The sequence below is a fragment of the Zootermopsis nevadensis genome, unplaced genomic scaffold, assembly GCF_977971745.1.
Source record: "Zootermopsis nevadensis isolate Lab colony 2312 unplaced genomic scaffold, Znev_1.0 Znev_ptg000029l, whole genome shotgun sequence".
NCBI lineage: Eukaryota > Metazoa > Arthropoda > Insecta > Blattodea > Termopsidae > Zootermopsis > Zootermopsis nevadensis.
The window spans coordinates 15,488,867-15,560,518 of NW_028259161.1; the positions used below are offsets into that span (position 1 = coordinate 15,488,867).

The 71,652-nt window shown below is 41.7% G+C and overlaps 4 protein-coding genes, 2 long non-coding RNA genes and 1 pseudogene across 10 annotated transcripts; 5 read left to right on the plus strand and 2 right to left on the minus strand.

The window, feature by feature from the left end:
- Nucleotides 1-455: 455 nt before the first annotated feature.
- Nucleotides 456-28,361, minus strand: LOC147872280 (putative citrate synthase 2, mitochondrial pseudogene; annotated as a pseudogene). Of its 3 annotated transcripts, none has more exons than XR_015537670.1 (3): nucleotides 28,235-28,361; nucleotides 7,757-7,843; nucleotides 456-3,905 (listed from the first exon to the last, which is right to left on the minus strand). The product of XR_015537670.1 is annotated as a putative citrate synthase 2, mitochondrial pseudogene, transcript variant X3 (transcript). The 3 variants fall into 3 exon arrangements; XR_015537669.1 differs by lacking the exon at nucleotides 28,235-28,361 and adding an exon at nucleotides 19,699-19,781; XR_015537668.1 differs by lacking the exons at nucleotides 7,757-7,843; nucleotides 28,235-28,361 and adding an exon at nucleotides 4,113-4,736.
- On the plus strand, nucleotides 4,751-8,317 carry LOC147872281 (uncharacterized). Its single transcript, XR_015537679.1, has 2 exons — nucleotides 4,751-4,820; nucleotides 8,025-8,317. It is a non-coding gene; the product is annotated as an uncharacterized LOC147872281 (long non-coding RNA).
- On the plus strand, nucleotides 12,004-13,149 carry LOC147872282 (protein CFDP2-like). Its single transcript, XM_087357897.1, has one exon. It carries the CDS (start codon nucleotides 12,004-12,006, stop codon nucleotides 13,147-13,149), a length of 1,146 nt encoding a protein of 381 aa, XP_087214023.1.
- Nucleotides 15,035-34,410, minus strand: LOC147872283 (F-box and leucine-rich repeat protein 13-like). Its single transcript, XM_087358155.1, has 7 exons — nucleotides 34,203-34,410; nucleotides 32,657-33,989; nucleotides 32,439-32,548; nucleotides 32,082-32,247; nucleotides 28,235-31,459; nucleotides 19,699-19,781; nucleotides 15,035-15,193 (listed from the first exon to the last, which is right to left on the minus strand). The coding sequence occupies exons 1-4, from the start codon at nucleotides 34,269-34,271 to the stop codon at nucleotides 32,176-32,178; spliced, it is 1,584 nt and encodes a 527-aa protein (XP_087214281.1). The 5' UTR covers nucleotides 34,272-34,410; the 3' UTR covers nucleotides 15,035-15,193; nucleotides 19,699-19,781; nucleotides 28,235-31,459; nucleotides 32,082-32,175.
- LOC147872284 (F-box and leucine-rich repeat protein 13-like) lies at nucleotides 15,313-19,678 on the plus strand. The gene is given in 6 exon segments (XM_087358150.1): nucleotides 15,313-15,618; nucleotides 15,831-16,137; nucleotides 16,140-17,153; nucleotides 17,262-17,371; nucleotides 17,564-17,707; nucleotides 18,607-19,678. Coding segments are annotated over 6 exon segments (1,866 nt in total). The 5' UTR covers nucleotides 15,313-15,537; the 3' UTR covers nucleotides 18,817-19,678.
- A 194-nt stretch (nucleotides 34,411-34,604) lies between the features above and the next one.
- Nucleotides 34,605-37,935, plus strand: LOC147872285 (uncharacterized). Its single transcript, XR_015537678.1, has 2 exons — nucleotides 34,605-37,037; nucleotides 37,670-37,935. It is a non-coding gene; the product is annotated as an uncharacterized LOC147872285 (long non-coding RNA).
- Nucleotides 37,936-56,987: 19,052 nt separating this feature from the next.
- Nucleotides 56,988-63,225, plus strand: LOC147872286 (uncharacterized). Of its 2 annotated transcripts, XR_015537672.1 has the most exons (5): nucleotides 56,988-57,281; nucleotides 58,304-59,124; nucleotides 60,914-61,060; nucleotides 62,280-62,371; nucleotides 63,088-63,225. XR_015537672.1 is itself a non-coding variant. In XM_087358158.1 (2 exons), exons 1-2 carry the CDS (start codon nucleotides 57,134-57,136, stop codon nucleotides 58,603-58,605), a joined length of 450 nt encoding a protein of 149 aa, XP_087214284.1. In that variant the 5' UTR covers nucleotides 56,988-57,133; the 3' UTR covers nucleotides 58,606-60,035. The 2 variants fall into 2 exon arrangements, 1 of the variants encoding a protein (XP_087214284.1); XM_087358158.1 differs by lacking the exons at nucleotides 60,914-61,060; nucleotides 62,280-62,371; nucleotides 63,088-63,225 and having other exon boundaries at nucleotides 58,304-60,035.
- The last annotated feature ends 8,427 nt before the right edge of the window (nucleotides 63,226-71,652 follow it).

Consider the following 71,652-nt stretch of genomic DNA (forward strand, 5'->3'; position numbering starts at 1 on the left):
ATAAAGTTGAAAATCAAGAACATCGCAGGAATTAAAGAAAATTAAAGATTCTAAGAAATCTGGAGCTGGGGTTGATGCAGTTTATGTTCCAACAGTAAAATGGTTCCACTTATTGGCTGAGTCATTAAGAAATATCTATTTAGAAATGAGAGAAACACAAAGTAATTTGGTAAGTATGTATTCTGATGTAGGGGAGAATGGGCAAATGGCGGTCACTTAAGAGAAAAGCTAGATAAAACGAAAATTATACTCAAAGTTGAAACTTTATATGAACTAGCATTTAGTCTGAAGGGTCTACTTCTTAAGTATGCAGTATAAAATACGTTGAACGTAACAAAAAGTCTCTAGGAAATGATAACTGAAGACGTAGCTTTTACTGGTATTTCCCACCCTTAGGGGTAATGACGGTCACTATTTGACCTTCAAGGTGTCACTGAAGTAAATAAGATAATGAGTGAATAAAATGTGTTTTCTTAGTAAGTAATAGGCATATATCTTAGTTTACAAAACGTGTACACGTCTAAATCATTTGAACGTATAAATTCTAACGGAATGTTAAGATAGAAGTCTTCAACCACCTTTTTAATTTTGTATTTCTCCTTCTCAAACACAGATCACAAATATAATCATCAGTAAATTCCCAGCCACTGCCCAGATACCACAGCCAGTGCATCCATAACAGAGTTCTCCGTATTCCCCATAGTCTTCACAAATGAAGCATTTTTATAATCTTTTTTATGTCATGTTCTTCAATTTTGATCGTTTACCTCGGTGTCCTCTTCTAATGAAGCAGCAGCTTTTCTTCAAATTCTTCCTGCAGAGTTTCTTTCTCTCTTGGAGGCTTGTTTCCTTATTCTGCCTTTTCTTAGGAAATATTGCTGTTTGCCTACTTTTATTCTGTGCTTTACATTTCCCTCTAATAACTTGCTTCCTAAAGAACCCTTCATGGGTGTCCCTGTCAGAATCTCTGAGTGCTGCTTGCCTCTGCTTTTTCTGCAACGTGTCCGTGGACCCACCATAGGTAATGGAGATCCTTTACCGCCATTACCCCAAACGCGTAACTTCAAATGAAAGGCGTGTTGCCGTGAAATAGCACATATTTATTCATATTCATCTACGCAGTTATAACATCCAACTCTCACATGTTATGTGCACCCACAAGAAAAATTCATATCATTCAAAGAAAGTTCACTCACCTCAGGTATTAATATGTCAAGTATTAGATCACTGGAGCATAAAACAGACACATGCGACTATCTCGGTAACTGCACTAGAAGCAAATGGCGGAATTCGCTGTTGCACTTCACTGAATGAAGCACTGGATGTCAGCAACAGCTTGAAGTTTATATCTGGTACCATTCGTCAGAAAAGTGCCTAACCGGCATTACCCAATTACCGCCATTCCCCCGTCCTCCCCCACTGATTTACAAAACATTTTACTTCAAAAATATTCTCCAGAATTTGTGTGACACTTGTTGCAGTAACAGTCAGTTAGTTAAGAAATAATTTTGGAAAAAGGAGGCTGCGACATTTTCATATTTCGAATTCGTGTCCTTCTACCGAGTTAAAAGTGCTTAAGACACGACGCGATTGATGAATTTCCTGCTTACCATGTTAGCCGTTCATACACGTTACAAGGACAGAATGTAATTACATTTGTCAAATGAACGTGAGAATTACAGTTGGGAGCAGTCACACAAAATGTCACTGCTTGCGTAGATTAGGCCGATATTACACGCACACTGTAAGGTGCAGGATGTCCTTCGTAAAGTCGACTGGTACTCGGCTGGTCAAAGAATATCCCACTTTCCTTACACAACCCGAAGGTTCATCAACGTGTTCACAAGAGCCCGTCATCGAACTCTATTCTGTGCCCGCTGGCATCCAGTTGGCTCCATTGATTCTAATCTCCCTAAGGTCCATCCTAATGTTATCCTCCTATCCTATGCCTAGGTCTTCCCAGCTGTTTCCTCCCTCCAAACCTCCCAACAAATAACCTGTAAACACCCCTTCCCTACCCCAAATTTCTCGGCTACGTCACACTTCTACCACAAGCGATTCACAGGTCAGTTCCTTCCTCACTATAACAGAAGCCGATTGTTGACGTCAACGAATACTAAAATATAACAATGTCGACCAAAACTATGACGTAACAATTATTAATGTCTATTCAGGCAATTCTACTGCGTACATGAATTACGACGACTCATCCAAAATAAAAATAAAACGAATTCTTCACAACCCGCTGAAAAATTTGACAAAGTCGATGTATCAAGAAATGTAAAGTTTTAGAATTATTTTTCGCAATATATGCCCCATTTATTAACCCATTGAAGCCGGAGATAATCTAAATATTATTTAATAATGCAGTCCTTACCGCAAAAAAAGAGTTACGATTCACCATAACAAAGATCAACCAATTAATGCTGTTTAAGAAAATGATCGCAGTTTACCCTGAAAATCATACGAAACCCACAAACACATATTCGAGCTGTTTCACGAGTTCCTCAGTTGACAGTGACTTGGGCCGTTCGATGGGGAGGCCAAGAGCCCTGTCCCATACCAGAGATGCCAGCACTCCCAAGGCACGAGATACACCAAACAAAACTGTGTAGAAGTTCATCTCCTTCAGACCGTAATACTGAAGAAGTACACCGGAGTGAGCGTCCACATTGGGCCACGGATTCTTGACTTTGCCTGTCTCCATGAGAATGGGAGGAACCACTTTGTACACCTGAGACACCAGCCTGAAAAGTGGGTCGTTGGGCAAATGTTTCTGTGCGAACTCCCTCTGGCAGGCGAAGCGTGGATCTGTCTTACGAAGAACGGCGTGACCGTAGCCTGGAACCACCTGTCCACTCTTTAATGTTCTGCAGATGAACTCTTTCACTGCGTCGTCTGTTGCGTTGTCTCCCAACTCTTTCTGAAGTTTCTTGAGGAATATTAACACCTCCTGATTCGCTAAACCGTGCAGAGGACCTGCGAGGCCATTCATACCAGCTGCAAATGAGAGGTACGGATCCGACAACGCCGAGCCCACGAGGTGAACAGTGTGGGCACTCACATTGCCTCCCTCGTGATCGCTGTGGATTGTGAGGTACAATCTCATGAGTTCTGTAAACTCTGGGTTGTCATAGCCAAGCATCCGACAAAAGTTTTGACTCCAATCCTTGCTGGCATCGATGGCCCCAGCGCCCTTACCATGACGGTACGTGTTGCGGTAGATGGTCGCTGCTACGACGGGGAGCTTTGCGATTAGATCCATGACGTCTTCGTAAACATACTCCCAGTATTTCGATTTGTGTACTCCAGAGGAGTATGCCCGGGCGAACTTGCTCTCAGAACTGAGTGCTGTTATGGCGCAGCTGAACTGCGACATGGGATGCAGGGTGGGAGGGAAGTTGTACAACAGTGTCGCCACGTGTAATGATAGTGCTGCACGTTTTGCCCACTCCTTTGAGACTGCTTGCACCTGAGCTTGATTTGGAACTTGTCCAGTGATGAGCAGCCAGAACAGACCCTCTGGCAAGGGTTGAGACCCACCCTTGGCCTTAGGAAGCAGTTTCTGACATTCGGGAATTGAGTAACCACGGAAACGGATTCCCTCGTCAGGATCAAGAACAGATGTCTCACACACCAACCCCTTGATGCCACGCATACCTCCATACATCATGTCAACTGTGACGTGTCCGATCTTGGTTGCTCCGTAAGCTTTTCGGAAGTTCTTCACCCTTTCCTGCTCTTCAGGAACCTTCTTGGCGAGTACAGCTTTGAGGTCAGTCGAGTCTGAGAAGTTGCGCAGAAGAGCTGTCAGGGCTGGTGACATTTTCTGTCGTACTTCGGTGAATCGCGAGGCCGTCATGCGAAATAAAGCCATTTTTGCTGCCAGATTTTACGCACCGAAACTGCAACCGAAAGGCAAAGCTCGTCTAAATATTATACAAAGAAAGGTCTACACTTCATCATTACAGAATTCAAACAATTATATAATATTATTTGAAATTGTGTTAGAAAGCGAACAAGCTTAATTTTCTTTCAAGTGTTCTTAAGTATCAATGAAAGTATGTAAATATGTTGAGAAATATAACAATAAAATAAGAAATAGTCCTTACCTATCTCTTCGTTTAAGGGAAGATAACTGGATATCCACTGGCAATAAATATTGAATTAGAAATAAAACACACAGAGTGTAGGACAGTTTTCAAATTCTTTTAATATGTTGTTGTTCTTCAGTAGCACAATAGTATCTTGTCTAAGGCGCACTTCTTCTACAAGCGATTCATAGCTCTGTTCTTTCCGCACTGAGGAAAGCTGATTGTTGACGGAAATATATACTAATACAATAATGCCGACGAAAACTATGAGGTAACAATGTGAAATTTTATGCCAGTATTGTTACAAGAAATAACAACATTGTTACAGGTGTTGTTTATAAATTCCAATACATTTCTTACATTGTAATACACGCAGGTGTTCATATAAAACCTGACCATTGTTGTTCGATATTTACACATTGTTGGTAGTTGAGAAAAATACAAAGCGAATTGCTATCTTCTTATCTTCTTTCTTTTTACTATAAAAATTTGTGATTCCTCGTTGTCTTCAACCAATTTGTCGTCAAAAAATGACGTCATCAACAATGCCGAGTAAACAAATAACGCTTCACAACAAGGAAATTAAAAAGAATATCAAGTCAGTCGCATTATCACTGCTCCAGAAGCAGCACGTCGCATTCTTAAAAATTGACTAACAGTTGTCCTAAAACATCAGGAAAGTGAAAGAAGAAGTTATCAAGTATTTGAAGTACCAACTCCAACAAGGTAAACTGATACTCATTCGATATATTACGATTATGAAAACTATTATAAAAACTGACTTTATGATAGATTTTGAGACGAAGATTTGCAAGGGTGGGGCTGGACGTAAAAAGTTGACTGAACAAGAACAGTTGGCCTCTGAACAGCGACGTAAATAACTACAACATGAGACCTATTTAATGACCGAAATAAAATAATGATTGTCTGGCTTGCCACTTTGAATCACAAGATCTAAAATCACAACACTAATAAATATTTCACTTACACTTACAGCATCATCTGGTACTACAGACTAATTATTCCGTGCGGACATCAAAGACACAAGTTATTTGAATACACAAAATCAAATTAACACGCACTGTCACTGCATAATTCACCTCATTTAAAAGACTCAGCCAATGTTAGATAAAGATCTGTTTAACGTGTATTATTCACGGCACTCTCAGTATCGAAGTACTTATACTCATAGCTGAGTAGATAACACACAAAGCACGTTAACTTTGTTAATTGAAGCATCATTACGCCATGTAGTGCAACTTTCTAACACATAAACGGAACAGATCTAGTGACACCTACAAACACAATCTGCTTTAAAAATAAAGAATTCAGAGTTCTGCAGTGTAAACAGCGATTATTTACTTCAAAAACATTAACCCTTGTAATGGCTGAGTTGTCTTCTTTGATTTAGCACTGAATGTTCAAAAATATTTAGGCGACTTTAAGCTATAAATGGTTAATATCTAATTGATGCTGATGTGGCTACAAAACACTCGCACGAGAAAAATGCAAATGAAAATATTAAAAAATTGTGAATATAAGAAACGTATAAGAAAAAGAAAGGTCTTTACCATTCTTTTAAATAAAAAAATGGTTGACCTCAACATGAACTGAAGAAGTAGTGAATTGTACCAAAATCACCAACAAACTGCAATTTTCATAAACACAACTGAAGTGACAGTGGACGACCATTTGAAGTTTGTGGAAACTAGATAAAAATGTTAGTCAATGTTTTTTAGAAAAACTATTGTCAAGAAGAAAATTCATGGAGAAACTAAAAACATTAAAACATGGGAGACATTACCAACCTATATAAAACCCTGAGAGTGAATATAAGGAAAACAATATGTACACTGGGAACTTTTGTCTCGCAATATCATTTTTACCCATGGTTAACAGCTTGCAACAATCTGAGAGAAACTGATTTGCTGGCCATAATTGATCTTCCAAAAATGTTGAAATGTTTTGGATTTCGGGGGCCTTTAACAAACTTATGACTTACATGCTTCATGAAAAGAAAAGAAAAACACGAATCTTACGCAAAACATGTACAGTACACGCAGGTCATTCTTTATTTAAGTCTCCAAAGAAAGTATGAGCTTCTGGAGCTCCAACTTACATTTAGTAGTTCAGAATATAATAATGGAGCTTATAAAAATTAAGAAATATTGAAATGGGTGACATGACTTGTCTGCTGTCAGATCAAGAACTACCATTTAGAGGTCATGAATTATCTGAGTTGCCCCTTGACAGAAGTAATTGTAAAGAATATTTCGAAACTGCTAGAACATTATGAACCTCTGCTGAATGACGTTTTGCAAAGGCACATCACTGGCCATTCAAAATAATTTGTTAAAAGCCCTCCATGAAGTGTTGCTAGTTGACATTTCAAGACAAATTCAAGAACCACCTAATATTGGATGAAACTTCTGATTTTCATTTTGTCATGAGGTACATTCATGAGAGTAACAGGTCTTTCTGCTCAAACCCTTTCTTTCTGTGTTCGCAAATTCTTACATTTTGGTTCATACATTACAGACAGGTCTGGGTATAGATTTTATTCACAAAATAAGAGAAATTCAAAGTCACGTGCAAAATGAACATGACACACTTCTCAATTTTCTAACAAAAACCAGGGAAATGAAGAAGACAAAACCTGACACAGAAAATTCTGCAGAAGAGAAGTACAGAAAACTTTTCTACAAAATTACTGCTACTACATAAGTGAGAAATTTTACATACATAAGTTTAAGGCTGCCTTTCCTGAACAGCATACACAAAAACTTCCCGTGTATTTTTTATATTCTCTTCTTCATTAAAACCTTGATACTAACAGTAGTCCGAGCTACTGATATTGTTGAAAATAAGCCATAGCACTGAATGGGACAAACCAAAAAATTAAGCAGACCTCACACAAAATATCATTGCTGGGTAAAAACTCAGAGCACTGAGAAATAAACAGTCCATTCTTCTCTGTCATTCCAGCGCATGGCGCACGACGGCACAAACCTTGTGTTTTGAGTCACTAAATTCAGTAACCGATACTAAGACGAGAACAAAAATATGATCTGAGACTGTTGAAACCATAAGTACTGCAACTGTGTTTGTCGGCATAACTGTAAGTAGTTACACAGGCGGTTGAAATTAACGGATAATGAAAAATATTAAGAGCTGATGGTTTCAACAGAATAAAACTAATGAAAAGACACAGACATTTTTAAGATAACTGGAACTGAAACAAATGAGAGGCCTCAGAAACAACCAAGATGTCCTTGGAAGGACATCAGACACAGTGTGGAAGAAACTGGAATAATGTTTACATATTTCTGAATGTGAAATTACAGACTGCAGTGCACTTTTATGCAACACTACAAAGGTGAAATGATCTACAGAGTTTAAGTACGTGAAATTTGAGGTTCTAACAGCATTTTGAATATGTTGATGCCAGAAAATGCTGTGAGAACTTGTAGGGAGACCAAAGTTCCTATGAAGCGTTTACTCCCACCATTGTCAGGACTGATGATGTAGGCAGTAGTTTCTCTTAAGTGTAAGCAGTTACATGGCTTAACAATCTAGAATACCAAAATCGACACGGAGTTCCACTGTCAGGACACACATGAAATTGTAGAAATATTGGTTAACGGATGACGTAAGTATCTCACCTGGTCTTTGAATGGTGCAGCATGAGGTTCACGTTTGGGTGTAGAAGCAAATGGGTCACTTGATTCTTGCGCCATTCAATTCACATTCTGTTCACAAAACGAAGAAAAACAAAATAACACCAGCAGTCAGTTCCATGCAACAGTTTGTTCAACAAACACATTCACACTTCTTATGGAGTGTTCTCACTACGACAACTCAACTGAAGTTTGAAGCAACTGTTCTTGAACTTGGCATTTCACATTCAACTGAAACATCCACCTCTTTCAGGTTGTGTCACAACTAGAGTCTCTTTCGACTCACTGCTACTCACACCTGAGGCCATTTCACCTGCTTCAGTAGGAAAAGTCGATCTGGAATATAATTTAATGATGAACTCAGCAACCAAGAGTTGGTTCAGTGGGACTACCAGGAAGTTTCAAGTCCGGTGTGACCTGATTTGGTTCAGTTTCAATTGCTTCAGTGCAAACACTCCCCAGATACTAAACACCAATGACAACTGACTTTCAAGAAAGAAAATGGAAAACAAGAATCTAACAAAATATATGTGGCAACACAGCTGTTCCCTGGTATTTTATTCACTCCCTTAGTTCACTGTAGTTTTGACAACATTTAATAAGACTTTGAGTAAACTGCTCAACTTCTTCCTGGCTGCATTCGAACTGCGAGCTCTCCCAGTGAGGGAGGGTTTGCAGAATTACATTTATTAGTGCACTGTTTAAAATCCGAAATCAATCTGTACGAAATCTGAATGTTTGTATTTGTTTTTATTGTAGCCTAAGTGTTACAGTCTTCAGGCTTACATTTTTTTTAGAAATCTTTATGAAGCCACCTCACGTTGTCTACAATCATTTGTTAAAATACATGCTTCGACTTTAGTAATGCTTTATCAGGAACAGAGATTTGTCGTGCAGGCAGCATGAGCACTGTGGCATGAAGGTTCGAGGAGCCACTGCACTTGATTTCCGAAGTTTCATGTCGTTTTATATCGATATTTTAAATGTGGTACAAACACAATATTTAATTACGGTTTATTTCCAAACTGAAGTTCTTTACGGCAAATCGTTAATTTTATATTACGAACGACAAAGTGTGGATGAAGTGGCTGAAATATGGAATCTATATTACGTTTAATTAACTTTTAAATCCTACTGATAACATTATGCCCCACCTGCTCTTTCAATAGACAGTTCTAAATTTTACCTACAGACTGTATTTATGGTTTCATGTGATTCTTCGAGCGGACGGCGATAATTCTTCTAAAGAGCATCAACAATGATTTTTGTAGTGGTTGTGGGTTGTGTTTTCTTTGAGGTACGTGCTGGATGTTTAAATATTAAGATGAAGTTGAAATTAAGATGTTTAACACTGGTATTTCTTAGTTCCGTCTGCTTGTCTGTTGTCTTTAATTATGTCCTATGTATAAGCCTACTTGCACTCTTTTGCTTAGTTTGATTCTGCGAGTTTCAGCAAACGCATTTAGACCACGGCGCACGGAGGCATTCTGAGCTACTCATTGTGATTTCTTTTAAGTTCTTACGGCCAAGAGAATGTTGTTGTTGTTCTGGGTTGTGACCTCGTGTAGACTCGTAGTTAGATATAAACGTTTAAGAGAAACATACTGTTTCCATCTTCAAGGTTGGAGACCTCTCTCAATTCAAACAAATAACATCATCACCTTTATCAAATTGGAGTTTGTGAGATCTGCTATTTGTGTTCCAAGATTTATTTTGTTTAAATATCTTATGGTAAATGACGAATCATCATCATCGTCACAATCTTCAACAGCGGTAGTAGCACTTTCTTGCTCCATGGAGCCGAGTCCTTCCTGAGAAGAAAAAGACCGCTCAGCCAATCATTAATTTCCCAAAATATATTAATACCGTGTTCACAAGAGCCCGCCACTGGTCCCTATTCTGGGCCAGATGAATCCAGTCCATAACACCACATCCTATTATTTAAGATTAATTTTAATATTATCCTCCCACCTACGCCCAGGTGTTCCAAACGGTTCGTCCAAGTCCGAGGTCATGTGTAAAATTTCGTAACAATTTATTAATTTTACGGGGAGAAATTGTTAGCCCACGCCCAACCCCCAAGCTGGAGGCCCACCCCATGTCGGCTGTCCCCAACTGCTTATTGAATATATTCGAAGTTGCCCTCCATATCTGGAGGAGCGTTAGTAGTAGCAACGCAGATATTGAAGAGAAACGAGATATTTTGTTTGTTGGGCCATGAATTCTGTTAGTGCTAGATGGTTCTCATTTTTAGAACTTTAATTACTCGAAGGTAAGTTAGTTGAGACTTGTATCGACCGAGCAGGTGTAGCACGCGGGAAAAGCTCACAGTACAGAAATGTTACCTTCAAATTTAGTGGACTCGAGAGAGGAAGGGGGAGGGGGTGTGTGGTTGGGAGTGGTGTGAGAGAATCGCAATCACAACTTAATTGCTCGACCAACTCCAATGACGTTCGCTGTTAGGACGACACCACCCCAATAGAAAACGTAAAATATTTATTATGTAACGTTTGTATTACACTCGTCCACAGTTCTAATTGCTTTGTGTCAGTTTTTGTTAAAAGACGCGTTGTTGCTGGCCGGGATTGAAATGTCGACGATGTTTTCTGCTTAACAACTTGCAGATGTGCAGGCCCCAGCAACGGCTTCTGTCTGATATTTTCATTGCCTGACTCGCAGTCGGTCTTATCGTGCGAAAGATCACACCCAAGTTAAAATCTATGCAATAATATTTTAAAAACGTCGAATTAAAGGTTTAGTTGCACATTCCTCTAGTTCGCAAACTTGGCTTGTTCTGCGCAGACAGAACTGCGCTGGCGTTACAAAAGCTTGAGGTCGCAAATCAGCGTTTTGCGTGGCACCACGAGTACCTGATCAAGTTTCGAAATCGAGGAGATTAAAACTGATACTGTATAAATGAATTCATTTTCAGTACCTCTACTATGCGCAAACAACAATAGTTAAGCTTCTAGCTCCTCGGAGACTAATCTTTCACTGCCCTCTCAGCTCCTGGCTTACGTCCTCCGCTGCAATGTACCGGTGAATGGCGCGCTGCTGTCACGCGCATGCGCTGTGGCGCGAATTTTAAATATGCATACCAAATTTGAGCAATTTTTTCGCACCCTTGCACAGCGTATCAGCAGCTGAAATTTTGTGTACAATCATTACTACATGGGCTCTGTAGATGAGAAAAATTTCAGGTGAGGTTTCGGCATGACCAACCTAACCATTCCCTTATCAGAAAGGACTCGGCTCCATGGAGCAAGTAAGTGCTACTACCGCTGTTGAAGATTGTGACGATGATGATGATTCGTCGTTTGCTATAAGATATTTAAACAAAACAAATCTTGGAACACAAATAGCAGATCTCACAAACTCCAGCTTGATAAAGGTGATGATGTTATTTGTTTGAATTGAGAGAGGTCTCCAACCTTGAAGATGGAAACAGCACCTTTCTCTGAAACGTTCATATCTAACTACGAGTCTACACGAGGTCACAACCCAGAACAACAACAACATTCTCTTGGCCGTGAGAACCTAAAAGAAATCACAATGAGTAGCTCAGAATGCCTCCGTGCGCCGTGGTCTAAATGTGTTTGCTGAAACTCGCAGAATCAAACTAAGCAAATTTCCCCGTTCTTTCTTAAACAATAACCGTAGCATGAACAAAACAATCAGTGCATCGTATGTAAACTCTAACCACAAACACCATCACAGCTGTCACAAACATTTGTTTTTCTGCTATTTTCAGTTAAACGACCACTCAAAAAACAACATTAATATGAGCAGATTACACATATAGTTTGATGCAAATTAACTGTCACTGACGTTTCTTGACATGTTTTGGTTTGGTTTAATTTCGTCGGTAACAACGTGGATTTTAAAACGGAGATGTTTAATGTTATGTATAGTTGAAACCCCTCAGGGGGTTGCTAGTCCCCCATCGGGCCCCTCCCCAGGTTGCGGATAGGGGAATGCTTCCCAGATATGGGTGGTACCGGGGAAATCAAATACCCGGAGCGGACAAAAACTAGCATAGTGGAGGGCAGCAGCGACCACTTTTACCAACTTGAAGCGTAAAGGAAATGATCCTGGACCGGTTCGAGGCTGGATTACCACAAGCATGGCTGGAGCAGCTTTAATGGTTGTGGTACTGCGATGTGGAAAGCAAATGGAAAAACTACCACATTACTTTCTTCCAGGACAGCTTCTGCCCAACAGGAGCAGTCACAATGTGCATGATGCTTTCTCCAGAGACAAAACTATCCGGAGGTAAACTAGTCCTCCATTCGGATCTCCGGGCGAGGACTGTCTCGGGAGAAGGTATCAGGCAGGAGAATTCTTTTAGGAAATTCACCATAGGAACGTGGAACGTCAGGACACTACAACAGGGAGGAAAACTGGAAAATCTGAAGATCGAAATGGATAAAAATAATGTGTGCATTGTGGGTGTCAGTGAAGTTCGATGGAGGGATCAAGGTGATTTCGAGTGTGGAAACTATCATATGTACTACTCGGGAGGTGAGAGTGCTGAAAGAGGTGTTGCAATAGTGATGCAGAAATGGATCAAGAAAAGTGTAATCAAAGTGCAAGCGTGTAGTGACAGACTGATGTATATCAAGTTGAATGCAGAACCAGTGGATATTCTGATAATGCAGGTGTACATGCCAACATCGGATCATGACGATGAAGAAGTGGAAATAATATATGAGAAGATAGAAGAAATCATCAGGACAGAAGGAAGAGGGAAAGTGCAAACCATAATAATGGGAGACTGGAACAGTGTCGTGGGGAAAGGAGCAGAAAACAACATTGTCGGCCCTCATGGACTGGGAATAAGGAATAGGAGAGGGGACATGATGGTTGACTTCTGCCGAAGAAATGGACTGGTAATCACCAACACCTGGTTCAAGAAGCATCACAGGAGATTGTATACGTGGAAAAGCCCAGGAGACAGGAGAAGATACCAGATAGACTATATCTTAGTGAAGCAACGATTTAGGAATAGCGTAAAGAATGTGACAACAGTGCCATCAGCGGACATCGACTCAGATCATAATATGTTAGTTGCAAACGTCAGCACCAGAATGAAGAAAATCAGGAGTAGGGGGGTGAGGAAGAAGAGATGGGACCTGGAGAACCTGAAGAGCGCGCGAGACGAAGTAAGAGCAGAATTGGAAGGAAAATTAAGTGAAAGTGAAGGCGAAAGCGTTGAAGAGGAATGGACAAATGTCAAGAAGTGCCTAACAGTGGCATTAGAAGAAAAGGTTGGCAGGATGAAGAGGATACCAAGGAAGGCATGGATTACACAGGCTATGCTCGATAAGATGGATGAGAGGAGGAGATGGAAGAATATCAACAGTGAAGAGGGAAGATAGAAATATCGAAGACTGAACAACGAACTGAGAAGAGAAACAGACAAGGCGAGAGAAGATTACATCAACGAAGTATGTGATGAGATAATGACACTCCAGAGAATTGGAAGATACGATTTGATGTATGCAAAGGCGAAACAACTAGGATGGAAAGAGAACAAAGGAATTCGAACACAGGAAATAGAAGACCCATCAGGAAAGATAGTCAGTGACCAGAATGAAGTTAAAGCTGTGTGGGAAAATTATATTGAAGAGCTCTATGACAAGGCCAACCGACTGGGTGAGAAGGAGATGGAATTGGAGCCAGAAGAAGAAGTAGAGGAGGTCGACAAAGGTCCAGAGATACTGAAGAGCGAGGTAGAGAGGGCCATAAAGGATATGAGAAGAAGAAAAGCTATGGGAGATGATGAAATCCCATCGGACTTATTTAAAGAACTTGGAGAGAAAGGAGTGAAGGTTCTTACTAGACTCGCTAACAAGATATACACCTCCGGTGAGTGGCCCAAGGACTTTCTGGAAGTAACAATGATTCCATTACAGAAGAAAAAGAATTCCAAGAAGTGCGGGGATTACAGGACCATCAGCCTAATCTCACATGCGGCGAAGATAATGACGAGAATACTGACTAAAAGACTAGAAAAGAAGATAGAGGAAGTGATGGGAGACGACCAATTTGGATTCAGGAGAGGAAGAGGAACCAGAGATGCCATCGGAGTTATGAGAATAATTTCAGAGAGAGTTCTCGATGTCAAGGAAGAAGTATGTGCCTGCTTCATCGATTGGAAGAAGGCTTTCGATCGAGTAAAATGGAAGAAATTAATGAGGATCCTACAGAGAATTGGAATTGATTGGAGAGACAGAAGACTAATCAAAAACCTGCAGATGCAGCAAAAAGTCAAAGTGAGACTGGATTCAGGAGACACCAACAGCGTTGAGATTGGTAGAGGTGTAAGACGGATGCTGCTTATCACCAATTCTTTTTAACCTGTACGGGGAATGGCTTGCCAAGGAAGCTCTGGAGGGAACAGGAGACTTTAAAATTGGAGGAAGAGTGATAACGACTGTAAAGTATGCAGACGACTTAGTAATATTGGCGAAGGAAGAGGAGGAATTACAGAACATGATGGACAAGTTAGTGGAAACAGGTAGAGAGTATGGAATGGAAATCAACATTGAAAAATCAAAGGTAATGAGGATAGCACCGAGAGCAGAACCATTGAACGTTGTAATTGGAAACCAACAGATGGAGAATGTGGAGCATTTCAAGTACTTGGGAAGCATAGTCACGACGGACGCTCTGTGCACCAAGGAAGTAAAAGCAAGGATAGCCATGGCCAAGGCAGCTTTCGTCAAGAAGAGGATACTTCTCACTAGCAAGTTGGGCTTGGAGATGAAGAAGAAACTAATGAAGTGTTACGTCTAGAGTGTCGCGCTGTATGGAGCAGAGACTTGGACACTCAGGAAGAAGGAACAGAAATACCTGGAGAGTTTTGAAATGTGGTGTTGGAGAAGAATAGAGAAGATCAGGTGGACGGATCGAGTGACCAACGAAGAAGTATTGAGGAGAGTCAACGAGCAAAGAAGCATTCTGCAGGCGATTACACGAAGGAAAGCTAACTGGCTGGGACATATTATGAGAAGGAATGGATTAATGAGTGATATCATCGAAGGCCAGGTTGAAGGAAAGCGAGGACTGGGAAGAAGACTGATACAGCTAACCGACGACCTTAAACAAGGAAAGAAGATGACGTTCCAGGAATTAAAGCGAGATGCCGAGAATAGGGACAACTGGAGAGCTCTTTTTGGGCAGAGCAATGGACCTGTCGTAAGACAGAACACTTAATAATAATATAGTTGAAACGAAAACAGGGCGGATAAAACTGAAAAATAACTCAAAATGTCCATTTATTTCTTGACTATTTTTAAACTGTAAAGGGTGTTTCGTTGTAGTCGTCCAGGCAATTTATGAAGTGGCATGACGCGTAGTAAGGGTCAGCTGTTTTGCTAGACAGCTCGGAGTCAGTCAGTCTGTGAGACCGCACGCTTCCTGTAACAAAACACTTTTCCAGTTGGTAGGGAGTTGTTTTCACCCGAAGGATTGCACAGAAGTGAGTAATACGCAGACGCACACACCAACATCGTTGAGGACAGGCCCCAAAGATATTCACAACCTGCGAATCAGAACACCAAACTCACACTTTCATCAGTATCTCATGTACGAGACATCTAGCGGTAAGAGTTTGCATCATCGCATTAACCATGCCATCTCATGATATAATATGCAATTAGATACAACAGCTGGTACTTTGAAGAGAGTCTGTTGAAGGTCTTGAAAAAGTATTCATTTCAAATTTATTAATTGCTGACATTACACACACACATCATTCTGACATGGAGTCCGTCATAAAGATCTCAAGTGAAAGTAGACATGGAAGTACTGAAAGCGATGAATTTGTTGAACTTCCCATTGAGGTAAGTTTTGTCAACATCTGCAGTGGCATGTAATCAGTTATGCATAAGATTATGTAGTGTATGATCTTGAATCTTTTATTGTGACGTGTGCTTTAATTTTTCGTTTTTAAAGTTGAAGCTTATGTGGTCACCTCTTAAAAATATTCTACTAAAACAAATTTTTTTCATTGCCTTGTTGTCATTGTTATATTTTAAACTGTTTTATATTCCAGATTATAATATACATCCTGGAGTTTCTGACTTTGTCAGACAGAATAAGTGCCTCGCAAGTGTGCCATTTGTGGCATAATGCATCAAGAAACGCCAAACTGCATAGCAATGAAGTAGTGGTATTTCAAGATGACCTCACTAGACCACTACAAGTCTTCGAAAATAGTCTTGGAACATTTCTGCATTTTGTGTTCAAAAATGTAGAACTAGGAAGAAAATTAACCAAATTTTGGGATAGATTCTGTCCACAAATGCAGTCTCTTTCCATCGATAGTTGTGATATATAAGAAAAGACCTTTATACATATTTTTATCATTTAGAAACTCTCGTTGTGAGGGCTTGTCCTGATCTTTTAAAGTCAGGAAGGGTTCTGGAGCAGAAATCGGATGTTATTCTGCTTAGTAACACTCTTGTCAAACTTAGGGAGCTAAGACTTGATTTCAATTCAGATTTGGCAGATGCCCTTTTCAATAGATTTATGGCAATTGCTTCCAATTTGGAAGATCTGTCATTGACAGGATGTCAGATCTGTTTCGATTTTGAGCTGTGTGAGGAATATTACCCTGGTGACGTGTTAGAATCTGGCTACACAATGGCATCAGAAAGTGTTCTGACATTCATTAATATATTACAACACATTGTGTCAAAAGCACGGAAGATTAGAAAGTTGAGATTTGGTAACACGGACATTGATGATGCAGCATTGTCACAACTAGCAGAAGTACCAGAACTACATCTTGTAACACTTCATCTTAAATTTTGTGACCAGCTGAACAATGAAGGTATACTCAGACTCACAGAGTACCAACAGAGTCTCACTGAATTAGATCTAGGTTATTGTTCATGGATTGGTGATGCTTCTCTCATAGCTATCTGTCACAACCTAAAGAACCTTTTGACGCGCAGTATAGAGGCCTGCTATGTCATAACAAACACAGGCATATCAGAACTCCGTCATCTCAAGAAATTAGTAAATTTAAACCTGTCAAAATGTGGTCAGGTATCAGGTGGGGGCATTGAGAGGGGACTTTGCTCCTCTGTAAATCTGCAGTTGCAACAACTTAATCTTGCTAGACTCTCCTTCGGTGAGAGAACTTTGTGTCTTATAGCAGAGAACCTTCCTAGGCTTACATATCTTAACCTTGGAGGCTGTTCCAATGCAGTGTCAGACATGTCTGTTCAGGCCATTTTCCAACACCAAATGTGGCTTCGATCCCTCAAACTGACAATGTGTGAGAAATTAACAGATGCTGGAATCACAGGGATGGGTTTGAGAACAAGAGGAGAAGAAGTTGAAAATGGTTTCTCAATTATTAGATTGAAAGGTATGCAGAATATGTTAATGTTTAAATACAGACTTTTGTTTGATTGTATAATTTAAGGATATCATTAGATAAATTGATTCATTGTAATCTATTTATTTTTCCCCTCAGGTTTGCAAGAACTAGGGTTGTATGGCGGCCAAAGAATCACAGATGTCAGCCTTAAGTATGCCTTTAGTTTTGTTGAACTTCGACGTTTAAGTCTGAGTTTCTGCCCGCAGGTTAGTTTCATCAGGAAATTTAATATCTCTTGCTTCTAATGGGGTTTCTTGATATCTTACCTTTTCTTCTAAAACACCAAGTCCTTCGCTTTTGATAAAATTGCACAGAAGAACAAGGGGCTTGTTAAAAATGATCATTTACAAAATTTTCATTGCTATTTTTTCTTTGTGCATTTTACATTCTGCTTTCAGGTAACAGATGCAGGCATCTCAGATCTGGCCTCAAAGAACCCAAGCATTGAAACCCTTGAAATGAACTCTTGTATCAATATCACAGACAGTGGCATTATTGAACTTGTGAATCATTTGTCAAGACTGAAACATCTTGAATTGCGGGTATATGTCACTTTATATCAATCAAGTTAACTTGGCACATAACACATGCTGATAAAGTTAATAAGCGAGAACCCAGGATTGTATTTCTGTGGTTCCTCATGATTACTTCAGATTATCAAATTATTTTAATAAAATATGTTTTATAGAGAAGTCCTTCAGATCTGAAACTAAACAAAGTATTTTCAAACATAATAAATAAAATAAATAAAACATTTTAAGAGTAGAATCTGTGATAGATCATAATGGGCTATCAAATTAAAGTTTCACAGTGATACATTACAAATCTCCCCATAAAAGTATCTTCCAAATAAAAACCATATATATATATATCTTCTTCTTCTTCTTATAGCGTTATAACCCTGTGTGGGTCTTAGCTTGTTCGATGAATTTTTTCCATTCTGTCCTATCATTCACAATTCTTCTCCATCCCCTTACTCCCATCGTCCTCACATCCTCCTCCACGTCGTCTATCCATCGTTTCCGTGGTCTCCCTCTCATCCTTCTTCCCATCGGTCTCCATTCCATCACTCTTCTAGTTACCCTGTTTCCTTCCATTCTTGCAAAATATATATATATATATATATATATATATATGCCAAAAATAAAGTATTTAAAAATAATTACCATTTGGAGATATGGAAAATTTGCAGTGACAATGAATTCCAAATGAAGGAGTTTATCATAAAACAATATGTAATTAATTGTTATAATGTGAAATATTACAATTTTGCATTTCTAATCTGCTCAGTGATGGCATTGTGTTTATCGTGGCCAGTACACAAGCAACTGTCACATGATATGTTTACAATTTTCTTCAAACTTCTCTGGATAATTGATACATAGCAGTGTGATTATTATCTGTTGCAAGTGCTAAATAAAGGGTACGATCTCCTCCACAGGGATTCTCCAAGCTGACAGATGCAAGCCTTACAGCAATTGGACAGAGATGTAGCAATCTGAAGTACCTGCATATAAGGGACTGCTCTGGCATGTATCCAGAAGGGGCAGAACATTTAAAATTATGCCTGTACTCCCACCACGAACTTCACACTTTTTTCCTTGCTTCCAAGAAATTTAATAAATCTAGTATAAAGGAACTTTCAGCTTAATGATTCATGATGAAAGTTCTTGATTTTACAACATTTACAAAACTTTCTTTGAGGTTGGATTAAAGGTGTTGAAGTATGGACTGGAAACATCTGGTTCGGGACGCAGTCCAGTGATGGGCTCTTGTGAAAACAATAATGAATGTTCGAGTTCTGTGAGAAACAGGTAATTTACTATCAGGATGACAATAAGCTTTACAGTAAGGACTCTGTTTCACGGAGTTGGTCAGAAATGAGAAATAGGAAGGCATGTCAAAACGCTAAATTGGGTCCAACCAGTCTTAAACCCTGGATTTTTGGCTCAAGAATCCAGCACCTTATCCCTACATTTCCAGGTCTCCCATTTTAAGAGTGAGAACTACTTGTATATCTATGTCAATGCCATTATGTATCATTCTGGATAACATACAAACTAGTCTCATGTAAAGAATGTCAGATTGTGGTTTCTGTTATTCCCACCATCTAACTCTAATGCATGGCTGATTTCTTGGTAATCCATCTACAAGACTGTCTAATGTATTTTACATTTTTCATACACCAGACATGTCAGTGAATTTCCATCTTACAACATTACCAGTTTCCTTAAACTGGTAATACCAAATTTCAATAAGAAATTGTTTTATGAGCTGACGGGTTTCTACCATATCCAGGTGAAAGCTTACATTGCATTATCATAAATTATTTGTTTAAACCAAACCAGAAGAAACACTGCTTCATCTTGAACTGTTTCCATTGCAATGAGGCAAAAAGTGGCGTGAGCTTAGATTTTTGAAGTGGACTCTAGTTTTGACACCAACAAGACAGAAACAAAACTGAGATTTTCTTGACTTTTTCACAACAAAAATAAAACTTTTTATTAAATGGGTATATTTTCACAGTGCTTACCTCAAGTATCCTTTTTCCTAGAGCCACAGGAGTTTCCAAAAGATTTATCTGTCAGTCCATGTCTAGAGAATACTGTTGTTACACTGCAAATGAAAACCAGCAGTTATTTGTTTTCACATTTTGTTCAAATATTTTGTTTTTCTTATTCAGTGATACATAATGCAACAAGCAGATCTTTGCTGTCTCTGGTATTTGATTTAGGACACTCTTATGGTTGTTCTCCATTTCCAATGTAAGATGTAGGTCGGAGGAGCTTTTTATTACTAATTCTAGAGCAACGCGCTCCTTTCGGAGCGCATTCTCTATAGACCTTGTCATTCGTTCTCGATAATTTCGCGTTTTTCGTCTATCGGTTTCTGTTGATATTTAATACTTCGTTTTTCAGCGTGTTTTTTCGCTCTTCAGTTCTTGCTGGATAAATTTTTCTACGTATGTTCTTAATATGGTCTCGTTTATCAATGTAAGTTTTCTTTCGCTTTTCCTTATATGTTAAATAAGTGTGATGTTTTAGTTTTTTACATCGCTGTTCAGAGGCCGACTGTTCTTGGTCAGTTAACTTTCTACGTCCAACTCCACCCTTGGCAATCTTCGATGTATGGTTCGATAAAGACGTATTGATCTGTGAAAATGCTATGGGTAATAACGAAAGGGGATTGTTGACAGCAATATATCAACACAACAGTGCAGAGTAAACAAATGACGTAACATTTTTTATTCTATGATTTCAAATAGTAAAAATGTGACACTTTTACATTTGTCGATAAATTTTCTAGATTTCTTAATGTGATTATCGTCGAGGATAATCCGATCATCGTTATAACGTCGCCATGCTTAAAATGTCCGTCGTTTTCATTACCGTTAATGTATACAAATTCGCCTGCACTTTGCAACTTCCAATATTTTCCGTACATAAATTGGTTGTCTTGACTAATTCTCATTATTTCAAATGGGCGTAGTCCATTTTGAGTCAATTATTTATTTCCAAAATCATGTGCTTTTGACGGTCACCAACAACAATTTCGTTCGTTCCACATACGTAGGGTTGTTGGCATTCCGTACAGATCTGTTTGTGTTTGATAGTTCAATAAGTCTTTGAAATTTGTCGCGTTCGTCTGTGGTATGTTCATTACCAATGTTTGGATTCTATAACGTTCTTGACGTTGATGACCATTTGTACGTGTTTTTGTATCCGCCGTGTGGTATTCAAACAGGTTTTGCGTCTCAGTAGGTAAATTTTTGAAAATGTAGATAGTTTCGGACACACTTTGGAAACTTATTCTCAAATGTGGGTTAAGGTTTTGTCGTATTGAAAGGACATTATGTATATTCAGAGGCTGTATGTATACGGTAGCAATCTCGGAGATCAATTGTGCACCATAGTTGTCGCCGTTGTTGACATTGAATATCATTTCTTTTAGACTTTCGACTAACGTAGCAGCTGAATGCAACATGTTTATTGAGGAAATCAAAAAGCAGTCTGATCCATTGACATTCTCCAGTTTCAAATGTTCGATGGTTGGTACAAATTCACGTGTAATCGTCGTTTTATTCTGCCTCACTCTCCGTATAGGTTGTTCATTGTTTTTTCCTTCAACTTTCACATGTTTAATAACATAATTTGTTAACATTTTAAAACATTCTGCAATGGTGATGTTATGTGTGTTCTTGGAGGAAGAAACCGCGTTTGCAGATTTTACTTTGATGAGTTTTGTCTCTAAAGGCTCAATACGAATGTAGGAACAAATGTTTATAAGAAACGTAACTGGTGAAATTTAATATCACAACAAATTCCGTAACAACTTCCTTCGAGGGACACAGCATATGGCATACCCGAACATGCAACACATGTATTACCCAGGCGCTCAACACACACATGACTTACGTGCCTCCTCTCCTGAATACCATCTGTACCGTCTTTTCTTGGTTGATTTGGAACCTGTTTTGTTGCGCCCAGGTTACTAGTCGCTTGAATGTTTCCTGCAAGTCACTTTTATTCGTCGAGCCTAGGGCCATATCGTCAGCGTAGGTATATAGTGACGTTGCGGGTAGACATACTTTCCTGATGCCGGCCGTGTGGATGTTGAGTAAGAGTGGGCTTAGTGGATCCCCTTGTAATACCCCTCTGGTTTGTATGATTTCTTTTGATTTCGTTATGGTGTCGTCGATTCTGATCAGGTTGTGGGTCAGGATGTTGTGGATTAGGATGGATGTGCTTTTATCCAGTCCTATCTTTTCCAGTGAGTACCTGTTCACACTGTCAAAGGCTTTTGTGTAGTCAATGAAAATTGTAATCGTATAGTACTTCTGTTTTGGGGTTCGGAGAGCCTCCTTGATGTCGTTTAGCAGGTTTTCTATTTCTTGTAGGCAGGAGCGGCCTCTTCTAAACCCAACTGCTCTTGAGGGATTTGTTATCAGCTATCTTCGTGATTGTTTTCGTTAGTATGGTTGTCAGCAGTTTGAATGAGCTATTTTCTAGGGCTAGCCCCCTGTAGGAGTAGGGGTCGTCAGTGGCACCCTTGCCTTTGTATAGCATTTTGATATTTGATACTCTCCAGGGATCTGGCAGCTCACCAAGTTTCAGGCACTGGTTGAAGAGGCCTTCAATGTTTCTATGAGTAGCGGGCAGGAGACTATGATGTGCTCATTGAAGATACCATCTGGCCCAGCTGCCTTGTTTCTTTTGAGAACTCCTACTGTTTCAGTAATATCTTTTGTGGAGATTGGTCTGTATGTCCTTGTTATTGGTGGTGGCAGTGTGGGGTAGGCTCGATTTTCTCCAGTCGGGTTCAGAATGTCTGTAAAGTGTGTTTGCCAAGTCTCCATCTTGATGGTGGGCAGTATTGGTACTGTCCTGTTTCCTTGCCTTTGAGTATGTTGCTTGTAGAGTAATCCATCTTTTTCTGTAACAGTGCACATCGAACCATGGCTTTGCTTGTCTTTTCTTGACAGCGATTATTGCAGATTGGAGTAGCTGTTGTATCTGTTGAGTTGCTTTTGTAACACTGCTCTGTATGGCTAATTGAATTGACTCCAATTCCTCTCTTGCTTCTGCTAGGACTTGCAAATCAAGCTTTCTCGATGCTTTTGTGGCTCTTTTCTGATGGACTGACATTGCATTAGTCTGCATGTCAAAGGTGGCGATGACTGGGACGTATTTTCTGAGTGGCTCTAGGCTAGACGAGTAGTCCACTGTTTGTTGTCTTACACGCATGTTGTTTCCTCTGCAGAATATGATGTCCATTGGGTGCGAGATATGTTTTTTGCTCTGCATTGCCTATTAGCCTAAAGCCTTCTTCTTCGAGAGCTTCGACTAGCAGTTTGCTCCTTTGTGTGGCCTTATCTATTCGGCAGTTGAAATCTCCTGCTATTATTACTGGATCTTCAGGATGTATTAGTCATGTTGCACTCATTATTGTTGCTATTATTGTTTCTATGCCTGTATGGGGTTTCAAGTACATGGCTAGGATGTTTACAGTGTCTGTCTTAACTAAGGTGTAGTTATCATCGCTGTGTCTGAGGGTCACCTGGCCTAACTTAAGATCGGTATAGCAAGATATTCCCCCGTAGGATCTTCCCTCGTTTCTCTGTTGTGCTAGAGTGTGTGCTGAGTGTTTCCCTGGGAGCTCTATTGGGTCTGTAGTCATTGTATCTGTCAGTATGTAATAGTTTTGTATCTGCAATAATGAAGTCCATCAAGGCTGGTGAAATATTGAAAGTTGCAAGGAATGTATTTTGACAATATGTGTACTCCAAAATGGAGTCTGGAATACACTACCCACTCTTTGTAATTTTATAAATTAATTAAATCTGCTATACCTAGATACATATTGGTGACATTAAAAATTCAAACCCAATAAAAATGAAATTGAAGTTCTCATCTATAAGCAGTAGATGTCAACCATTGTTTTTCTGGGATATTTTACAATCTAGGAGTGGTTTCCTTCACTGTTAAGAGCCGATCTTTGCATTACATGGCATCTGCTTCATATATGACAGGTATCTGACCTGAATCCTTCCCTAGTACTGGTTATTATTTTTTCTCATCCTCAGCCCAATAATGTGCCACATGCAATTGCTGTTTAATGCAAAGCAACGTTTTTTAAGAATTGGCAGTCTTTCATTGATGTTGCATAACCTCTTCAGTTGATGCAGCAGTGAAGCTGATTTTGGAGTATTGACTAGTTTTAGTTACTTTAGATGTTCTATACAGAAGAAATTCAAAGATTCTATTTAAGATGAAATAAGTTCAATCAGAAGTTGACAAATTACTCATTTACGTACATACATCTGCTAATGTGAATATAGCAGCAAAATCTTGGTTATGATGTTATAGAGTGATACATATTCTTTAAGTAGGACTTGACTGTTTAGTATGGGGAATTGTGCATACTTATTGATATTTCTCATACATCAAATACATACTTTTGTAAACATTAGTGAAATTTTATCTTCGCATCACTTCTGTTGTCAGAGTAATTAAACACCCATATTCTTGCATTTTGGTAAAATAATCATTGTATAACAATATTTCGTAATGTGTAGGTATGTTTATTAGCTACTGCGTCCCGCTGAATTTAACTTGTATTTGCAGTGGTCATCTGGGATAATTTTATTGTTTCAGATGTACACTCACCCAGTACCCACAGTATCGATTTTCTGTAGGTTCGTAGGTGGCAGAAAAGTATTAAGAGATACTCATTTTGCTAAAGCGCCTACATGGCACATACAGGGACAGCTTTACAACCTTTTTTAAGCGATGTATAAATTATTTTAGCGGTGAACGCTGTATAAACTGCAACAAGCAAATAGGCAAAGGCTGTTATACTATATTAGGTGATCTGTGGTCATACTCTCTAAACACGTAAGATACCTGCACTGGTAACGACGTTTACATCTTATACGTTGGTCACATTGTATGAGGGAAACAAACATAAAAGCATCATTTTTGAAATGAAGTCTGTGACAGGTATACGTATTGTGTGTATTACAGACGAATTTGAAATCTGCGGATCGAAATATAGTGTAGTGAAGTATTCTCATTATTTTTCAATTGTACCTATACATCCTTCTACCGAAACGTAGTTTGTTTTCGCGAATGAATTAAAGAACTTTGTTAGAATGGACGATGCAGTAAGCAAAGGTCCGATTCCGTTGTGGCAGAAGGAGTGTTCTGAGGTCTACGATTTAAGGTGTGCTCTTTGTGGTATTTAAGATAGTTTAAACGAATCTGTATGGTTGAAGATTTCAGAAATTTCACATTTAAACTGTTTCTTATGAAGGCATCCTGAATTTAATAATAGCTGAACAGTTGTCATAGGAAGTTGAGGTTATATTAAGCCGAGCAAAACAAATTAATTAATGTAAAACATTTCTGTGAAGTGAAAAGTGCGGATCAATATATCATGTTGATTTAAAGTTTGACACATTTTTAAACATGTTACGAATTTTTGAAGCAAGCTTTCCTGATGACACAGTTAACAGGAACAACCTAATGGGAATTTTAAAGGCATGTAACATACCCAGTCAACTTATTGTAGGAATTTATAACATTTATAAAAAAATCAACCTCATTGCAATAAAAATGGAATCTGATCTCTCAGAATTGGAATTGTTAAGATTAACCTTTCAGATGGCTGGTTGCTCAGTTAAAGATAGAATATGGTGTGAGTGTGCAGTAACATTGTTTGCAGTGCTGATAGAAGTTTTGCTTAATTCTTTTCGTGACAGGGCTGATGGCAATGATTCTTGTGGTCTGTGGAAATGATTCAGTATGTTAAATTGGAGTATGTTTCATAATTTAAATGGAAGTTTTAAAAAAAATATATATATATATATAATATGACAGAGAGGCGGAGATGGTTGTCACACAGTGGTTCCAATCCCAGGCGGCAGACTTCTACGACACAGGTATTCAAAAGTTGGTCCCACAGTATGACAAATGTCTCAATTGCTGTGGCGAATATGTTGAAAAATAGCTGGACACTTGCTGTATCTGTTGCAATAAATATTTCCATGAAATTGTGTTTTGTTTCTGTAAACGGCCCCAGGGAAACTTACTTTGTAGACCAGCCTCGTACTTGGAGGTTTAGCACCACATGTTAAGGAGGGAAGTGGACATCCGCTTGTAAGTGCTAGAAGGAATCTTCGCGCTACGTGTGCAGAAAACATATTTAGGGATTTGCTTATTATTCGATCTTACATCTAAGCGACCCTGTTCTTAACTAAATTCTGTTCATTATGCCCCAGAGAGTTACATTTAGGAGAGATCGTGGGGAACCAGGTTGTGCGGATGTTGTAAGAGTCTCTCTCTTTCACGAGAAAGGGGTGATTCTTTACGCCAAACGCGGACTCTACGCCAAGGGAAATTAATGTTATATAATTCTTGGTTGGAGCCTGTAAGTTTGTTAACCAATCAGGAATGAGTTGTTTTCTTATGAATGCATCTCAACCCCGTAGTTGAGGGTGTGAGACTTCACTTCGACTTCTCACTTCGAGTAGTCAGTCGGCACATTTTGGAACCTTAATTAGACAAAATACAACTACATTTAAAGTATCCAAACTGCCAAGACCAACGCAAGTGATTAATAGCTTGACTGAGATATATTGTAAATTTATCATTTATACCGAACATTATCTGTAACCTCAGTGTTATGCCTGTGTGAATAAATATTGGCGCCTTCCTCGAAATCAATCGAGTGTTATCATCATTAGCTGCCACGAACATGCCGTTAACACCTCCTGAGATCCAAAGAGCATCTACCGACGAGCTAGGACCGAACAACATCCAGCATCCGTCACCGCCTCGCAAATTAAAACATTATCCTTGAAGCAAACCCCCACATCGTCCCGGTAGCAGAGGGACTCAACAGCCACCCCGAGTAGGCTACAGCTCTACGCTGTTTAACCAGTCCACCTTCGAAGCTGAGCAGTCGACGGTTACATCATTTATAGATTGTTCCCATTCTTTAACTATTCTACCAGTAAATATAATAAACAAAGATGGGGTAGTCCACATCCTTGCCTTACCCGTTTATTGGTAATTATGGGTTCTGAGGTTCGTCCATCTAAATAATAAAAACAATTTTTTAATTTGTATATAGCCTTTGTGATGCTCTTATTAATTTTAACTATGATTTCTTCATTTAAAACCTGCCACGAATCAAACTGTCACAGGTTTTCTCGTAGCCAATGAATAATATAAATGCTGGAGAACTTTAAACTCTTCTTTATTCTCCATAATATGTTGAAGTGTAAATATGGCATCCATAGTGATTCTTTCTACCCTAAAACCTCATTGTTCTTCCCCTAAAAATGTTTCCCTGATTGAATTCAATTTATTTCTAAGTATGTTTGCACATAATTTGGAAGCAGTTGATAATAATGCAATACCTCTACAATTATTGCCTTTGTTTTAGGTCCTTTTTTGTGTATTGTGATAACCAAACCTGTTTCTCTGTCCTTGGGTATTTGAAGATATTGAGATATGTTATTAGAAAGTTCAAGTAATTTCTCCTTCAGCAACTGTGCCCCAGTTCGAAAAGATAATTTCTTAAACCATCCTTTGTTTCCATCTGTAATTTCTTGGATAAATACAAATAACTCCCATAACTTAATTTTGTTCCGATTTTTACAATTCTTGGGGGATGTCCACTCGTAATTTAGTACTTTAAGTTTCTGGTCTTTCCTGACTAACATTGCAAAGCCTGATGATTCCCACTTTTCCCCTGGTACCCCCGAGTAAATCATTATAAATTTTCTTAATTCTTTTCAGCTTTTATTCTTTTTTAATTTCCGAAATTATTGCAATATATATTTTCCTATTTAACAATTCTAACTCTAGTCAATCTTCTTTGTTGGTAATACCCCGAACATTCAATGATGTATTTTTTATGCTCTTAATCATGTCGTCGTAAGTAAAATCCATCCTGCATTTTTCCTTGAGATTTTATCCCCTGGATTGGTTACCAGTTGAAGTCCAGTAGCAGGGTTGCTGTCTTACAGCTCCTGGACAGGCGTTATTAGCTGATAATTCCCCACCCCAATGGAATGTTTGTTTTTTACGCCATGACTCGATTACCCTTGCCTCGTTAGTGGAAACAGGGTGCACCACGTAAAGGCGAGGATTGCAATTAGATAGGAAAGGCTATGAGTTCCGCATCACCACCCCTTGCTACCCCTCGGCTGTTTGTTAAATTTTAAAATTAAGTCTCCATTGTGACAGGAATTAGAAACAAAATTAGTTAATTAGGATTTCAGTCGCACATTCCTTCCTTAAAAGTAGATCAACCAAGTTCAGAGGCAAATACAATGCCATTGTTTACGCCAGAACTTCACAACAATCGTCCCGCGGGCCGCATGGGCCCCCCGGAAACATTTTCCCTTTCGCAGGGGTGATGGGGTCAACAGCCACCGAGCCCTTGAAAAATCGTCTTTAAAATGAATCAAGTATAATAAAATCCGACGATATTTTTAAATTTGTTTCCTTCTTATAGAGACATTTTATATTAAATAAAACCACCCAGTAGGCGTTACTTACTTTTCACTGCTCGTGGCTTGGCTTGCTTCCGGCGCGACAACGTCGCGATGCTAGGCGTCACAACGTCCGCACTGAGGCCCAGGCTACCGAAGGAAGATGACGTCCAGTGCTGAGTACAAAACTTCAGTCCGAAACCAAAACAGTGACGTTTACACTCACACATCATCCGTGACTTCATGAACATAGCTTCTCTAGTGAAAAAATTAGCATGTTTGAATGTCACAGTGTAACGAACAAGACGGTGAATGAAAACGAATAGCTGAATGACGAAATATATTTTCAAATGTCACAAACTCACAGTTCGCTCCTGCGCCCCAAACAACAACAGTGAAATATTCCCCGTTGTTTTTATACAATAACCATAACATGAACGGAACAATCAGTACATCGTATGTAAACTCTAACCGCAAACACCATCACAGCTGTCACAACCATTTGTTTTTCTGCTATTTTCAGTTAAACGACCACTCAAAAACAGCATTCATATGAGCAGATTACACATATTATTTTGATGCAAATTAACTGTCACTGACGTTTCTTTGACATGTTTTTGTTTGATTGAATTTCGTCCAGAACCACGTGGAATTTAAAAAACAGAGATGTTTAATGTGATGTGTAGTTGGAATGAAAACAGGGCAGATAAAACTGAAAAATAACTCAAAAAGTCCATTTATTTCTTGACTATTTTTAAACTCAAACGATGTTTTGTTGTAGACGTCAAGAATTCACAACCTGGGTGTTAAAACAACAAACTAATACTTTCATACTGTACGAGACATCTAGCGGTGAACGTTTGCATCATAGCATTTGCCATGCCATCTCATGATATAAAACTAAACCACATATGTAATATGGAATTAGATAAATCAGCTGGTAGCAGGAAAAGCTTAAGTTGAAGGTCTTGAAAAAGTATTCTTGTTAAATGTATTAATTACTGACATTACACACACACAGCAATCTGACGTGGAGTCCGTCATAAAAATCTCAAGTGAAAGTAGACATCGAAGTACTAAAAATGATGAATTTGTTCAAGTTCCCATCCAGGTAAGAATTGTCAACATCTGCAGTGGCATCTAAACAGTTATGCATAAGATTATGTAAGGTATGATATTGAATATTTTATTGTGACGTGTGCTTTAATTTTTCGTTTTTAAAAGTTGAAGCTTATGTGATCACCTCTTAAAAACATTCTACTAAAACAATTTTTTTTCGTTGCCTTGTTATATTTTAAATTGTTTTCATATTCCAGATTATAATATACATCCTGCAGTTCCTGCCATTGTCAGACAGAATAAGTGCCTCGCAAGTGTGCCATTTGTGGCATAATGCATCAAAATACCTGAAACTGCATAGCAATGAAGCAGTGGTATTTCAATATGACCTCACTAGACCACTACAAGTCTTCGAAAATAGTCTTCGAACGTTTCTGAATTTTGTGTTCAAAGAAGTAGAACTAGGAGGAAACTTAACCAAATTTTGGGATAGATTCTGTCCACAAATGCAGTCTCTTTCCATCGATTGTTGTGATATATCAGAAAAGACCTTTGTAGATATTTTATTAAAGTGCTCACATTTAGAAACTCTCGATGTGAGTTGGTGTTATAAACTTTTAAAGTCAGGAAGGGTTCTGGAGAAGAAATTTGATGTTATTCTGCTTAGTAACACTCTTGTCAAACTTAGGGAGCTAAGACTTGATCCAAATTCAGATTTGTCAGATGCCCTTTTCAATAGATTTATGGCAATTGCTTCCAATTTGGAAGATGTCATTGACAGGATGTCGGATCTGTTTCAATTTTGACCTGTGTAAGAAATATTATCCTGGTGACATGTTAGAATCTGGCTACACAATGACATCACAAAGTGTTCTCACATTCACTAATATACTACAACATATTGTGTCAAAAGCACGGAAGATTAGAAAGTTGAGGTTTGGTGGCACGGACATTGATGATGCAGCATTGTCACAACTTGCAGAAGTACCAGAACTACATCTTGAAACACTTCATCTTCAGTCTTGCCGACAGCTGAACAATGAAGGCATACTCAGCCTCACAGAGTACCAACACAGTCTCACTCAATTAGATTTAAGTCATTGTCATGGCATTGGTGATCCTTCTCTCATAGCTATCTGTCACAACCTAAAGAACCTTTTGATTCTCAATATAGAGTTCTGCTATGCCATAACAAACACAGGCATATCCGAACTTTGTCATCTCAAGAAATTAGTAAATTTAAACCTGTCAATGTGGCGTCAGGTATCAGGTGAGGGCATTGAGAGGGGACTTTGCTCCTCTGTAAATCTGCAGTTGCAACGACTTAATCTTGCTGAACACTTCTTCGATGAGAGAACTTTGTGTTGTATGGCAGAGAACCTTCCTAGGCTTATATATCTTGACGTTGGAGGCTGTTCCAATGCAGTGACAGACATGTCTGTTCAGGCCATTTTCCAAGACCAAGTTTGGCTTCGATCCCTCAAACTGACGGAGTCACAAAGTAACAGATGCTGGAATCACAGGGATGGGGTTGAGAACAAGAGGGTCAGAACAAGCAGAAGAGTGGAAATGGAGATGTGTGAAGACCAGGACACAGAAGAAGTTGAAAATGGTGCTGGATTCTTGAGCCAAAAATCCAGGGATTAAGATTGGTTGGACCCAATGAAGTGTTCTGACATGCCTTCCTATTTCTCATTTCTGACCAAGTCCATGAAACAGAGTCCTTACTGTAAAGCTTATTGCCATCCTGATAGTAAATTCCCTGTTTCTCACAGAACTCGAACATTCACTTCTGTTTTCACAAGAGCCCATCACTGGACTGCGTCCCGAACCAGATGTTCCCAGTCCATACTTCAACACCCTTAATCCAATCTCAATCAAGGTTTTGTAAATGTTGTAAAATCAAGAACTTTCATCATGAATCATTAAGCTGTAAGCTCTGTCTGACAAATTTTCATTTTCACTAAATAAATGTGGTTACTAGTGTCACAATAAAGAACAGAACTTCACTTGTGGAGGTGGAGGTACTAGATTCATTCCTTTACACTAGATTTATTAAATTTCTTCAAAGCAGGTTCTGCCTGTGTTGTCTGTGCAGACACTGCAGCCATAATTTCAAATGTTCTGGCCCTTCTAAATACATGCCAGAGCAGTTGGTTATATCCAGAAACTTCAGATTGCTACATCTCTGTCCAATTGCTGTAAGGCTTGCATCTGTTGGCTTGGATCATCCCTGCGGAGGAGATCGTACCCATTATTTAGCACTTGCAACAGATAACAATCACACTGCTATGTATCAATTATCCAGAGAAGTTTGAAGAAAATTGTAAACATATCATATGACAGTTGCTTGTGTACTGGCCATGATAAACACAACGCCATCACTGAGCAGTAATGTAATGCAAAATTGTAATATTTCACAGAATAACAATTAATTACATATTCTTTTATGATAAACTCCTTCATTTGGAATTCATTGTCACTGCAAATTTTCCATATCCCCAAATGGTAATTATTTTTAAATACTTTATTTTTATATGGTTTTTATTTGGAAGATACTTTTATGGGGAGATTTGTAATGTATCACTGTGAAACTTTAATTTGATAGCCCATTATGATTTATCACAGATCCTACACTTAAAATGTTTTATTTATTTTATTTATTATGACTGAAAATACTTTGCTTAGTTTCAGATCTGAAGGACTTCTCTATAAAATATATTTTATTAAAATAATTTGATAATCTGAAGTAATCATGAGGAACCACAGAAATACAATCCTGGGTTCTCGCTTATTAACTTTATCAGCATGTGTTATGTGCCAAGTTAACTTGCTTGATACAAAGTGACATATACCTGCAATTCAAGATGTTTCAGTCTCGACAAATGTGTCACAAGTTCAATAATGCCACTGTCCGTGATTCTGTTACAAGAGTTCATTTTATGGGTTTCAATGCTTGGGTTCTTTGAGGCCAGTGCTTGGGTTCTTTGAGGCCAGATCTGAGATGCCTGCATCTGTTACCTGAAAGCAGAATGTAAAATGTACAAAGAAAAAATAGCATTGAAATGTGGTAAATGATCGTTTTTAACAAGCCCCTTGTTCTTCTGTGCAACTTTATCAAAAGCGAAGGACTTGGTGTTTGAGAAGAAAAGGTAAGATATTAAGAAACCCAATGAGAAGCAAAACATTTTAAATTTCCTGATGAAACTAACCTGCCGGCAGCAACTCAGACTTAAATGTCGAAGTACAACAAAACTAAAGGCATACTTAAGGCTGACATCTGTGATTCCCTGGCAGCCACACAAATCTAGTTCTTGCAAACCTGAGGGGAAAAATAAATAGATTACAATGAATCAGTTTATCTAATGATATCCTTAAATTATACGACCAAACAAAAGTCTGTATTTAAATATAAACTTATTCTGCATACCTTTCAATCTAATAATTGAGAAACCATTTTCAACTTCTTCTCCTCTTTTTCTCAACCCCATCCCTGTGAGTCCAGCATCTGTTACTTTGCGACACATTGTCAGTTTGAGGGATCGAAGCCACACCTGGTGTTGGAAAATGGTCTGAACAGACATGTCTGTCACTGCATTGGAACACTCTCGAAGGTCAAGATATATAAGCCTAGGAAGGTTCTCTGCTATAAGACACAAAACTCTGTCATCTAAGAGGAGTTCAACAAGATTAAGTCGTTGCAACTGCAGATTTACAGAAGAGCAAAGTCCCCTCTCAATGCCCTCACCTGATACCTCATCACATTTTGACAGGTTTAAATTTACTAATTTCTTGAGATGACAGAGTTCTGATATACCTTTGTTCGTTATGGCATAGCATCCCTCCATATTGAGCATCAAAAGGTTCTTTAGGTTGTGACAGATAGCTATGAGAGAAGGATCACCAATGCCAGTACAATAACTTATATCTAATTCAGTGAGACTCTGTAGGTACTCTGTGAGTCTGAGTATGCCTGCATTGTTCAGCTGTCGGCAAGAATAAAGATGAAGTGTTTCAAGATGTAGTTCTGGTACTTCTGCAAGTTGTGACAATGCTGCATCATCAATGTCCGTGCTAACAAATCTCAACTTTCTAATCTTCCGTGCTTTTGACACAATATGTTGTAGTATATTAGTGAATGTGAGAACACTTTGTGATGTCATTGTGTAGCCAGATTCTAATATGTCACCAGGATAATATTTCTTACACAGGTCAAAATCGAAACAGATCTGACATCTTGTCAATGACAGAGCTTCCAAATTGGAAGCAATTGCCATAAATCTATTGAAAAGGGCATCTGACAAATCTGAATTTGAATCAAGTCTTAGCTCCCTAAGTTTGACAAGAGTGTTACTAAGCCAAATAACATCCGATTTCTGCTCCAGAACCCTTCCTGACTTTAAAAGTTTATAACACCCTCTCACATCGAGAGTTTCTAAATGTGAGCACTTTAATAAAATATCTACAAAGGTCTTTTCTGATATATCACAACTATCGATGGAAAGAGACTGCATTTGTGAACAGAATCTATCCCAAAATTTGGTTACTTTTCTTCCCAGTTCTACATTTTTGAACACAAAATGCAGAAATGTTCCAAGACTATTTTCAAAGACTTGTAGTGGTCTAGTAAGGTCATCTTGAAATACCACTACTTCATTGCTATGCAGTTTGGCGTTTCTTGATGCATTATGCCACAAATGGCACACTTGCAAGGCACTTATTCTGTCTGACAAAGGGAGGAACTCCAGGATGTATATTATAATCTGGAATATGAAAACAGTTTAAAATATAACAAGACAACAAGGTAATGAAAAAAATTTGTTTCAGTAGAATGTTTGTAAGAGGTGATCACATAAACTTCAAATTTTAAAAACGATAAATTAAAGCACACGTCACAATAATAGATTCAAGGTCATACACTACATAATCTTATGCATAACTGATTAGATGCCACTGCAGATGTTGAGAATCCTTACCTCAATGGGAAGTTTAACAAATTCATTGCTATCAGTACTTTCAAGTCCACTTTTACTTGAGGACGCCATGCTAGATTGCTGTATATGTGCGTGTGATGTTAGTAATTAAACAATTTAAAATGAATACTTTTTCAAGACCTTGAACACAGCCGCTTCTAACTACCAGCTGATTTATCTAATGGCATATTACATGTGTGGTTTAGTTTTATATCATGAGATGGCAAGTTGAATGAGATGATGCAAACTCTTACCGCTAGATGTCTCGTACATGAGACACTGATGAAAGTGTCAGTGGTTGTGAATTTCTTAGTGGCCTGCCCTCAACGAAGTTGGTGTTTGCGCCCGCGTATTCACTTCTCTGCAATCCTTGGGGTGAAAACAACTTCCTACTAAATGGAAAAAGTGTTTTGTTACAGGAAACGTGCGGTCTCACTGACTGACTGAGTCCGAGCTGTCTAGCAAAACAGCTGATCCCTCACTACGCGTCATGCCACTTCATAAATTGCCTGGACGACTACAACGAAACAGCCTTTACAGTTTAAAAATAGTCAAGAAATAAATGGACTTTTTGAGTTATTTTTCAGTTTTATCTGCCCTGATTTCATTCCAACTAGACATCACATTAAACATCTCCGTTTTTAAAATCCACGTGGTTACGGACGAAATTAAACCAAACGAAAACATGTGAAGAAACGTCAGTGACAGTTAATTTGCATCAAACTAATATGTGTAATCTGCTCATATGAATGTTGTTTTTGAGTGGTCGTTTAACTGAAAATAGCAGAAAAACAAATGTTTGTGACAGCTGTGATGGTGTTTGTGGTTAGAGTATACATACGATGCACTGATTGTTCCGTTCATGCTACGGTTATTGTTTAAGAAAAAACGGGGAAATTTGCTTAGTTTGATTCTGCGAGTTTCAGCAAACACATTTGGACCACGGCGCACGGAGGCATTCTGAGCTACTCATTGTGATTTCTTTTAGGTTCTCACGGCCAAGAGAATGTTGTTGTTGTTCTGGGTTGTGACCTCGTGTAGACTCGTAGTTAGATATGAACGTTTCAGAGAAAGGTGCTGTTTCCATCTTCAAGGTTGGAGACCTCTCTCAATTCAAACAAATAACATCATCACCTTTATCTTTTTGTGAGATCTGCTATTTGTGTTCCAAGATTTATTTTGTTTAAATATCTTATGGTAAATGACGAATCATCATCATCGTTACAATCTTCAACAGCGGTAGTAGCACTTTCTAGCTCGATGGAGCCGAGTCCTTCCTGAGAAGAAAAAGACCGCTCAGCCAATCATGAATTTCCCAACACTTTATGGAGTCCGAAAGTTAATTACCGTGTTCACAAGAGCCCGCCACTGGTCACTATTCTGAGTCAGATGAATCCAGTCCATACCACCCCAACCTATTTATCTAAGATCCATTTTAATATTATCCTCCCACCTACGCCCAGGTGTTCCAAACGGTCCGTCCCAGTCCGAGGCCATGTGTAAAATCTCGTAACAATTTATTAATTTTACGGGAAGGAATTGTTAGCCCACGCCCAACCCCCAAGCTGGAGGCCCACTCCATGTCGGCTGTCCCCGACTGCTTATTGAATACATTCGAAGTTGCCCTCCATATCTGGAGGAGCGTTAGTAGTAGCAACGCAGATATTAAAGAGAAACGAGATATTTTGTTTGTTGGGCCATGAATTCTGTTAGTGCTAGATGGTTCTCATTCCTAGAACTTTAATTACTCGAAGGTAAATTAGTTGAGACTTGTATCGACCGAGCAGGTGTAGCACGCGGAAAAAGCTCACAGTACAGAAAGGTTATCTTCAAACGCGTGCTTACATGATAACGATGATTTTATTTGAAAACTATTACGCCTACTTAAAGAAAATAAAGTGTCAAATTACGTTTAACAGAATGGAAGAGAAACTGGTGAACTCTCTTTAGTGAATTTTATTACATTGTAAACGGGATATTTCTTGAGTTTCTTTTTGCATCACTGCAAAAAAATCAGTGGAATCGAGTGAGGGAGGGGGAGGGGTGTGTGGTTGGGGTTGATGTGAGGGAATCGCAATCAGAACTTAATTGTTCGACCAACTCCAATCACATTCGCTGTTAGGACGACACCACTCCAATAGAAAACGTAAAATATTTATTATGTAACGTTTGTATTACACTCGTCCATAGTTCTAATTGCTTGGCGTCAGTTTTTGTTAAAAGACGCGTTGTTACTAGCCGGGATTGAAATGTCGACGATGTTTTCTGCTTAACAACGTGCAGATGTGTAGGCCCCAGCAGCGGCTTCTGTCTGATATTTTCATTGCCTGTCTTGCAGTCGGTCTTATCGTGCGAAAGATCACACCCAAGTTAAAATCCGTGCAATAATATTTTAAAAAGGTTTTGAGCTTTTTATTTATGGATACGTGCATTACATTACTAATTCATTTTGTAAAAATGTTCTTAAAATAACACCCTAGTCTAGGTTGTGATTTTTTTAAAAAATTCTCATTATTATCAGTATATATCTATTGTATATAATGAATAGAAAAATACGTAGATAAAATTATATATATATATATATATATATATCATTATACGTACACAGTGCACATTTTATGTATTGAACTTTATGTTGCCCGCATAACGAAAATGGCTGGGCAAGCCTGACTCTACATGCATTGGTACGTTCTTTAGGTGCAGGTGCTGTTTTGGTTTCAATTTTGTTTGCTAGATCTGGCCTAAGTTAATAGAAAATGTTACTAAAACCTTATTTTTCTCTAATTTCACAGTGATAATACTACTAACATCACAATCACCACCACTGCCCAGAATAAGGTTGGTACTGGCGATGGCAAAAGTATAAGTGTGATTGCCGATTATATTGATTTCATGTTTATTATTATATCGGCTTACAGAAGTACAAAATAAGCTTATTGAAATCGAAGCTCTACGGTTGAAGTTTTGTTTTTATTTTCTTATGATACTGACATAACGTACATAAAAAATGTTTGTTGTGTAACAATAATATTTTAGACCTTTTGCTATAACAATACATAGCTACAGAAGCAAAGAACTTCGTAGCCAACTGAATAAGAATAAATTGCTTAAGGATAACAATGCTCTATAGAGTTTTATTGGCGCAAAGTATTTGCGAGCCTGAGCTTCGTCAGCGTAAGGAGGGTGGGATGTTTGGAAGGGCATAGGTGGTCAAGGCGCCTTATATGCTATAGATTGTCTTCGATCCCCGTCCCTCGTCTGGCTGATCACCAATATGTGTATTTGTAAATTTCAACAAAGCTTGGAGATATCTTGCGTCAAGAAGATGGCTGTCTTCTGGGTTGTTGCGCCGTGTAATCTGAAACGTCGGTAAACTTCTAAAAGACTGCATGGCACTGAGACCCTGAAGAGAGCCATCTTCCAGCCAACCGTCGTATTTAGACAGTCAGCAGGCGCTGTGTCTGTTTCAGAGTCTGGATCTTCAGCTGAAGACATGATAGCACCCACAACAGGAGGGGAATGTTCCCCAGTTCAAACCGCCACTGGATCGTCATCTTCAACACCACCTTCACTTATCCGACAGTCTGATACCGACGTCGCTACCAACAGTAATCACAAAGGCAAGAACCGATTTCAGTGTGTCACACTGCAAATTGTATATTGCTTTTATACATTTTCCCTAAAAGATGTATTCACATATTCAATGAATGAAATTAAGACATTTTAATAAACTAAACCTTCCGCTGTTTTGTGTATCAGAATAATCGGAGAGATATGCCGATGCCATCTGTTAAGTGTAGATCACATTAGATTCCCCTTGTAATCACAACACACGGTTATGGACGATGATGTTACTATTCCGTGTTACAATGTATATAGGGGAGCCTAGGGCAGGACGGTGCCACGGGGCAGCCCAGGGTATCGGCTTTATTTCGTTTGCAATGCGTTGCGATCTACCGAGACCGGGTGAAATTACATTAGCATACAGCACAGGGTCATGTCATGGCAGTCAGCGCCATTTTGTGATTACAGTTTCTGAAATAATCACCCATGCTGGATTTTGCTTCTATATTTTACAATTTTTTCTCAAATTTCAGTGAAGGTAAGACCTATTCATTATTCATATCCACTTTATTGAACGATGCAGGTTACAAGGTGTTTTATTGAAAGTCTTAAACACAATATTTTTATTTATTTTCATGATATCATTTTTGGTGGGATAATCCTAATTTGAAATAGTATACTCGGGGCAGGATGGGGTACACAGAGAAGAGGATAAAATGGCAAGTGCCTGTAATGTGGCGAAGTCTATTCGCAGTCTATTGAAGGGTGGATCCGATATTCATCTTGCTTGAAATGGGACCATAACTCATGTGTAGGTGTTGATAGTCATGATGATGAAGAGGTGCACATGTGTGCCGTCTGCGATAGGGCTAAGTAGATTTCAAATATACAAACTTTCGACATTTTACATTGTATACTAAATCATTTTGTATCCTATGTCATAATTATTAGATAATCTGTGTCTTTTCGCAACTTTTCAAACATATATGAACCATACTCCGTCTTGCCCCTGGTACGGGGCAAAATGGGGTAAGTTACATTCTTGTAAAGAAATTAATATTTCAAAACTGTAACTCTTAGAACTAAACTAATAAATCATTATAAATCTCAAATAGGCAATAAATCCACACAAGGTTTCCCCATGTGTTCGTCTTTGTTAATGTCCCTTCCACATGCCTCCAAAATCAAGTTCCCCGTTCTGCCCTGGGCTGCTCTACTGACGTACAAAGAATATCATCATATATTACTAACAGCTACTCCGAACTTAATTTTGCATTGCGAAATGTGAACTACTATATCTGATATAATATTGATAATCATATACTTTTTTAATAATTACATTATCAATACTGACGAAAATAAAACCTCGAAAAATCTTAATAACTGTTACACCGAACTAAATTTTGCGTTCGGAATTGAACAGTCACTATATTTTATACAGACCTGACACTTATACCACTTTTTAACAATTACAATAAATATTCTGACTTTGATATAAGCTCAACGGTTATTAAAAATAACTACACTGACAATCACTCAACTTTATATACCATTGACGCATTCACCGCCTTTTAATAGTTCAAAAATCAATACCGACGTACATAAAGCCTCAACACACATTAATAATTGGTAAACAAGAAAATTGTTTTGTTTATAGTATTGATACTTATACGGCATTTTAATAATTACAATATCAATATTGACTTAGATGAAGCCTAAAACACAACATTAATAGCTACACCGAAATACATTTCGCACTGGAAATAACGAACAACCACTTTATTTTATATAATATTTACACTTGCACTGCTTTCTGTAATTACAATATCAATACTGACGTGGAAAAATCTCAACCATATATTACTAGTGGTTACACCGAACTTCATTTAGCATTGCGAAAAGAGAACCACCCCTATATTTTCTATGCTATTGACACTTATATAACATTTTAATAATTACAATATCAACACTGACAAAGATAAAGCCTCAACACATTTTAATAATTGTTACACCAAACTAGATATTGCATCGAAAAAGAAAACTAATTTATTTTATATTCTGTTCACATTTACGCCTCTTTTTAAGAATTACAATATCAATGCTGGTAAAGATAAAGCCTCAAAACACATAATTTAAAGTTACACCGAACTACATTTTGCTCTCGGAAATGGGAACGACCACTTCATTTTCTTTCTAAGTATGACAAATATTGCGAAATAATTACGCTTAAAATCATCGAGAATTTCAGTGACCACTAATGTCATACAAAATAGATTATGCCTACTCCGACTCCAATCCAAGAAGGTTTTAACATACCGAAATCTGAAGCAGCACAGAGGCATGGACAGGCACAGGAAAATACGTATTACGGGATAAACATTTCTGCATTAGACTAAATACTACGCCAAATAAGACGAGATATCCTGTAGCCCTGCAAAATACAACACCATGAAGTACTCTCAGAATAACTGAACCTATTAACTCGCAATGACAGAAAGCTCAAGACAACCAAAAAACACAGAAATCATTAATAATTCATACAGCATTTGCAATCAAACATAATGTAAAAAACTAGGGATTTGTGCTCCGTACCGGAATAAATACACACAGCATACACATAACCTAAACTAACCTCTACTTACTTGACATAACATAACTTAACTTAAGCTAGACAGCAACAACCCAACCTAACATTAACCTAACTTTATCTAATCCCTCCCCATAAAATTTAAGTTTAAAAGTTACGTTATTTTATCACCGCGCACAGTATATTTTATAAGCATGATTTTGAGGTCGTGCAGAATGCCACAGTTTCATTAGAAGTTTTCTCCCCAATACGTCAAATGGACTCAGCTGGAGAGACGGAAGGAGAGACAGACAGACATGACCAGCTTATAATTCGTCCCCCAATGCACAATGTACGACGAAAGCATAAAGAACGTCTTAAATAAACTACTGAAAGCGAATAGATACAAGAGCGGATGTTCGCAACTGCAAGGTCACAACTCTTGTCTGAATTCTTCTTCTTCTTCTTCTTCTTCTTAGTGTGCCATATCCGTTCAACGAATGTTGACGATCATTGGTTTATTGACAGCAGCTCTGAAGAGTGCAGCGCTTGATATTTGTCCGAGCCACTGTCTCTGGTTTTTCAGCCAAGATGTTCTTCTCCTTCCTGGACCCCGGTTTCCTTCGATCTTTTCCTGAATTACTAGATGTAGGGTATTATATGTTTCTGGATGTCTCATTACATGGCCGAAATAGGACAGTGTTGATGATTTCCTTCTCCTTCCTCATTCTGTTCATGACCTCTCCATTAGTGATTCATCCATCCAACTTATCCGATGCAAGCGTCTGTAGACCCACGTTTCAAAAGCTTCGAGTCTCTTCAAGGTAGCATCTGTAAAATTCCAAGACTCCACTCCGCATAAAACACAAAGAGAACACGGCGAAGAAGAAGGTCCTGAGACGCGAAAGAAGGCGGATCTAGATGTCGTGGGGCAACGAAACGTAAAGGAGAGACAGTTCGACATTATTGAACTTATCCAACAGAACAGAACGAGGAGATGCATCAAAAGCCTGGCTTCGACCAAAATAAGCAGAGTCAATCAATTCCTCTAAACAAACAGGTGCTTAAACGTCTGCTTGTTCACACACTAACAACAACAGCAACAACAACAAAAATTTAATGTCACTGAAAAAACATTTGGCCAACATCCCGAGGCAAACTTCAGAAAACAGCCATTCTAGGAGCATCACACATCATTCGAAAGAGGATGATGTAAATGACATAATAATGCACGTGACTCATATTAAATATCAAAATGTATTCCGGAAATAGATGGTACACCATCTACCTTGGGGGCAAGGTCTGTCTCAGGTACACAGAACTAAATACCCTGGAAAATGGCGGATAGAATAAAAATAATAATACAAATACCGAGAAAACGTTTGTACGACAGGCAGAAGATTTGATACAAAAAATTACTGGGCCACCCCCAAGTAAGGCACGACGTCAAGTCTTTCAGATAGCAATTTAAAAAAAATTATCCAATTTTGCCCCAATTTCTGCAATTTCTGCTTCGTATTCGGGAGGTTCCAGGTTAAAATCTCGGCCCAGAGACCGAGTGTCCTAAGTGCAGGTTTTCCTCAGACCCTACGGGAAATCCTGGGATAGTACATTAAATTAGGCCACGACCACTTCCTTTACATTTCATTAATCACATCATTCTTTCGTTCGACACTACACAGTCTGAGCTACTGGCAATGCGTCGTTAAATAAAGTATAAAAAGGTAATATTTCGCAGTTTAGTTCGCGTGTATTTCCTTTTTGTTTCTAGTTACTTCTACATTCCAGATACAATTCTTCCACTTGAAACCACAACCAACTGCATATCATTCATCACTGATGATAAAAGTGACTGAATTCAGGTACTTATTGCAGTCGCCAAAGAAAATACGCCCATGACAAGTCGTGTTCGTATTACCTTCACACGAAGTGAGCACGTTATCCGAAACCCTGATATTTACTTCAGAATGGAGTGACAGCACTGACCTTGAAACAACCACGCACTCGTAACCGAAAGTAATCACTCGTCAATAAGCATTACTTTCACACAATTTCTTTGTTTTGGAATTTCATAAATGCACGGGCGAAGGAAAAATGAAGCTCGTATTACTCAATCCTTATTTTAAAAAGGAAAAGGGAACACTAACATGAATAATTCCACAGCATCCAAGCCGCCAAAACCACGAGGGTCATTCCACGAAACCCCACGAGGTCACCGACACAACAAAAACTAAATGTTCTCTTATTTGCCCGAAATCCCCTCGAGCAGTTAACAAAGGCAATGCGTAGGAAGTGTGTGAGCCTCGCACTCATTACAGAGCCCAGTTAGTTAATGGTCTTGGCCGTAGGGTGGACGGTGGAATAAAACAGCGCAGAAAACTTACGAGAAACGTAAGCATTAAAACTATTCACCAATCGCCATCTTAAGGCATCACTGTTATAAAACCACATAACTCTGTCATAAGCCTCATCGAAACAGAACCAGAGAATTTCTTTAATTTTAAAGAAGCGACATTACGTGTTTAAAATGTACGACTAAGAGGAAACACGAAGAGATGGAATTGCTGAAATGTACCTTAAGATGAAATCAGAAACAATGAACTGAGAAGACTTCACAATCACAACACTTTTGAACATTATTGACATATTGGAAGGACAGCTCATACAAGTATCATCTTATTTTTGTAGCAGAAGAAGTGACAATGAGAGCAGGAGAAATGATAAAGGAGTAGAATTTCCGATGAACTAGAATCCGTCTGATCTTGAACTAAGATTCGTTGGCGAATGCCTTCATCTCGGCACCAGCTGCTCATCAAACACATTAAAGCGAATACAAGCCTCAGTCTGTGTAAATGGTTGCTTGGGCTAAATCTTCACACTGCCCGTCCAAATGCTGACTAGTCACTTTGCATTCCTCAAACAACTGTCCGAGAAAATAAGTACATGTCCGTCTTGCGGGTTGTAGCGCCGTAAACGTTGGTAGAATTATCAACCCCAGTTGGCTCGAAAACTCTGGGTGATCCTGACTTCATTCCCCGATGGACCGGCTGTCATATTCCTATATCCCAAACCGAATCCACGCCCATTTCTTAACGGTCCGATCGATAGATCCCTTGAAGAATCGACTACGCGATGGAAGAGAAGAAACTGGCCTTTCTCAAGGCCCACCTTGGAGAACTATCTCCGGCTGCCGTGCGACAGCTGAAGGCTGAAACAATCACAGAAAGGAAGTGACGAGGGGCCGTCGCATCCGTCGAGGCCGCAGGGTTTGGGCGAACGACCCACTGGCAAGTCCAGTGGGCGCCAACACTGTTCCTGCTTCCCACAAGGCACCCGGAGCCACAGAGTGTAAGCGCAAAGCCAACAAGTTGGACTCCTCCGACTCTGGCAGTTCACTGGAACCTGCCACAAGTCGCCCGGGTCGGGTCTACGCCTCTGCCTGCACAGGCAAAGGGTCTCCGCACCCAAGGCTCGGTGGTCAAACCCACCGATTTCACGGGCTAACAAGCCGCCCTTAGCGGCCGGCAACTCAGCTATGCTGAGGTCAGCGCGGCGTGCACCGTGGTGGTGGCCGGGCGACCGGCTAGAGGGGTGGCCGCTGGGGTGGATTCTTCAGTACCGCTCCTCACTAAAGGAGGAGCCACAACTTAGTGTAAAGGAGTGAGGAACGGGAAGGCGTCCCGCAAATCTCCCCCGTGTCCAAGTCCCCGCCGCGACAAAACCGCCGAGTAGGACGCTCAATCCCACAGCCAAGGGACCGGCCCCCCAGCCGGGACACGCTTCCTCGACGGGGAAAGCATTGAGGCGCACGTTTCCCGGACCAATGTTTGACACCTGAACGAGGCGCACCTCGCGCCGTGTCGGGCTCTCCGTTTCGCGAAATACGTTTGTCACCGGACAGAACGCCGGAAGCCGGGGGGAGGCACAGCGATAGTTGTCCGCAGGGGCATAGATCACTACCTTGTGCCAGTCTCGGGTCTGCAGCACCTGGAGGCAACTGCCATTCACCTGGTGCTGAAACCTGAAAAGTGAAGCTCCTGGCGGCCTCCCCCTCGTCCTCGTTGCCCTAGAACGAGTCGGACCTGACCGAGGGTGTCCCGGTCCTATTGGTCGGTGACATCAACGCGAAGCACAAGGACTGGAATTCTAGGCTGATGTCTGCGAGGGGTTCCCTCCTGCCGATTTATGCTAACAGAAACTCCTGCTTGATCTACGGGCCGGACCCCGCAACCACAGCCCCTTAGACACACAACGGAACACCCGACGTCCTTGGCATTGCAGTTGTCAACGACTTCGTCCCACTAGTGTATCTGACAGCTCCGTACTCAGCTCAGATCAACTGCCCGTCTTCATCGACACCACGTGCCGTTCGTCCTTTCAGAACCTACCTGACCGCCCCGACTTCACTCGAATGAACTGGTGTGCATTCCAGGCTTGCCTCGGAAGCAGACTCCCGGGGAATCCCGTGGTAAACGACGAGGAGGCAATCGACAAGTGCGTTGAGGATAAACTAAGGGAATGAAGAGAGAACATTGAGTGATACAAGAACAATTAGGCCTAGGCAGAGAGAGCAGAATGATTGGAAATGGGAGGACACAATTTACGTAACTTACAGACCTACCAAAATTCAAAGGCAGCGTCTTGTGGCTTGTAGCACCACAGAGTCATCACACTGATGATGGGGACAGCCAGGACCTCTGAAATGTTGGTAAGCTTCTACCAGTCTGCATAACTCTACAACTCGAAACACAGTCATCATCCTACTCACAGCCATTGAGAACCTTAAATCTTAACAAAATTAAATTTCCTGATAGTACTGTTCCTGTAAAGTCTGTCAGTAACTTTCAAACTTAACTTCTACATCTCTTCACTTGCAAACAAATATTAACAACATATAGTAAAGTATGTAATGCACAAATAATAATTTAAAAATATATTTATTATTTTTTTAATTTGTTGTCTATTTTTAACTGCTAAAAAATGCAACCCACTTCACTGTCACAAAATTCACTAAAGCACATTAGGCCATTCAGGCCAGACAGTTATAAACCTAGGTGCACTTAAAGCATGAAATTTTTCTGCAGAGATTTTAACAACTCATTTGTAGTTCGGTCTATTAGAGCACTTTTAGGGACGTGTGTCCGCAAGCAAATAGCAATTACTAACCACAAGAGCACAGTTGACCTCTTTTAACAGAATTATTGAGCCAATAGTTATAACACTGTGAAAAGTCCCTTAACAACAAATGGTCAATGTACCATGGAAATAGCAATTATACATGTTCATAAATTTAACAAATAAGGACCAAAATCCCTTCTCAGCTGCACTCACCAAATAACCAAGCTAAAGCCACACTACATATGTATATATATATATATATATATATATATATATATATAATGTCATGCATAGCATTCAAGTAAAATGTACGAGAAAAAGTGAAAGAGTCAACGTGATAACTGCAGCGTACCTGACAAGGTTCTAAACAGCAAATCCAAACTCGGCTCCATTTCTCAGTGAGAAGAGAATCATTCCAAAGACATGGCTTCTCTTTCTTTGATACTTGTGACATACTCACGCCAGGTCATTATTTTAGTTGATGGGTTTGGCAGTCTATAACCACGTGTTCTTTTGCTGAATGAATCAATTCCTAAAGCAAAATTAAGAGAATATTTCAAAATCTAAAGATGTGATTAAGGGCAGGGTATTCACTATTAAGGAATGGGACATGTGAATGAAGTTCTGTGCCTTTATAAATGAGACATAATGATTATAATGTAATGGAGTACTGGTATCTTCTGTTCTTTTGTATGCAGACACTGCCCTCCTGCAAAGCTAATGGAGATTAAGTGATAGGATTATTTTATGATGATCTGGTTATATGAAGACTGAGATGGATACAGCATCATGTACAAGACTGTCATGGCATACATGAAAGTACTGTTATCGTAGTCAAATACAAAAATTGATGGAAATTATAGACATTTTAAATTGGGCTAATTGTTGAGTAAAGTAATATCTAATATCTAATTTTGTGCAAACTTAGGCAAAAACGTGAGTGCAACTGCAGATGTTCACAGAGGCTTATGGTGCTGTTACCATGAAAATGTCGAGTGTCTGCCAGTGACATAAAAGAATCCTTGTCTGTCTTTTCCTTCTCTTTTGATCGCAAGAGAACTGTTCACTTCGATTTTGTTGAAAGTTACGCATCGTGACAATGACCCTTGTAATGATGCGCTTGCTGTCTACGAGTTTTGGGTCAGAAATTGATGTTGAAACTGGACCATCCTGAAAAGCATTCCTAAAAAGGGATGTCAGAAACATTTCCAGCAGAGGATAAACCAGTTCACAAAGTGTATTGGTATGCAGGAAGACTGCTTCAAAAGTGACAGCAACAGTTAAAAGTGCACAGACTTTACAAGGCAGCAGGGAAAATTTATTGTCACACTTCATGAAACAAACACAAATGTCATATGTTCAAATCTAAAACTTCTTGACGATGGTGAAGAGTCAATTGAATTAAAATTTTCTTGGATATTATCCATCATCTAATAAATATAAAACGTAAAAACGACGTTTCTGAGATGGGACTCTATCTTCGTCTTCAGGTTCCTACACAGTTGGGTCCACTGGATAGAGCTAATCCCTATCTCCGGACAAAGTAAAAAAGGTGAAAGTCCCAGAATAAAAAGAAATCACCACACCATCCATCCGTGGGACATAAAAGAATAAATAGTAGAAATAAAATCAATTAAACACGAAAAAGCCAAAAAAACAAAAACTCACAAAAAGTGGGAATAAATACACATGAACATTAATTCGAAACTCGATGCACAACTTGGACTTATCAGAGATGACAGGTATCCAAATAGGAGATAAATCCAAACTTGGCTGGCTGATAGGGTTGGTGAGTAGTGCCATGTGTGCCGCCTCCTTGTATTTTCTGTAGATGGTATTGGGTTCTGTTAATAATACTCTGGCTCCATCCCAACAGACATGATGATCTTCTTCGTACGCATGTAGGGCCAATCTGGATTTCTCCAGCAGGCCCTGTCTGAAATTATATTTGTGTTCTTTTAAGCGTACCTCCAGAGGTCTGCTGGTTTCGCCGATATACCATCTACCGCAATCACATGGTATTCCATACACACACTGCCTAGTCTCTCTCTCGGCTGTTTTTGGTCTCATGGAACTCAATAAACCACGGAGAGTGTGTCCGGTTTTAAAGATTGTCCTGATGTTGTATCGGTTCCCAATTCTTCTAAATTTTTCTGAGTCACCTCTGACATATGGGATAACCACCGTAGACATCATATGTCCAGAGAAAAACAATTTTAACAGAGAAAATCAGAACATCAAACATGATTTATCTCTGAATGGGTATCCCCGCCAGTTAATTGAATCTATTATTAAGTCTGAAAAAAACATCCGGCCTTCTCCTGACAGAACACCTCTGCTTACCGTATTATAATATTGAGTATTGGTAATCTTCGTACAATAGTGACATTGTATTACAATTTCCTATTTTATTGATTATTTTAGAATTTGTTAATTCGTGGTATGAATTTAAAACATAAAGCATAAACCCATTGATAATTCTTCAAATTTTATGCTTTGCAGGTCTCGTATTTTATTGCATTCGTTCTTACAGAAATAAATCAATCAATCTACGCAGACGGAAAGTGTTACTGCCTCACTGTGGAACAGAAAGAATTAAAATCTGGACACGTGTACCACTTTTACCCTTCGTTCCGTAACCCGACAGTCTTATACCTCTATTTCAAGCTGTTATTCCTGTGGACGTCATGATATGCATCGTACAGTGATCTGAAACTAAATGCATTTACATAAAAACCGCTAAACTTAAAAATAACTGAAGTTTCTTTCTGCAGATATGTAAGTCTAGTACACACGAGATCGGAAGCTCCGATTAATAATCCCGGATTAACATTTTTATTGAAGACAAACCCCTTCAATACAGTGTAGGAAATGCGTTTCATTGTAGTCGAAACTTGAATGGCGAACGCTCCTGCTGTATATTTCGGATGCTCCTGGTTCAAATATCCTGGCGTGGTTTTCGTGGCTTTCTTCAGTCCCTCCAGGCAAATCCTGGAGTAGTAACTTAAATTATTCCAACACTGCTTCCTTCCACATCACAGACAATTCACTATCCTTCCATTTCACGCTGAATAAGCGTCGTTAAATAAACTATAAATAAGGAAAGGTATCACAAATTTCCGGAACTTAACTGACAAAATTTTACCAGACACGAAATAAAGGCTGTCCTATGGAGCGCAAGTGTATTATATAAATTAAATCCATTATTCCCTATAAATTAACCACCGAGATTGGTTTAAATCGTGTTTCTACGAGTACTGCGCTCCATTGAGGGAGGAACACAGATTGAGGGTCTGCGAGCACAGAGTGTCGGGGAGGATATTTGGACCAAAGATGGAGGGAGACGGATCATGGAGAAACTTGCTTCACGGCCTGTACTCCTCACCTGACATTGTTAGGGTCATTACATCGAGGAGGATGAGATGGGCGTATAATTATCCTTCCTCACTACTTTTACCTTCTCTGTTCTTGCAGAAAGAGATAGTTATATCCCGAACTAGAGTCAGTGGGGAACAAAGATCATCTCAGGGTTGACGTGGTAATTTTGATGTATATCAATAAATACAGGAACAACAAATTTAAGAAACCGAATAATTTTACTTTTTAAATTACAGAAAATCTTATACGCTATTTCTCTAACTGGTACAAAAGTTTGGTTTACTGACTGAAAGCCCGCTGTCGACTATGTCCACTCGAGTAATGCCATGTGTTTTGACCTGCATACCAGATCCCTTGCTGGCGAGGAAACCTCCACATATGGCTTGCTAGCGGGGTGCCCTTCACCACTGATCTTCTGGCCAGTTCAAATTTCAAGTCAAACAGTTACAGGGGTTCTGGACTGGTATAGGCGGGACATGGAAAAAGCGAAGGGATGTTTAGATGGTAGTGGTTGGCTGGCCTGAAGTGAAAAGACCGCTGGTACGATCTAGGCGAAGAAGGAATATGATCTGAAGCATTCATGGCGTCTCGCTCTCAGCACTATAATGTCGAAAGAACAAAAAACCAGAAAGAGTGTGTGTTAGTGAGAGAAAAGAGGAGAGAGGGTGAGGAAGAATGGATAGAGGTGGAGAAATGTAAATATTCTCTTGTATGACATTTGGAAGCTCAAGTAACTTGCTTTGTTCTCTGGAGTATCAGCGTGCACATTCTATCCCTAAATACCGTTTCAAGATTAAAATTCCTAATTCTAGGCATAACTGCACTTGTTATACTGCCACAGGAATCTGGGAGTCTAAAATGTCAAATTTCGGAAGCTGGGAGTAAAGTAGATCATAATGCTTATTCACTTTATTGATAGAGCTACCAAAACCGGTTGAACTTCTTTATTTCCCCGAGAGATGGCACAACGAGTAAGGACCCTCCTCTGTTCATAGTACCAAGAGTACTCCATAGAGTGCAACCGCTACCGCACATTAATATTGATTTTAGTTCTTCTTGTGTCTGGTAAATATAATTTTACCCATTACTTTTATGAGCTGCGTACAAACCTGTCCCTCTGATCCAGTAACCAAATCAGCCAGCATTTCTTCATTAAATCTGGCGTGAACAAATGTACTGCAACCCTTTTTAAGGAGTAATTTAATTTGTGTCTGCCCAGCGGAATTCGGCATACTAATTCGCATAGAATTCACAATTTTCATTATTAAAAGTGCCAAAAATAGAGATTCTGAAAGGAGCTGTGGATTAATATAAGACACAAAATACAACTATAACATGAAGTTACGACTTTTCAAAATGGCTCTTTTCTCGGTCCTTGCGCCGTGTGGTAAGGCAGAGGTGACGACAGAAGCAGCATGCACCTCTGAAACGTCGGTAAACTACCACACTCCAAGGCTCAACAACCTAGAAGACAGCCATCTTCATAATCGCAGCCGTGAGAACCTGAAATCTACTTCATTTACGACTCCTGCTTGGATCATTTTCAGAAAATTACAATAAGGTTATCACTGAATTGTACCTACACGACGAGGAGCTCATCAATTAATTAGCTAATATATTTTTTTAAATTCGTCTTCATGAAAGCTAGACAAACCGAACGACGCACGACAGTTTCGTATTCTGAAGGTTCTGGGTTCAAATCTCGGCACAGGGACAGACTACCTGGAGATTATTTAGTGAGTTTTGTCAGTCACTCTAGACAAACTTCGAGACATTCGACCCGCCTTAAATTACTAGATGAACGAGTCCTTCCGCGTCCTTTAAAGTTCGTTACTATTAACACACCACCGCATCATTCCACTCTTTACAGGACCTAACCTAACCTTACAGCGTCCTTATACGACATGCAACAATATACGAGGTGCGATCGGAAAATTTCAAGACTGTGTCAATAGAGGGAGAACCGGATGTAGTACGAGCTTCTGCCGCTAGGTGGTGCGGCCTACATTTATAGTGAATCAGTGTGCCAGCCGGCATCATCGAATTATCATTTGTTTCTTAGTTACCGGCGTTTTGGCAGTGCATTACACCGACCCTTCTGCGATTTCGGAATGGCGTGTGCATCAAATTTTGCCAAAGACTCGCCAAACCGGCTACGGAAACCTATGAAATGCTAAAGCAAGCATTTGGGGAGTCCGCAATGGGTCGTGCACAAACTTTTGTGTGGCATTCACGTTTTAAAAATGGCCGAACCTCTGTCGATGATGACGAGCGTTCTGGACTACCATCTTCGAGCACAACGCCCGAAAATGTTACGAAGATTCGGCAGGCCATTCACGAAGATCGACGTCGCACCATCAACGACTTGTGCGACATTGTTGGGATAGGCTATGGGACCTGTCAGCTGATTCTAAAGGAAGAACTCCACATGCGACGCATCGCAGCCAAGTTTGTGCCAAGGCTCCTGTCTGAGGACCAGAAGCAGAATCGTCTTCTCGTTTGTCAGGATCTCAAACATCTTGCAAGAACCGACCCCAACTTCCTTTCTAAGGTTATCACAGGTGATGAAAGCTGGGTTTACGGGTACCATCCGGAAACGAAGCAGCAATCTTCACAATGGAAGAGCCCATCGTCACCACGACCGAAGAAGGCAAGACAGGTCAAGAGCAATGTGAAGTCAATGCAGATCTGTTTTTTCGACCAGGAGGGGATCGTCCATAAGGAGTTTCTTCCTGCAGGTTAGACGGTCAATGCTGAATTTTACTGTGGGGTCCTGAGGCGGTTGCGTGAAGATGTGAGACGGAAGCGGCCGGCAAAGTGGCGCAACCACAACTGGCTGCTGCATCATGACAACACGCCAGCGCACACCGCCCTCAAAGTTCGGCAGTTTTTAACCTCAAACACCATGGCCGTCATCCCGCACCCTCCTTATTCGCCGGATTTAGCTCCGTGTGACTTCTTCCTCTTCCCAAAGATGAAAATTCAGCTAGAGGGAAGGAGATTTGAGACGATAGAAGAGATTCAGGCAGAATCGCAGATGGTGCTTGACAGGCTGACAAAGAAAGATTTCCAGGGATGCTTCCAGGCTTGGCAGCGGCGCTGGGATCGTTGTGTTCACTCCCAGGGGAACTACTTCGAGGGTGATTGATGAATTTAATACCTGAGATAAGTGTACGGGTTTTTATAGGCGCAGTCTTGAAACTTTCCGATCGCACCTCGTATTGTCCTCATCAAGGACTTCGTCCTACCGGTGCACTGGACTGTCTGGCCCGCACTCAGCTCAGATCACCTGCCCGTCCTCATCGACACCGCGTGCCGATCGTCCTTTCAAAACCGTCCTGATCGCCCGGACTTCGCGAGAATGGACTGGGCTTCATTCCAGGCTTGCCTCGAAAGCAGACTCCCGGGGAACCCCGTGGTAAACGACGAGGAGGCAATCGACAAGTGCGTCGAGGTGCTGACCAGTGCTATCCTGGAAGCCACAGCAGCGTCCGCTCCCAAGCTTCGACCCAGCGTTGACAGGCGACCGCTTCTGCCCGCTAGTATTCGAGATGAAATACGCCTCAAGAACCGGCTGAGGAGGCGGTGGCAGGTCACGAGGGACCCCGCTCTTAAGACCCAGGTCAATCGAATCCAAAGGTCGGTGACCTATCGTCTCAACGAGTGGCGGAATGAACAGTGGAGCGACACGCTCGAATCCTTGGACTGCCAGGACCAGTCGCTTTGGAAGATGACCAAGGGGGTGATGCGAGTCCCCACTCCGTCGCCCCCCTAGCTAGTGCCGGGAGGACTGGCTCTCTCGAACTCCGAGAAGGCAGAAACCCTGGCCGACAACCTTGAGGTCCAGTTCCAGCCGGTAGACAACCCGTCGGATCCGGCTGTAATTGACATGGTTAACGAGGCGATGCGAGCATACGCGTATGTCTCCGCAAGTGAACCGAAACTAACCAGTCCCTCGGAGGTCGCCCAGGCCTTCAATGGACTCAAGGTTGGGAAGGCTCCGGGCCCCAACGGTATACCGAACAGGGTCCTGAGACATATCCCACGACGCTCGGTAACCTTTCTCACGAAAGTGTTCAACGCGGTCCTCCGCAGGTAGCACTTCCCCTCGGCATGGAAACACGCTCGCGTGGTGTCCATACTGAAACCGGGGAAGGACCCCACGCTACCCTCTTCCTACAGACCCATCAGTCGTCTTGACACGGTCGGCAATCCCTGCGAGAAAATCCTACTAACGAGGGTCCTACACGAGGTCAGCGAACGCGGGCTGCTGCGCGACGAGCAGTTTGGGTTTCGACCCAGACACAGCACGTCGTTGCAGCTGGCTCGCCTCGTCGAAAGGGTTAACAGGAAGCTTGATGAGAAGCGGCTAACCGGCGCGGTTTTCCTGGACGTGGCCAAAGCCTTCGACACAGTCTGGGTCCAAGGCCTCCTATACAAACTGACCGTCCTCAACTTCCCGTCATACTTGGTGAAAACCATCTCTTCCTACCTCGCTGACCGGACATTCCAGACGTCCTTCCAGTCGGCCACGTCCACGCGTCGTGCCATGCGGGCTGGAGTTGTGCAGGGCGGACTCGTCTCCCCTGTGCTCTTCAGTTTGTATGTCAACGACATATCCACACCGTCCCGCCACGTCGAGTTGGCACAATACGCGGACGACACGGCTCTAGTAGCCACGTCCAGTAGCCCAACGCTTCTCGTCAGGTATCTGGAGACCTACCTCAGTAGACTTGAGCTCTGGCTCAGGGCCTGGAGGATAGCTATCAACGTCTCGAAGAGCACCGCGTTTCTCTTCGTGTCGGCGAGAAGACGCATTCAACAGCCCAGAGCGGTGCAGTTTCTCGGACAGCCGATCGAATGGGTCAAAACAGCGCAGTATCTGGGGGCACCCTTGAAGCCGGGCTTACCTGGTCGGCGCACGTCAACCAGGTGGGAAAGAAGGCGGCGCAAAGATTAGGTGTGCTAGGCCCGCTTATCAATAGGAGAAGTGGCCTGTCCATCAGGAACGGTGTGCTGCTCTATAAGCAGCTCATCCGTCCCATGATGGATTACACATGCCCGATCTGGAGGTCAGGTGCCCGCAACCACGTCCGGAAGCTGCAAGTTCTGCAATCCAAGTGTCTTCGCATTGTTACTAACGCGCCCTGGTACGTTAGTAACAGGCAAATACATGAGGATCTGGGGGTCCCGTTCTTTGCCGACCACACCAGAGCACTGACCGAGAGATTTGACTCGAGGTTAGCTGGTGTGGGGAACCCCTTAGTTCGGCAACTCGGGAGGCACGCGTGCCGAACGAGGGCTGCCAGAGGTTGCCCAAGGGCAACCGAGGGCGACTGATGTTCAGCAGGCCAGCCGAGGCCGTCCCCAAAAGACGGCCAAGTCGGCACAACGAGTGGTTAGACTACTCGGCTACCCTGACTGAGGTTTTCGGTGCTTTTCCTCAGTTGTAAGGCGAATGCCAGGGTATAACTTAATAGGGGCACGGCCCGCCACCCTCCCCCCCCCCGATCATGGAGGTCATCAGCTGAAGTGATCTTCCCCCCATGCCGCAGAGGCCTTCAGCCGAAACGGCCCCTCCCTCTCTGGGTTCAAACCCCGGAGATCCAACCAACCAAATTCCTTTGGACAACTTGCCTGACGGGATAACCTCCCATCAGCAGCAACGGATCCCAGTTGTAATGGTCGAGGCTCCCGCCACGACGAAACCCCGTTAGCGTTAGCATAATTTCCGTTTTTTCTAGTTAAGACAGTGTACCATTTCCAGCAATACGCCTCGTGTGCAGGTACGGTGTCACCTAGGTAGGGACGATGCTTTCGCTTGCGCAGGACTCCGCCCTCAGTTAGCTTTTTTGTTTGGTTGTTGGTTGGTTGGTTGGTTGGTTGGTTGTGCTCTAAACCGGTTGTAGGAGATACTTATGTAATAACATACGTATTTAGTGAATACCTTTCTATTTAATTTTTTATTCAACGTTTGCTGTCTGTGGACATGGAGGTCTCCTCTTCACAAAGGGTGAGACAAGGGTTTCCTGTTTATTATTAATATTATTATTCGATTTTGCATTTGTAATTTTCTGTGTTATCTTGAGGGATTATGTGTCATTCTTAAGAATTGAAATGCTAGCAGCAACACACGTCGGCCATCATCAACAAAGTTACTTGAATTCCGGATAAGCTAAACAGCTGATAGGGACCTATGACTGGGTCACTTGTCACATTCAGACATTGTTAAAGGTTGTTTTCAGTCTATAATTTTTCGTCTAGAGGAAAGTTATTGTTGAGTGAACAGCTTAATTTCTTAGGATCGTTGTTTTTTATTACATATTAATCATAAACTGATTTGTATATTGTAATTAAAGCTTTGAAACGTTTCCTAACATGCTAATTTTAAAGGTAAATCATTCATTAAAAGGAAGCTCTCGTTATCTGACACAGCCTTAATTTCTCTTTCTATAAGTGAGGTCTTCTTAATATTTTCTGGCAGAAACGAAAATCGATAGCAGTGCAGCGCAAACAGCCAAGGCACATGCGATTTGTGTGTGACTGGGACAACAATTTCATAATAAATATTAACCTCATGAAGTTGCAGAGAATTCTTGGAGTATAAAATGACTCATTTTTTGTCTGTCCTCAGGTAAACCCTGCTGAAATAGAAGACACGAACACGAGGATCACTTGCTTCTTGATGAACAGGATCAGGAAACTGGCAGCACAGAGTAAGTGTGGTTTAATTCCTTGCATGCAGTAAGTACAGTCCGTAAACCTCGTCAGTATGATGTTTATGTACGTCTTTCTAGATGTCCAGATATGCCCCCCGGACTTCCAGCAACTCTTCATTATTTTAAGTGATTTTGTCAGAAGGAAAACCAAAAAATGTTAAGTGCATTGCAATTTTGCTTTTTTAATAGTCATTCTCAGACATTTTAAATTTGCTGGACTTCAAAGAATCATTTTCTAGTGAATTATGTACGTTTACTTTGCTCTCTGAGAGTTGAGACCAAGAATAATTTTGTGTCCACGTGTCAGAAGCCATCTTGTACCTTGCGCCTTAGTCACAAGTGACGAGGACGAGCTCTGTCTGATGAGTCCCCCAGGGTAGACATTTTTCTCACAGTTGTCACAAAACAAGCAAATTTCCGTCACTTCTGTTTGGATTACATTCTACACGGACAAAAAAGTAAGATTTCTCATGACTTAAATTATGTACATCCTTGGGCTAAATCTATATTTGTGCGAGTTCGATATCACACGAGGACTGTAAATGTTCGTGTTACAAATAATTCTTTTTTTAGGTCGTAATATTTAATCTCTTAAGGTACAATTTGGATGCACGCGACAGAGACAAGCGACCGAGGCAGACGACAGAGACGGGAGACGGACACATCGCAGCTTGTCGCCACACACTTTTGAGGTGACGACCGAGACATGCGGCAAAGTGTTTGTTTTCTTTGTTTTGTTGAGACATACGTGCACATATTCTGTGAAAAATGAGTACAAAAATGCTTCTAAAAAGGTTACTCGAAGAAGAAGATGATGTGTTGCTGTGTTATTTGTTGCGAAAGAAACAAAGAAAACCTATGCGTTCAATATTCAAAACCAGACGTGAAGAAGGATCTTTTTGTTGGTGGTCAGTGGTCGGTTTACTGCTACTAATTCTACCAATTGCTCATCTTGGTCACCAGTAAATTTAATTTCTGCCATTATTTTACTCAACAACACACGTGCTGCCTGAGCCCGTCGCGAGACACTACTGGTCCGAGAGCGGTAGCCTGTGCTTTGTCTCTGTCGCCTGTCTTTGTCGCTTGTCTTTGTCTCACGCTCGTAATTATACTTCATACGATTGTACAGAGAGCAGACAGGAAGCGACCAGTCTCAGTCTCGCAATTCTGTCGCCTGCCTCGGTCGCTTGTCTCTGTCGCGTGCAGCCAAATTATACCTTTAGACTTCTATTTATATGGCATGAGGCATCACGCACTGCAATTGAAGTAGCCACCGCCCTTTTGCCATGAAATGAGAAGGAAACTGATAAGATGCGCTAATACACTTACCCGGTGTCCTACGTGAGCGATTAAAGGCGAGCGGTGCGATTTGCGTGGGTGAAGCGGAAATATCAAACTGGCTGTTTGTATGGCGCTGTCCTAGGTTACAGCAAATCAGTCAAGAGAGTAAAGCGGCCGGATTCCGAGATCAAATATTTTGATATTTTCGCGCGAATCGCAGCGCTGGCCGGGAAGGCGCATGCGCAGATAAGCTCTGACTGCAGTACAGGGAAGACTATTGCGTCGGAAAGTTGTGTGCGCTGCATCTGATGACAATGGCAGAAACGTTAGCGGAAGTTATAATTAGTGAAGTGAAAAGCAGACGCATTCTTTGGGACATGAAACACAACAGTTATCATAATCGGATGCTTGTGGACAGGGAATGGAGCAAGATCGCAGAAAATGTACGAGAAACAAGTGAGTATTTTTTCAATTTTTTTTTAAAAACTGATTACATTAGAATTCATAAGTTCATAACGTGAAGTGGTGAAGGCGAATTATGTTCGCTTCAAAGGGTGGAGCTTGAAAAACCTGCAAAATTCGTGCCTTGTAAGAGCAGCCCTTCGTGACGACGCATTGTTCCTCTTTGATGTTGTCATATATGCCCTTGGATCTGCTCTCACAGCTGAAAATCTTTGCACATCAATTTCAGTGATGCTTTCAAAATCTTTAATAACATTGTGTAGTAATGTTACAGCTTTTACAATCTGTACAGCATTCTGTACGTTAGTTTCAATTGCCTTTCCTAATATACGAAATTTTGTGACAATACTTCCGAAAGAACATTCCACTACCATCCTAGTTCGCGACAGTCTGTAATTAAACTCCTCATTTTCTCCTCCTTCTTGCAATTGACCTCGTGGTAAAGGTCTCATGAGGTACTCTGTGAGAGGAAAGGCCTCATCGCCAAGGAAAACAAATGGTGCCTTGATTGTTGAACCTGGCAAGCATTTTTCTTCTGGTAACTTTATTCTTCCTGATGCAAGTGCTCGACGTAGAGGGCAGTTGTCAAAAACCCCAGCATCACTGTCTTTTCCAAAAGAGCCAACATCCACAGTGATGAACTTGTAATTCGCATCTGTGACTGCAAGTAAGCCGATGGAATAATAATTTTTGTAACAGTAATACATGGAACCGGAATTTGATGGGCGTTTTATTCTTATGTGTTTACCATCAATACACCCAACACAATTGGGAAATTGCCACGTGTTCCAAAAGCCTTCTGCAACTTTTTCTAAATGTGCAGCTGTAGGTTCTGGCATGTGTTCTTTCTGTAACGTTTTCCAAATAGCTTTGCATACTTGCACAACTATTACAGCCACGGCACTTTTAGAAATTCTGAATGAATAAGCAAGTTGCCTGAACTGTATCCCTGTAGCCAAGTACCTACAATCAAGAAAATTATTTGTAAATTCTTTTCTCTGTCTTTTCATATGCAGAGGAGGTAGTCAAGGCCAAATGGAAAAACTTGCGAGACACTTTTCGCAGAGAGTTCAAAAAGGTACCGAAAAGCCGCTCCGGGGATGGTGCAGAACAGGCCCCGCGCTACCTAGGGACTTGGCCTCACTTCGATGCTATGTTGTTTCTGCGATCTGTCATTACACCAAGACCGACCGAAGGCAATGTTGAGGATCCCGATTTTTCCAACATATTTGCCACAGGTGCTCAATTTCAAGAGGAAGCTGATGCCTACGAAAGCGACAGTGAATCTGCCCAGGCCTCAAGTTGCGAAAGAAATTAAACGTTTGATAACCGAAATTCAAGAGGAATGCTGTCAAAGCTTCAGAATTCCTTTACCGATGTTGCTGGGCCAATTAATGCAACTTTCTCTCCTCGATCGAAAAAACGTAAAGGGCAGCCCACCACGACTTCTGCAAAGTTTGAGAAGGAATTGTTAGATATAGAGTCGAAGAAACTGTCGTTGCTACAAGGGAAGTCTGGTAAAGATGATGAGGACATGAACTTTTTCAAATCTCTTATGCCTCACGTCAAGCAACTTCCTTCTATTAATAAGCTGAACTTTCGTAGCCAAGTCCAAAATATATTGGTCCATGAGCTGTCTACGATAGAGAGCAATCAGCATCCTCAAGCTACTCCATGTCAGCGAAGTCCTTCATCTGCCTCGTCGTCACCTTTTATGCTCTCACCAGCAGTTCCCTAGTCCTGCAACTTTGTTTTTCTCTAATTCATTAACCCTTTGCAGTCCACTTCAAATACCACGACGGCTTTCTACTGGTCTATTTAAATGCCACTAAGCTGTGTAAGTTGAATTACTATTATAAACTGGTTTTATTTTATTTTATAACTTTTCTAAAACGTAAGAGACTTTGCTAAATATGGTGAAAATATGTTCTGAGTTCTTGGTTGAATACTGACCGTGTGAAATATTTTTCACTGTCTGTAGTGAGGTACATGCAGATATACGATGCATAAGCATTGGATTTCATATTCTCAGAGCTGTGCTTCCATTCCCCTAATTGTTTTCGAAAGGTCAAGACCAAATTCAACACCAGGAAAGTGAAACAGAATCCAAAGTGTAAACGATGAAGTCACTACACACAAAGAATGCTTGATAAGAAGTGGTAGATTGCTTAATGAGTTAAAATAATTAAAACAGCTCACAGCGGTGAGTATTAAGATTTCTGTCTTCTGGGTTGTTGCGCTGTGTAGTCTGGTCGATGTTAACCAACGTTTCAGAGGTCATACTATCAGGGCGATGAATAAGCCATGCCCTGATGACGGAGGCAGTATGACCTCTGAAACGTTGGTAAACATCTACCAGACTACACAGCGCAAAAACCCAGAAGACAGAAATCTTCACTGGTATTCCTTCGCTATATGATTTATGGCAAAACACTTGGTGCGGAATCCTGGCTTCTATGGACACGTGTCAGAATAAAACGACAGTCACATAGTATTGCCAGGAATACTTGGACAGCACTAGTGCACAGATAAGGAATAAATAATATTCTCACACTGTTTACCAGCCTCACCTTTACTCCAGATCATGTATAAATTATGTATGGACGTGGCGGACTCAGTCCCACATAGGACCGCAAAGGGTTAAGAATGTGCAGTTCTTTCACTTGTATTTTTTAATAAAAACAGACTTATTGCAAATAAGAGTGTTTCATTTTGTGATGTGGGATTTGAGGTTTTCAAAGCGTTGAATATGAAGATTTCTGCCTTCTGGGTTGTTATGCCGTACTGTCTGGTAGATGTCCATTAACGTTTCAGAGATCCATCCGGGATCCATCATCAGGGCGATGAATAAGCCATGCCCTGATGATGGATCCCGGATGGATCTCTGAAACGTTAATGGACATCTACCAGACAGTACGGCATAACAACCCAGAAAACAGCAGTCTCCGTTTCATTTCCTTACCTGAGAGTCAACATCAATCTCTCCTCCAATGATATAGGTCGTTGAAAATTTGTCATACGGTAATCGAATTGATCCCTAATAGCATTTGCAATGTAATCAAATGTGCTAGGGAGCATTCTTGCATACTCGTAAAACAGTTTTGGTCCTCTGGAATTGCTTCTGAGTTGCTCAAACAAGTGGTGAAATTCACCATACATTTCCCTTCCCAAGTAAATGGTGTTTGTTGGTGATCTTTTCCTTTCGGCTGCCTTCCTTTTCCTAACTATTAACATTTTCAAGAACGCACTTTCCGCGAGCAAAAGGTCACGTTTACCTGACCAAGCCATCGTGGATACTAATGTCTTGCCGCCGCCGCCCCCCCCCCCCTCCGCGTCTCTCACGCAGGACACAACAAGCGATTACCTCGCTTCATACGACACCCGAGGCTGCTTATACAGCTCGCACTGCTCGCTTCTTATCGCTCACGCAGGACATTGCCTTAGGCGCATCCCCCCCCCGCCCGCACCCAAAGACAATAAACTGCGTACGCTCGACTCTGAAATACTGCCAAATTCATGTGCGTAAAGAAGGTGCTATTTAAGGTAACACCTGACCCTGTGTTTCTTGAAATAACGTCACATGGGGAATTTAACAGGCCATTTGATGCAGTCGTGAATTGTTACAGACACAGAGCTCCGAAACGTAGTGTTGTTCGAGAGACGCCAAGGACAAAAACACAAACTGAGTCTCCGAGCTGTGAGGGAGGAGAAGGAGAAACTAAGGATAGAAAGAAATTTGCAGGCTGAGCAGATCAAGGAGCTGCAAGCAGAAAGTATGTTTGCTCTCATTCTATTTAAGTACTAAGTCAAAGATTACAGGCTGCAAATTGCCTCAGTATGAAATTCTGTTCATTACCATGTTCCTGCATGTCTCATGAGATATCCAGATATTCTCCTAGGCATTTTGTTCTAGTTACCTTCAATATTTTGTCTTCGCCCTGAGTTGCAGACTAATTTATGTACCCAAAGAAGAAGAGAGTTTGCTCTCATATTTTGACCTCGAGCCTTAGGAGGTGAAAGGCATTAAAGTTTGAAATTATCCATTTCACAAAACATTTCGGTTGCAATCTCTGACCTGAAGAAGGCAACTCCATTGTTAGTCGAAATGTGGGATAATTTTCAACATTATCAGCTGCCACTCTTTACACCTAAGGCCCACACAATCTTGTTCTAAAACAATGTGTGTCTGCGTTCTGCACTTAAAATGTGAGACAAATTGTACGCCACTACATTAAAAGAGCCATAATTATTTCTGTGTCACTTAACCTTAATTATATATAGCAGATGAAAGGGCAAAGCAGCAGACTGAATTGTTTGGTTACAAACATTCCTCACATTAATCTTCTCTTATTATTTTTTAGACCGTGGTTCCGATTTGGTACGGTCATGTCTCCTTTTCAAAAACCACAAAATTCTTTGTATTTCGGACAGTAGTGATGAGGAGCAACTTTGTTTGATTGTACCCACAATTAGATTCCTCCACTTCTGTGTGAACACCGAAGCAGACGCTGGCTTCGTATTGACATGCATTTATTACTTAGACAAGAGTTTCCCAAGGCGCAGTCTGCGAGTCCTAAACACTACAAAATATTATTGGAATTACGTCTAACTGGCAACACTGTTCTTAATTGTGGATGTCTATTAATGTGAGGTTATGAGATCTTGCCAGTTTTAATGTCACATAAAGACTTTAAATTGTAATGTTCTAAATAAACATATTTCAGAATGGAGTTCATAAATACAGCCTCAGACTACTCTTTATGCTGTATGAGACATGGGTTTCTGCTCTTCGGAAAACTCTCTCGTCCTGTTCCGTCTTAATATTCGTAATAGTTTCGGATCCAATAATCCAAGAGAGATGACGTCAAAGAATTTACTCTATTGTCTTATATATATATGGGACATTGTTTACTTTTAGACAAACTTTCTTGTTTGTTAACTTGTAGTCAAAAGAGGAATTTTACTATCTAAATTAAATATCGATTGTTACAGACTTTGCAGAAAGGCAAGAAATTGAGACACTGAAACAAGAGATTTCATCCAGAGAAAAATTGGATTCAGAAATCAAGAATGACACAAATCAGGTATGTTTAAACTTTCTGTTGGATCGTGGGGCATGGCTCCGAAAATAACTGCTGAGTATTTCTGTGCATTAATGGATGACTCCTTGAAACCATACGTACTAAACAGTAATTGAAAATTGTCAGATGTTGGAAAAATGAAGTTGTAAGTGCTTTTTAAAATGTGCAAATAACGTGAGAAGTCAAATCCCCTTCAGATTGAATCATTTGTTTAGGAGGGAGAAGGATTTCGTCTGTAGCTGTCAGAGTGTAGTTTGTAGGACGAAGTATAGCTTAAGGCAGTTATTCGGTGACTGGCGATGTCAATGAGGTCGGACACGAGTATTCTCTGTCAAAAGAGAGGGTACCCAAGGCTTTTACGGATGCAATAGCATAATTTGGGTGTATCATCTTTCACTGATGATGCAGTTGTGAACATATAAACTGTGATAGAAAAGAATAAATAAAGTGAACAGTTCTATGTCAACTGCAGCAGAAGAAATGTATTTTTTGTGAGAGGTGATGAACACAACAACTGTAGCCTAATTTCACTCACGTACTGTTTAGGGCTTTATACATACAGGTCTCTTATTATCTGAGCTGTAGGAAGCATCGAGTAATGTATTAAATGCATAATTTAAGCCAAAAAATGGAAAAATTGTACGTAATACTGTGATCAAAACAACATTTAAGAGTGAACACTTTTGGTTAATGTTGTGTTGCTTTGGTGTCATTCACAGCAGCCTGCAGCAAGGCCAGAAATTGAAGGCAAAAACAACAAGAGCACCAGGCCTGTCATTCAAATCAAGCTCAATGAGGTGAAACTGGCGAGATCTGAAAACACCTGGCGACCTGGGCGAAGGAAGCCGGTGACCAACAACAAGCAGGTTGCCCAGACTCAGGTATGTTCCTGGCATTCATTTAAGGACAGGATCCTGAAAACAGTCAATAATGCTGTATCTGCCCCAATGCAAGATGGCTGAAAGGAACAGTCCTGCGCTAAGAAACGTCTACTCTAACTAACTAGGTGGCTTATTGAAACTGAAGGTTCATCACCAAATTAGCCAAAGACATCCACCAGTCCCAACAGGCAAAATTATAGGTTCTTTATGCTCTTAGAGATCAGACATTTCGACCTGAGAAGCTGCAAGCATTTCCGGAATTTGTTCCTCCTAATTTCCTCATGAATATCACCTTCATTTCTTATTGTTATTCCCAAATATTTGAACTTTGCCACACTAAAATATAAACTTTCTTTTTGCTTACTCTTTGATTTTAGAAGCAATATTTACCTTTCTAGGTGTTTAATTGCATATAATGAGTATGCATTGTAATTATATTTCTCAATAGACATTGGCTTCTCATAACAACAGACTTCTTCTTCGGTGTAGACAAAACGCGGCTGGCTCTAGGTTTTAATCATCCCTATGAAGGCTTTAAGGAAGTAAAACATGTTTCGCTTTATTTCTGTGTTTGCGTTCTGTCAGATGATGAGAGGGAACTTGATGTTGCAGGAGCTGTTCCAGAAAGTTCGCAGTTTGCTCAACAAACTCACGCCTGAGAAGTTTGACAGACTTGTTTCCCAGGTCCAGGCTCTGCCAATTGACAGCAGCGATCGCCTGAAGGGCGTCATCGACCTCGTATTTGAAAAGGTGAGGCACCGGTCTTTAGCAGCTGATACATTCAGACAGAGACGTCATATTGATAGAAATTCCCTTCTTTTGTAACTTTGCAGCTTAATTTCTTAAATATTGAAGTTATCCTCAGTGTAGTATTGGAGACGCTAGGGGCAAGTGAAAATTATAATTGTTACTGTTCACAATGATAATAATCTTAAAAATCAGTAAGCTGATTGTTCTCTCTTTAAATTCACCTCCAAGCTTAGAATTTATCTGCTCTCATCTAAAAATGTTTGTCAATATCAGTTTATCTTATGCAATATCCGAAGTTATATCAAGCTGTAACCGCGAACAAACTGGGCACGCTAAGGGGCTTGATCCCGTGGCAACCAGAGTGAGAAGAAAACAGTCTTCGGAAGGGCGGTTGCATACATGTACAGTATTAAACATAACAGCCAAACACAGGCAAGTCCAAAATAGAAACAATAATATACACAAAAAAAAATAAATGAAGAAATATAAATAAAAGCAAATAATCCTCCTAGGAAGCAATAATATAATTGTAAAACGTTAAAGAAATACAAGAAACAGATAACCAAGCTAGATCATCTATCAAGACAACCTATCTAGATCTTTCCCTTATCGAGAAAGTGCCCCCAAGGGAGACAATGTTTATGCTAAATACGTCCAAAGATATACATACGTAATTTGCAGCCATGACGCACCTGGCTGAAGGACTATGTCTTAGTGCACTGCTCACACTAAAAGTAGAAAATTCTCTTATTTGCCTCGCCCGCACACGTAAACCAACAGCGTCCATAATGGAATGGCATTTTATTTTTCTCTTGAAACATTAACAAGAAATAACGCAACGAGGTGTCGCCGTGTGGAATAGAGTGTTCTCAGATTTAAAGTAGATAAAATCGACGATTATAATAACAAACTGATAAATTGCCTGAATAGGCAGAAGGCCATCATTTTCCGTGGATCTTCTTGAAATGAGTTTTACTAAAATGTTCAAAATGGGTAGACCACTTATTACTAGCAGTAGCAGAGTGCCCACAATGTCAGAGCAGGAACATTAGACAAATGCTTACATTTATTATCGGTGTTTATTTCGCGAAATACTTACTAGTGCAATGTTTCTCTTATTGTTTAGACTACATATTTAGGCTATTACATAACTATCATCAGGTCTGTACTTAACTTACTGCATTGTTTATTACCAGCGTAAAATGTTACACTAGTTACAATTATTCAGTTTAATTTAATAATTTTTAAACACTTTCTTGTTTGTGTATATAAATATATATATATATATATCAAATAGGATCTTAACACGTGAGAACGAAATTACAATGTGACATGGATTAGAACCACAAAGAGATCAAAATTATGATCTCCATCCCAGTCTCCTTGAAAAGAGATCTGCCAACTTCAGAGGCGATTACACTTCAATTGTCTACGCCAGAACTGCGAAACATGCGTTCTGTATGCCACATGCGGTCCCAGGAAACATTTTCCCTATCGCAGGAGTGATGGAGTAAATAGCTCCGGGCCCTTGAAAAATTTAATCAAGTATAATAGAACCCGACGTAATTTTTAAATAAAGTCAAATGAAATTTCAAATCTTTCTTATGCCTCTTCTCATTATTATTAAATTTCCTTATAGAGAAAACATTTAATATTAATTATTCACTTTTTACATTTATGATTGAATGTAACCAAATTATGTTAGAGTAATTTTCTTTTAATTTTTTTTCAACTACCAACAATGCGTAAATATGGACCAACCAACCAACCAAAAAGCTAACTGAGGGCGGAGGCCTGCGCAAGCGCAAGCATCGTCCCTACCTAGGTGAAACCATTCCTGCGCACAAGGCGCATTGCTGGAAATGGTAAACAGTCTTAATATAAGAAACGGAAATTTTGCTATCGCTAACAGGGTTACGTCGTGGCGGGAGCCTCGACCATTCAAACTGGGATCCGTTGCTGCTGATGGGAGGTTATCCCGTCAGGCAAGTTGTCCAAAGGAATTTGGTTGGTTGGATCTCCGGGGTTTGAACCCAGAGAGGGAGGGGCCGTTTCGGCTGAAGGCCTCTGCGGCATGGGGGAAAGATCACTTCAGCTGATGGCCTCCGTGATCGGGGTGGGGGTGGCGGGCCGTGCCCCTATTAAGTTATACCCTGGCATTCGCCTTACAACTGAGGAAAGCACGGAAAACCTCAGTCAGGGTAGCCGAGTAGTCTAACCGCTCGTTGTGCCGACTTGGCCGTCTTTTGGGGACGGCCTCGGCTGGCCTGCTGAACATCGGTCGGCCTCGGTTGACCTTGGGCGACCTCTGGCAGCCCTCGTTCGGCACGAGTCCCACTGGACACAACCAAAAATCTAACTGAGGGCGGAGGCCTGCGCAAGCGCAAGCATCGTCCCTACCTCTCTCCAGGCTGTGCCGGTGGGGGTCTCGTCCACTCCCAATCACTCCTACCACTCACTCACTCAATCAATCCGAGTCGCAATCGCCTACTCAACCGCGTAAATATGGACCAACCAACCAACCAACCAAAAAGCTAACTGAGGGCGGAGGCCTGCGCAAGCGCAAGCATCGTCCCTACCTAGGTGAAACCATTCCTGCGCACAAGGCGCATTGCTGGAAATGGTAAACAGTCTTAATATAAGAAACGGAAATTTTGCTATCGCTAACAGGGTTACGTCGTGGCGGGAGCCTCGACCATTCAAACTGGGATCCGTTGCTGCTGATGGGAGGTCATCCGGTCAGGCAAGTTGTCCAAAGGAATTTGGTTGGTTGGATCTCCGGGGTTTGAACCCAGAGAGGGAGGGGCCGTTTCGGCTGAAGGCCTCTGCGGCATGGGGGGAAGATCACTTCAGCTGATGGCCTCCGTGATCGGGGTGGGGGTGGCGGGCCGTGCCCCTATTAAGTTATACCCTGGCATTCGCCTTACAACTGAGGAAAAGCACGGAAAACCTCAGTCAGGGTAGCCGAGTAGTCTAACCACTCGTTGTGCCGAATTGGCCGTCTTTTGGGGACGGCCTCGGCTGGCCTGCTGAACATCGGTCGCCCTCGGTTGCCCTTGGGCGACTTCTGGCAGCCCTCGTACGACACGAGTCCCACTGGACACAACCAAAAAGCTAACTGAGGGCGGAGGCCTGCGCAAGCGCAAGCATCGTCCCTACCTCTCTCCAGGCTGTGCCGGTGGGGGTCTCGTCCACTCCCAATACTCGCTCCCGTAAATATGGACCAACCAACCAAAGAAGCTAACTGAGGGCAGAGGCCTGCGCAAGCGCAAGCATCGTCCCTACCTAGGTGAAACCATTCCTGCGCACAAGACGCATTGCTGGAAATGGTAAACGGTCGTAATATAAGAACGGAAATTTTGCTAACGCTAACGGGGTTTCGTCGTGGCGGGAGCCTCGACCATTCAAACTGGGATTTGTTGCTGCTGATGGGAGGTTATCCTGTCAGGCAAATTGTCGAAGGAATTTGGTTGGTTGGGTCTCTGGGGTATGAACCCAGAGAGGGAGGGGCCGTTTCGGCTGAAGGCCTCTGCGGCATGGGGGGAAGATCACTTCAGCTCATGGCCTCCATGATCGGGGGGAAGGGTGGCGGGCCGTGCCCCTATTAAGTTATACCCTGGCATTCGCCTTACAACTGAGGAAAGCACGGAAAACCTCAGTCAGGGTAGCCGAGTAGTCTAACCACTCGTTGTGCTGACTTGGCCGTCTTTTGGGGATGGCTTCGGCTGGCCTGCTGAACATCAGTCGCCCTCGGTTGCCCTTGGGTGAACTCTGGCAGCCCTCATTCGGCACGAGTGTCTTCCGAGTTGCCGAACTAAGGGGTTCCCCACACCAGCTAACCTCGAGTCAAACCTCTCAGTTAGTGCTCTGATGTGGTCGGCAAAGAAAGGGACCCCCAGATCCTCATGTATTTGCCTGTTACTAACGTACCAGGGCGCGTTTGTAACAATTCGAAGACACTTGGATTGCAGAACTTGCAGCTTCTGGACGTGGCTGTGGGCAGCTGACCTCCAGATCGGGCATGCGTAATCCATTATGGGACGGATGAGCTGCTTATAGAGTAGTACACCGTTCCTGATTGACAGGCCACTTCTCCTATTGATAAGCGGGCCTAGCACACCTAATCGTTGCGCTGCCTTCTTTCCCACTTGGTTGACGTGCGCCGACCAAGTAAGCCCGGCGTCAAGGGTGACCCCCAGATACTGCGCTGTTTTGACCCATTGGATCGGCTGTCCGAGGAACTGCACTGCTCGGGGCTGTTGGATGTGTCTTCTCGCGGAAATGAAGAGAACCGCGGTGCTCTTCGAGACGTTGATAGCAATCCTCCAGGCCCTGAGCCAGAGCTCAAGTCTACTGAGGTAGGTCTCCAGATACCTGACGAGAAGCGTTGGGCTACGGGACGTGGCTACTAGAGCCGTGTCGTCCGCGTATTGTGCTAACTCGACGTGGCGGGACGGTGTGGGTATGTCGTTGACATACAGACTGAAGAGCACAGGGGAGAGAATTCCGCCCTGCACAACTCCAGCCCGCATGGTACGACGTGTGGACGTGGCCGACTGGAAGGATGTCTGGAATGTCCGGTCAGAGAGGTAGGAAGAGATGGTTTTTACCAAGTACGACGGGAAGTTGAGGACGGTCAGTTTGTATAGGAGGCCTTGGACCCAGACTGTGTCGAAGGCTTTGGCCACGTCCAGGAAAACCGCGCCGGTTAGCCGCTTCTCATCAAGGTTTCTGTTGACCCTTTCGACGAGGCGAGCCAGCTGTAACGATGTGCTGTGTCTGGGTCGAAACCCAAACTGCTCGTCGCGCAGCAGCCCGCGTTCACTGACCTCGTGTAGGACCCTCGTTAGTAGGATTTTCTCGCAGAGTTTGCCGACCGTGTCGAGAAGACTGATGGGTCTATAGGAAGAAGGTAGCGTGGGGTCCTTCCCCGGCTTCAGTATGGACACCACTCGAGCGTGTTTCCATGCCGAGGGGAAGTGTTGCCTGCGAAGGACCGCGTTGAACACTTTCGTGAGAAAGGTTACCGCGCGTCGTGGAAGATGTTTCAGGACCCTGTTCGGTATACCGTTGGGGCCCGGAGCCTTGCCAAGCTTGAGTCCCTTGATGGCCTGGGCGACCTCCGATGGACTGGTTAATTTTGGTTCATTTACAGGGGCATACTCGTATGCTCGCATCGCCTCGTTAACCATGTCAATTGTAGTCAGGTCCGACGGGTAGTCTACCGGCTGGAACTGGACCTCAAGGCTGTCGGCTAGGGCTTCTGCCTTCTCGAGGTTCGAGAGAGCCAGTCCTCCCATCACTAAGAAGGGGGGCGACAGAGTGGGGACTCGCATCACACGCTTGGTCATTTTCCAAAGCGACTGGTCCTCGCAGTCCAAGGATTCGAGCGTGTCGCTCCACTGTTCGTTCCGCCACTCGTTGAGACGATAGGTCACCGATCTCTGGAGTCGATTGACCTGGGTCTTAAGAGCGGGGTCTCTTGTGACCTGCCATCGCCTCCTCAGCCGGTTCTTGAGGCGTATTTCATCTCGAATACTAGCGGGTAGAAGCGGTCGCCTGTCAATGCGGGGTCGAAGCTTGGGAGCGGACGCTGCTGTGGCTTCCAGGATAGCACTGGTCAGCTCCTCGACGCACTTGTCAATTTCTTCCTCGTCGTTTACCACGGGGTTCCCCGGTAGTCTGCTTTCGAGGCAAGCCTGGAATGCAGACCAGTCCATTCTCGCGAAGTCCGGGCGATCAGGCATGTTTTGAAAGGACGATCGGCACGTGGTGTCGACGAGGACGGGCAGGTGATCTGAGCTGAGTGCGGGGCAGACAGTCAGGTGCACCGGTAGGACGAAGTCCTTGATGAGGACAATATCAAGGATGTCAGGTGTGGCGTTGTGTGTGTAGGGAGCCGTGGTTGGAGAATCCGGCCCGTAGATGAAGCAGGAATTTCTGTTGGCGTAATCACGCAGGAGCGAGCCCCTAGTAGAGATAAGGCTAGAATTCCAGTCCGTGTGTTTCGCGTTGAGGTCACCAGCCAAGAGGACCGGGAAACCCCCGCTCAAGCACTCGGTCAGGTCCGACTCTATCCATGGCCGGGTGGGTGCGAGGTATGCCGCCACTAGCTTGACTTTCCTGGTTGCCAGTACCAGGTGGATGGCGGTTGCTTCTAGTTGTTGTAGACCCGATACCGGCACAGGGTAATGATCAATGCCCCTGCGGACAAGGATCGCTGTGCCACCCCCTAGCGTCGGGCGGTCCGTACGGTGGCAAACGTAGTTCGCGAACCTCAAGGCCCGACCCGACGTGAGGTGCGTCTCGTTCAGGAGGCAAACATCGACTCCGTAGTCACCGAGGAACTGCTCCAGCTCCAGCTTCCTGTCGCGGACACCGTCGGCGTTCCAGTAAGCCAGCCGCAAGGCCTTGCTACCGTGTCCTCTAGGCCGTGCAGTCATTGTCGGCCATGAAGAGGAGAACGGTTTTGAGGAGGGCTCGCGGACGAGACCCCCCAGGGGGGAGTGAATGGATCGCGGCGAGGAGACGTCGTGTCAACTCAATGCAGACCCGTGGTGAGAGGGTTTCCAGGATATCTGAGATGTCCTGGAGCGGTGATTGACCCTTGGGTGGGGTGGGGTCAGTCTTCTTGAGAGCAGGTGCTGTGGGATTTGCCACCGGCGCCACAGGACGAGCGGGCTTGGCACGGCCGCCCTTGGGGATAGTCTGCCGCTCAGTCTGTACAATGGCTCCAGTTGGCGTTGGGGCGGGGTTCTTCATAGCCGCAGCCTTGACGACGCGGCCACCACGGACCACGTGGTTCCACCCAGGGCCCAAGTTCTCCTGCTCGAGGGAAGGCTTAGCTAGCGCCGATTTGGGCGCTGGCAGGCGCGTGGAGACGTCGTCCTTTCGGCCGCGATCCCCTTTCGCACGCTGTGCAGCGGACGTCTTGGCTTCCTTCCACTTACTGCAACCTCTATAGTTCGCAGTGTGGTTGCCTCCGCAGCTGCAGCACTTAAGTTGTTGCTTGGGGGTGGCACACGACCCGGATGGGTGAGCGTCCCCGCAGGCCACGCACCTGGGTGCATAGCCGCAATTCCGCTGCGTGTGTCCGAAGCGTTGGCACCGTTTACACTGCATGGGCCCCTTCGGTGCAACATATGTTTCTACCTTGACCCGCAGACCGCAGATCTCAGTATGGGAACGCACTTTCGCCACGTCGGGGCCTCGTGGTACCGACACTATAAAGTGTGGCGTAAGGGGACGGTCACCGTCCTGGTCCATGGCCCGGCGCCTCGATCGCAGTTGCATGACCCCCTGCACAGCAATGTGCATGGCGGCCAGCTCCTCGCGTACCTCGGCCTCGGGCATGCGCACGCCCAGGTTTTTAATCAGCAGGCGCACGCACCGATCCTCAGGGAGGGAGAATGTGTGAAAACTCACACCCTCGCCCTCATCGAGGGACCGCAGGACCCTGACGGTGGCCCGGAACCCGTCGGCGGTCTCAGGCACAAGAGCCAGAAGGTCTCCCTTCATCTGCGCCACGATCCCGCAGGCCAACTCCGCGCGAATCCTATGCAGGAAGCTGCGTACGTCCTTCACCCCAGAGACGTACACCGGGGTTTTGTTACGGCGCTCCCCCGGAGCCGTTTTGTCCACTTGAGCGTTGGA

Excerpts from the sequence above, each read along its gene's own strand:
- LOC147872286 (XM_087358158.1), top strand. The coding sequence starts at position 57,134 with ATGACAATGGCAGAAACGTTAGCGGAAGTTATAATTAGTGAAGTGAAA. Across the intron at positions 57,282-58,303 it reads AGAAAATGTACGAGAAACAA|AGGAGGTAGTCAAGGCCAAA; the intron begins GTGAGTATTTTT and ends TTTCATATGCAG.
- LOC147872283 (XM_087358155.1), bottom strand. The coding sequence starts at position 34,271 with ATGGCGTCCTCAAGTAAAAGTGGACTTGAAAGTACTGATAGCAATGAA. Across the intron at positions 33,990-34,202 it reads TTGTTAAACTTCCCATTGAG|ATTATAATATACATCCTGGA; the intron begins GTAAGGATTCTC and ends TTCATATTCCAG. Across the intron at positions 32,248-32,438 it reads GTCTGAGTTGCTGCCGGCAG|GTAACAGATGCAGGCATCTC; the intron begins GTTAGTTTCATC and ends TTCTGCTTTCAG.
- LOC147872282 (XM_087357897.1), top strand. The coding sequence starts at position 12,004 with ATGTGCATGATGCTTTCTCCAGAGACAAAACTATCCGGAGGTAAACTA.